The 72,089-nt window shown below is 40.4% G+C and overlaps 1 protein-coding gene across 2 annotated transcripts; it reads left to right on the top strand.

Moving 5' to 3' along the window:
• Positions 1–16,438: 16,438 nt before the first annotated feature.
• SUDS3 (SDS3 homolog, SIN3A corepressor complex component) lies at positions 16,439–67,256 on the top strand. 2 transcript variants are annotated; one of them, XM_056821661.1, is made up of 12 exons: positions 16,439–16,902; positions 24,079–24,148; positions 31,214–31,269; positions 32,862–32,933; positions 37,058–37,077; positions 38,584–38,740; positions 46,010–46,105; positions 48,233–48,294; positions 48,470–48,491; positions 50,039–50,144; positions 57,392–57,476; positions 63,635–67,256. In XM_056821661.1, exons 1-12 carry the CDS (start codon positions 16,893–16,895, stop codon positions 63,731–63,733), a joined length of 855 nt encoding a protein of 284 aa, XP_056677639.1. In that variant the 5' UTR covers positions 16,439–16,892; the 3' UTR covers positions 63,734–67,256. The 2 variants fall into 2 exon arrangements, with proteins under 2 accessions (XP_056677639.1, XP_001362875.1); XM_001362838.4 differs by lacking the exon at positions 16,439–16,902 and adding an exon at positions 17,044–17,360.
• Positions 67,257–72,089: the final 4,833 nt, after the last annotated feature.

Here is a 72,089-nt window from a genome sequence, read left to right as displayed (position 1 = left end):
TCCAGGGTTTCCCTAGTGTCCAGGAACATGCATTTATTAGCAAATCAGTTAAGCAGAATTAGGGATACAAATCTGTGATAACAAGCCATAAAATCAGTTTCTTAGACTCACTCCTGCAAAACAGGATATTTTATTATGTAAAGTGTAGACACTCTAGACTCAGACTTCTTAATTTGGAGGCTGATTTTTAAAAAATATTTTTGATCCCTATATATATGTCATTAATTTCCTTTGTAATAGTATAGATATTTTATTTCATGCATTTAAAAACATTTTCTGAAAAGGGGTCTGTAGGTTTACCAGATTGCTGAAGGGGTCCTGGACACCAAAAGGTTAAGAACCCCTCTGCTAGACAAGTCTGTAAGCAGCAGGGAAGGAGCCAATAGATGGGGACAAGGTAAATAGTAGAAGGGAAGGGGAGGTGGGACTAAGGCTGCCTCGTGAGGAAGGGGAGAATAATCAATGAAATCTGAGAGAGGATGAAACCCAGGACACAAGCAGGGAAAAAGGTTCACTCTATCTTCCAACTGGAGCAAAGGAGATGACAATGGATGAAAAGAGAGAGTTTCAAATGTAGAGAGGGAAGAAGAGACAGGACAGTAAAGTGTACATTGGCAAGAGCACCAGATCTGGGGTTAGAAGGCCAGCTGTCATTTCCTACTGTGCTTTTCTGGGTAAATTATTTCCCTCTCTAGATCTCAGTTGCCTTTTCTGTAAAATGAGAGCATCAGATTAAATGATTCACAAGGTCCCTTCCAGTTCAAAATTGGTATTCTTAGGATTTGAATTATAGTTTAATAAAATGCTTTTTACCTAATCTTTTTCTGACACACCAAAGACAATTTTGCCTTCTGAGGCTAATGAGGACAGGGAGGATGCCCGTGACAGCCTTCTGAGTTCTGGAAGCAGATATCCTATAATATTTCCCATGAGCTTCCTTTCTCTAGGTGAAACATCCCCAGTTTCTTCAACTGCTCCCCCTGGCAAGAACTTAAGGTCCTTCTGTATCATGGTTACCCTCTTCCAAATGCCCTGCAGCTTATCAATGACCTCCTTGAAAAGGAATGCTCCAAACTGAACACTATACTCCAATTATGGTCTCACTAGCAACTATTATTGCCCAATCTGAAATGAAAAGTCTTCTCCCAACGGAGTCTGAGATTCAATTTGTCTCCCCATCCCCCAAGATTATATGTGAACCCCTGGAGGGCAGGAACTATGTTTTTGCCTCTCTATCCCCAGAGCTGGGCTCAGTACCTGGCACATAGTAGGTATGTAATAGATGCTTGCTGCCTGACTGCTTGTTACCTGCCATATGCACAGTTGATGTGCTTGATGTTGTTGTTGGTTGTTGACTTAACCAACATCTCCTCTCTATGCTTTTGCAGAGACTTCACTATGCCAGAAAAACATCTTTCCCACATTTCTGTCTCTGTGAGAACTCTTAGATCCTTTTTTTAAACCCTTGCCTTCTGTCTTAGAGTTAATACTTTGTAATGGGTCCAAGGCAGAAGAGTTGGTGAGGGTTAGGCAATGGAGGTTAAGATCTTTGCCTAGGGTCCTGCAGCCAGGAAGTATCTGAGGCCACATTTGAACCCAGGACCTCCCATCTCTAGGCCTGGCTCTCTCAATCTACTAAACCACCTAGTTGCCACCCTCCACCCATAATCTTTCAAGGCTCATCTCAAGTGTCACTCCCTGGAAGAGGCCTATTCTGAGCCCCTTGTTGGCAATTCCCTCTCCTATTAATGTGTCTTATATATATATTAACAGATAATATATATAAAACCGTAGATAAATATCTATATAGTATATATAGCTTACTTTTTTGCATACATATTTCCTACTAGTAAAATATAAGCTGTTTGAGAGCAGATACTCAAAAATCTTTGTATAACCAGTGCTCAGTATATATAGAAGCTTAATAAATGCTTGCTGAGTTGAAATGAGTGAAGGGTCTATCAAGTCATGATTTATTTAATTAAGTATCTTATGGGGAGCTGGGTGGCACCATAGACAGAGCACTGGACATGAAGTCAGAAAGATCTGAGTTCAAATCTGGTCTCAGACAGTTGGGTGGCCCTGAGCAAGTCATTTAACCTCAGTTTATTTCAATTTTGTCCGCTGTAAGATGGAAATAATAATAGTAACCCACTCCTGGGGCTGTCATGAGAATAAAATGAGAAAATGCTTGGAGAGGGGTTTGCAGGCTTCAAAGTGATACGTTATTATCTGACTTGAATCCTTCATACATCTTTGATTTCATCAGTGTGGGCGGCAATTCCCTCCCCCGATGATGACTGCAATCCTTCTACCATCTACATCAACTGCTGGACCCCAAAGCATTCATCACCTGGTGGAACAACCGAGAAGTGATGAGTTCTCAGAGCTTGGCCAGATGGGTCTGCAAGCGCCACACACACACCTCATCACCCGGCCCTGTAATCGTCTTTCCAGTTTGGTAGGACCTGCCAAAGCTTGTGTGCTCTTGGCACGGTCTTTGAGGCTCCAAGGTCACTATCCCAGGCGTGTAGAGGGAGCAGCAAAAGGCTTCAGTAGAGGTTTCAGATAGGGACTCAGGTACCTATTGCAACACAAGGTTGCAATGATATACCGTTATCACAGGCATCTCCATTTCCACAGCAATTTGCACATGCTTCAAATGATTTAACAAAACGATGAATATATCTTTAATTTGGAAGAAGATATAATTTAAATAACTTTCAGGGGCAGCTAGATGGTTCAGTGGATAGAGTGTCAGGCCTAGAGACTGGAGGTCCTGGGTTCAAATCTGATTTCAGATTGCTGGCTTGTGTGACCCTGAGCAAGTCACTTAACACTAGTTGCCTAGCTCTTACAGATTCTAAGACAGAAGACAAGGGTTTGAATGAATGAATGGATGAATGAATGACTTTCAGGACAAAGGTTCAAGACTTCTTTGAAATGGGGCTCTCTTTACTTAACTAGATGTTGAATTTGAATAATATTCTCTAAAACACAAACCCTAACAGCCCCAAAAGAGATTTCTTACCAGCTAAGACAATCACAAATCACTCTTGAAGTATTAGTTTATAAGTATCACAACAAATATAGACTCCAAAATATCTACCTAGAATTACTTGAACTTTGAATTTTGAGAAGTCAATAAAATTTTATTTTTTACCCTGTGATTGTGAAAACAACACTGGTTAGAGGGTTGCGGTTTTCCAGTTGTTGTTTAGTTTTGCTCAATTGTTTTCATTTTCTTTTTTTCATCATAATGGATGGCTCTCTGGGAGAGGGAATATACAGCGGGAAATGTAGGTGATAAAGATAGCAAGAGAAATTTACTGAAAAACAAAGTCTCTATTCTAAGAAGAGATCGAAGACACTTTAAGAGGGGAGGACACAGAAGGAAGTCTATGGAAAGTGCTTTTAACTATAAGTCTGTAAAAATAGAAACTAGAAACGGTTTTGATCTATAGTTTTGTAACATGAAAATCAACAAATATGAATCCTGATAGGCAATGAGAGCTTGTACTCAAGTGTGTTTAACCATTTAAGTCAGCTTTGATGTGTCATTTGTCTCACAGATGACAGTAGTGTTTGAAAGCATATGGCTCCAGTGAAAGACAGTAGAAAACAGTTTATTGTACTATATGTGCCTCCTGTGAATGCTTTTTTAAGTTGGTTGGTATCAGAATACCTTCATTAAGGGCCCTCAACTGTCATGTCGTGGAGTTGCTCCAACTGTCAGTAAGGAAGGTGAAGGCTTTCTCTTGAGCCACAGGTTTTATATACATAATGGAGAATAATTTTCACCATAAAACATCTCGGTGGTTTCTGGTCCTATAATTTCAGTTGGTGAAACAAATAAATAACATGCCAAACTTTCTTACATTGGTCCCTTGGGGATTTTTCCATCACCGAAAAACATAATAAAAGCTATCTCCTCCTTATCTTTATTTCTACTTATCAATATTATATTGGAAAGTTATTGAAATGCCTGTTTCAGTAATTGCCCATGGGAATACCAGAGTACTGTATTCTCTTACAAGAAAAGAAGAATAACATTTCCCCTCATGATATGACCATTTAAAGCAGGCAGAAATCACCTAACAATGATAATGAATGATCTTTTTTTTCCCCTAAACCCTTCCTTACCTTTCATCTTGGATTTAATACTGTCTATTGGTTCCAAGGCAGAAGAGTGATAAGGGTTAAGTGACTTACCCAGGGTCACACTTGAATCTAGGACCTCCCATCTCTAGGCCAAAATCTCAATCCACTGAACTGAACCATGAGGGAGTGATCTTTTGACAAATTTTGATTCACATGTTTTGATTCCTTTGGGTGATCATAAGCCCTGACATCTCTAGTCCTTCCTCTCACCACTTTCACAAGAGAAAAAACAACAACAAATCATAGCCTTAGAAATCATTTCTTGACTTTTCTCACTTTATTCCTCCCTAAAACTGGTTTTAATTCCATAGAGGGCTTTGGAAAGACAGGCTTTACATAAAAGATGTTCCCACTAATGACATCTAACTGAATTCTAGTAAATCACATTTAAATCACATCTTTTCCTTTTGCTTCTTTCCCCCTCTCACATCTCTTTGTAACAGTTTGGGAGGAAACTCTCCATGGGTCTGGAGATTATGACTCACATGGAATCTTGGGTTTCTGGAAGCCAAATAAGCAGTGTTCAGTATCAGGTATGTAATGAGTGCTTTTGCTATGTTTATTATTATCCCTAGAAAATCATTGTCAGTCACTTTCGCCATGAATTTCATTCAGTGCTTTCTCCTATCAGCCTGCTGCTTTCTGTCCATGGAAAAGGGTAGAGCATTCCTTCTTCCTATCATCCAAAGCTTCCCATGACTAAATCGAGGCAACCAAATGACCGCAACAAACCACAATGAAAACCTGGCCCAAAGGAGAGTGCCAAAGAATTTCTGAAGTGAAGTTGGGTCCTTCTTCCAGCCTCCCCTTCACCTCAGACTGCTTCCAGTCACCATTTTACAAACCAGCCTTGGCAGAAGAGAACTAGAGCACTAAGGGCTCAGCGAAACCCCAAGTAGATCCTTAAGAGAGGTCTGAAACTGGAAATTGAGAAAGAAGGGCTAAAGGGTCTGGCCAAGGCAGTTAGAGCGCACGTGCATCCAAAAGCAGCATTTAAAAGGGAGTCAGGGCAGTATTAACGTATCCCAAGCACAAAGCAAAACAAGCCTGGTCATTAGCTTAATCTTAGCACCCATCAAAATTGGAGGCTGTTCCCCCGCCCCCATCCCACCTCCTAGGGGCTCCCACATTGTTTGTCTCAGCACTTTAACAGATACTCACCCACCTCCCACTAGGACCTAGAGCATATGGTTTAAATAGGCTCACTTATCTCTCTCTCTCCTAGACTTGGGCTGGAATTCTGCCCACAGCTCTAGTCCTGGTAGCTCTCCGAAGGAAGGAAGGGAGGAGAGATCTAATTGGAAAGTGCTGCTAGTTCTGCAGCCCAATAACCCCCGCATTGGGAAGCTGGAAGGGAATGAAAATATCTTCAATACCCAAGACTTGGAAGGTCAAGACTCCAACCAGAGTCAAGTTCATCCAAAAGTGTCTATTAAAGCCTGGCACCTTTCAATCTGCCAATCTAAAAGGAGTTTCTGAGCTCCTTTACATAGTCAGAGTCTCTATAGCTTTTGGGTTCCTTACCATAATCCCAGGAGGTAGGACTAATATCATTTCCATTTTACAGATCATTCAGTCAATTGATCTATAAACACTTATTACTACTAAGTGTCAGAAGTAGTGCCAAGTGCTGGGGATACAAAGACTGAGCTATCCGAGCTTTGGAGAAAACGAGACTATTCTACCTCAAAGCCTGCACATATTCTGAGCTTCATTTGAAAAATGGAAGCCCTCTCTGCCCCTCTATGTCTAGGGAAAGCATCAGGGTCAAGAATGAGCTTTACAGGCATCCTCACAAAATTCTAAGGGGCTCATCCGAGCTGAAGAGAGACTCATAGGAAGCTCTCATACCTATTTCTAAAGTAACAAAAACAAAGCAATTGGTCACTAAATCCTATAGTTTACTCTGTTGTTTGGGGGGGGAAAATTCAGCACCCCCCCTAAAATCACACTAGATCAGGGGTACTTAAGGTAGGGTCTACAAATCTTTTTAAGTATTCTCAATATAATTTAATAATATATATAATATAAATATTATTATGTTTATAAAATAAATATAAATAATATAATACAAATATTTTCAATATAATTGGTTTCCCTGGTAATCTTATGTATTTTATTCTGAAGAGGGGATTACCAAGCAGCCAAGGGAGTCCATGACACATGCAAAAAAACGAAGAATCCTTGGATTTTAACATAGGCATCAATTCTGGATATACTCGCATCCCTTCCTTTGTCTACTTGTATATATATATGACTGCCACTACCTTTTCCTAGTATCGTAAACCCCTCAAGATCCATATCTTACTGTCATGTTCTCTTCTTAATATACTAGTTTGGGCCTCATCTCCCTGCATCTGATCATGCATTCTGTGGGTTCATATATGTCTCCCTTAAATGACTATGTTATTTCTATTTTCTATTCTGTGAGAGGCAGTTGGGCTCTGCAAGGAACTTGGAGCCATTTCAGATGCTCACGAGGACAGACACTAGGCAAATCCCTGAACCCTCTCAAGTCAGTTTCTTCATCTGAAAAATGGTACCTCCATCTCACAGTGAAAATCAAATGAGAGAATGACTAGACAGAGCTTAGGAAATCTTTTCCTAAAAATGTTAGCCACTATTTAAGACCCAGAAGTATAAGGGCAAAATCAACACTTTCTGATATAATCCTCTCATCCTCCTCCAGCCCTTTCCTTTTGCCACCTTTGCCAATTCCTTCCCCCAAAACTCTATCTCTTAAGGTTCCCTTACCAGGGAATATTGGCTAGCATTTCATCATGCTTTAAAACTTGAAAAGCTCTTTCCATACATAATGTTGTTAGAGACCCACAACAACCTCAGGAAAAGGGTGCTAATGCATTTGGTAGATAAGGACACTGAGGCTGAGAGGTTGAGACTAGCCCATGTAACAAGTACCTCAGGCAGGATTTGAACTTTGTTTTTCCTTACTCCAAGTCTAAAGATGTTTCTTTATAATCTACAACATCTAGAGAGCCTGACCTTTAGGCATATCTCCCTCAAGAACTCCCAGTCTTCTTTGAACTCAGGAGCATCAGTCAGCTCAGATTCTATTATAGCAGGCCCTCTCTGAGATAACACTTTAGAATCCACTTAACTTGGCTCTCTCTGGGGTCCCATCTCCAGGGACCTCTTAATCAGTGGCTCACCCTCAAGTCCCTTAACTCATTCACCCATCTCATCTCCTTCCTGGGGTCCTCTCACTCCATACACTGATGTGCTTTGATGTCAGACCCACTGTCAAATCTTCCCTTTTAAGTTGTGACACACAATGACACAGTAGAGAGAATCATGCTCCCTTTGACCTTCATCTCAAGCCCATTTTCTAGGGTCCCCTCTCCTCAGAAAGACCCAGCATTGCTATTTTCTGGAGGTATTTTGACGTTGAATACCTGGTTTCAGTCCCTGTTTTGGTTTCCCTTGATTGAGATCCATTATTGAAATCCCTGCTTGTGGCCTCTCCTTTTTGGAGATTGCCAACATGAGTTTCCACTGGTTCTTTCAGTCCCACTACTTTCCCAAATCTCCTTCCATGATCAGATCCACAGTCACAGTCCACCTGAGATGGTCTCACATTAAATCCTGCCATTATAGTTGCTCTCTAGGATGTCCTGGCCTACCCTCAAAGCTCTTCTCATCTCAGACAGACCAGTGGTTACAGTTCCACTCTGGATGAGCTTCCACTGAGATCCACAAACAATCCTATCCTGAAATCCTTTATGTAAACTTCAAGAACCCTACCCATAGCTCATCCTCTGAGGGAGAGTATATTCTTCCCTCAACTTGTGGAACCCCCTCAATGGGGTATTAGGATTACTATACAACCCCTCTCTGGGGTCCCTTTCACTCAGACTTCCTGATTCTTAGCCTCTCTCTGGGGAATCTTTCTCTTCAACCTGCTTTATACCTCTTTAGGCTCTGACCCCCTCAAATCAACTGCTGCTATTCCTCTGAAGGACTTCTTCCCCTCAGATTCTACATTCAGTTCCTCTTGAGGGTCTCTTCCCTTTAAACTTTCAGTCAAAGATCTACATGAAGTCTCAACCCCTCTAAACTTCCTCCCTATCCCACAGTTCCTTGATATGATCTTCTCCCCTCAACTCCCTCCCCCTACAGTTTAGCCCTGTCCCACCATTTAGGTCTTCTTGCTTTCCTTTAAACTCTTGTGGGCACCTCCTGGAGTTCTCATCCCTTCAGATATTCTATCATATTTTTCCTTCTGGGATATCCTCCCCATAAACTCATTTTATAATTCTTTGGGGAATCTCCTCCCTGTCAAGCCTTCTCACAGGTCCTGGGGGAGGACGGGTTTTCTGCCCTTCATACTCTCTCTCATAGCCCCTTTGGATCTTTTCAGACTTTCCAGTCCCAGCTTTCTTTCTGGGGGAATCCTCTCAGACACAAAGTTACAGCCCTTGGCAGGAGGAATCTACCCTGACACAACTTATTTCAGGGGTCTCTTCACCCAGATCTCTTCATCATAGTCCTTGTGGGGAGTCTTCTAATCTCAGATCCCCTGTAGTGACTCCTTTCCAGTTGTTCCAGTCACTGGTGTGGAGTATCAGTTTATCAAAGCTCCTCTCTAAGATCTCAGTCTCAAGCCACTGGGGGGGGGGGGGGGGGAAGGGAAGGGGAGGGGGGAAGAGAAAAGGGGGAAGGGAGGAGGAAGATGACATTAGGCTGTTAAAAACTCAGCTCTCTAGGTGGTTTCAAGACTTTTACAGCTCCATTCACAGCCCTGGGGGAGGGGTGTGTGTATCCTCCTAAAGTCTTTGCCTTTTTGGGAGTCTTGTCCCCCTGGTCTCCAGTTTTCACATTCTTACAGGTCTCAGCCTGTCCTAGCCCCTCCCAGAGTCATAGCCCCTTCTGGGAGTTTTGAAGGTCCCAACCACTCTGGGGGGAGGTGGGTTCTTCCCTCAGGTCTTCTACTGACCTTGCACCTTTCTAGGGCCTTCTGCAACTGCCCCCTCTTAGGAAATCTTTTCTAATCTGGGCCTTCTGTTTCTGTCTCCTGAGGGTCTACTGATATGACACCCTTTGGGGGAGGGGGAGGTCTCAGTCTGTTATAGCCCTTCTTGGGGTCTTTTCTTGTCAGTGTGTCTTTTAGAAGCCCCCTCTTAGACCTAGCCCATCTCAGAGCTTATCCCAGGCTTACTCAGGGGTCTCATCACTAGGTCTCTGGTCACTGGATTGGGGGGATTGGTGGTGGCTCTAGTCATGGGCCCTCTCAGGGATATTCTCCCACCATAGCCTCTTCAGGGTCTCTGCCCAGGTTTTTTCTTGTTTCAGCTCTTCTTGGTGGGGGGTGGGGATAGGGGAATCACAGTCTCTCTGGGAATCTCTCATAGTCCCTGTCCCTCTCCAAGATCTCTTTTCACAGCCCCCTCTCAGAGGCCTCAAGCTGTCACAATCACTATCAAGAGTTTCTTACTCTCATAGTCTCAGAGACCCTTCATGTCACAGACCTATTTTGAGATCTCAGATCATCACAAGAGCCTTTTTCAAGAGTCTTTCAGTCAGAGCCCATTTTGGGGGTCTATTGTTGTCCCCATTCTTCCTGTAAAACTGAAGTTCCCGTGTCTTCTGTGGGGACCCTTCATGTCACAATCCTGTCTTGGGGGGTTTCTGTCAGGCCCTATCAAGAATCTCCTGTCATAGCACCTCTGGGAGTTCCCCCTGTCTCTGCTCTTTTCAGGGATCTCTTCCTGTCCCTGTCCTTCAGAGGGTCTCTCCCGGTCGCAGCCTTTCTCAGGCGTCTCTCCTCAGTCCTCCTTGGGGATTTTCACCTGCTACAGCCCACTTCGGGAGTCTCTTTCTGTCCCTGCCTCCCTCGAGGGGATTCCTGTCACAGCCGTCTGGGGGTTTCTTACTGTCCCTGATCTCCCAGAACTTCTGCTGCCTCTGCCCCTCTCAGAGGTCTCTCGCTGTCACAGCCCCTTTCTGGTGTCCCCAGAGATCCGGATCCCCACGGGAGTCTCCTTTCCTTGCCCTTCTCGAGGGTCTCTCACTGTCCTTGCCCCTCTCGGGGGTCTTTGCCAGTCCCGACCGCCACGGTGGTCTCCTCCTGTCCTTGCCCCACTCGGGGGTCTCCCTCTGCCCCAGTCCCTCTCAGAGGTCTTTTGCTGTCATAGCCCCTCTCGGGGACCCCCGCCAGTCCAAGTCCCCATGGGGGTCTCAGCGCTTCAGCCTCCAGTCCCCGCCTCCTCGGGGGTCCCCGCCCCGCCCGCCCCTCAGTCCCGCCCCTGTCCCGCCCCAGGCCGGGCTCCTCGGTTCCCTCTCACCTGGTGCCGGGCTGCACGCCGGGCGGGGTCCCAGGTCTTGGATCCAGGGCTAGGTTCGAGGCTGGTCGGTCGCTCTTGCTCCGCTGTCGCTGTCGCCTACTGGTCCCTGGTCCCCGCTCCCTCCTCCTCTTTCCCTCCTCCTCCCGCTGCCGCTGCTGCTGTCCGAGGTGCGGCTCCTGCCAGACACGGCCAATCGCACCCGAGAGCACCGAGCCTCCGCCTCACCCCGCCCCCTCCGCCGCCGAGGACACGCCCCCACCACTCCTGGGACTTGTCGATCTATCGGCGCTCCTCTCGCCTCCCCTGCCTGCTCAAGGCTCAGAAACAGACATCTCGATTGACCGGTGCTCTATTCGTAATCTTGCGCTCGGCGGAGTAGTCGATGGAGTTCGAGAATTGGCGGAGATGATGCGCCGGGGGTGGGGCTGGCGCTAGCTAGGTCCCACCTCTCCTGTTCAGAATCCTTGGGAGGCTCAGCGCCCACGCTTCTGCTGGGGTCAAAGGTCACCGCACTTGTCTCTTTATCCCCACCCCCACCCCCCTTATATCCGAGATCACACCACCTGGGCTGGGGGTTCCTTGGAGTGCCTTGGTTTGCACATGAGGCGTCCCTCCCTGATGTAATGGAGGAGATCAATCCAGGCTAACGGCGCTGGGCACCTGTCACTGACACCAGCACTTCCTAGTGCGGCCGGTGGGCCACCAGCAAGAGTCGCTTGGAGATCCTATGTCTACTTCGTCTGTGGAGACTTCCTAAGGCTGCCTGGACGCGAACCCCTGGGGATCTGCAGATACCCGAACAGGGATAAAGGCGCGGGGGCTGGACCTAGAACAATGTCTCTGCTGCCCCCTAAACCGCATGAACGAATATGATGGGGGGTAGGTATCTTCTCTGTCTCTCTTCCTTCTGTCTCTCGTTCCTCTCTCTCCTCTCTCTGAATCCATCTCCGTCTCTCTTCTCTATCGCTGTCTCTCCTCCACCGCTCTCTTTCTCTTGTCTTCCTTTATAACTTTCCTTTCTCTTTCTCCCCCTTTCTTCCTCTCTTTTCCTTTTATCACTCTATTCTTCTCTTTCCTTTTCTCCACTTCTCTCTTTCTCCCTCCCCCCAGTCTCTGTCCTTTTCTCTAGTTCTCCGTCCCTCCTCATTTGTATGTCTCTAAATTTGTCTTTTTTCTCTTTCTCCTGCCTTCCCCTTTCCTCTCTCATTCCTCTGTCTCTCTTATATTCTTTCTTCTCTCTCCCCTTCTCCTTTTACCTCTCCCTCTTTCCTTCCTTTCTCTGTCACTTTGTTGTTCTTCACCCCATCTCTGTTTTTGCTTTGGTACCTCCCCTGAGTCTCTCTTCTCTTCTATTCCTCTCTTCTGTCTCTTCTCTCTCCCCCTTTCCCTTTTCCCTCTTCTTCTCCTCTTTGTCTCTGCCACGTTCTGTCTGTTCTTATCTCTATCTCTGTCTTTTCCTTCTGTGTCTCTCTGCTTCTGAATTTGTCTTTCCTCTCCCCTTCCCATCTTTTTCCTTCTCCTTCCTCTGTTTCTAACCTTATCACTCTCTCTGCCTCTGTCTCTCTGTCTCTCTCTACCCATTCTCCCTATGTCACTCTCTTTCCTTGTGGGTTTTGAACATACCATCAACCAGATAGGGAGGGAGGAATGCTGGAAAAGGAACCCTTTGTTACTAGAAAGTGACCATTGGGAAGATTGTATTCAATTTCCAAATAAACAAAGTTACAACAATATACACTTTTTCAGTTATATTATAAACAAGTTTCCCCCCCTGATATTGTTTGTATTAGAAAGTGCTCTCTCTCCCTCTTACCACCTCTACCCCTTTCTCTCTTTTGCCTTTCACCCCTCTTTCCCTTTCTCTTCTCCCACTCTCAGGATCCATAGTACTACCTAGCTCTTCCCTTTGAGAAAGTTCTCTCTCTCTCTCTCCTCTCTCTCTCTCTCTCTCTCTCTCTCTCTCTCTCTCTCTCTCTCTCTCTCTCTCTCTCTTAAACCCTTACCTTCGGTCTTGGAGTCAATACTGTGTATTGGCTCCAAGGCAGAAGAGTGGTAAGGGCTAGGCATTGGGGGTCAAATGACTTGCCCAGGGTCACACAGTTGGGAAGTGTCTGAGGCCAAATTTGAACCTAGGACCTCCCATCTCTAGGGCTGCCTCTCAATCCACTGAGCTACCCAGCTGCCCACTGAGAAAGTTCTCTTTTTGATAATTCCTGGAACCTCAAGTTTTTATGATGCATTCTGGGTTGACCTTTCATTCTAGCAGAGCTGATCCATCCTCTCTGTTTTGTAGAAATTAGATGTGCTTTAACAGAAAGCCTGTCATTATTACCATTCTTTTTTAGGTCTGAGAATTATAATTTCTTCTCAAGTTGTAACATTGCAGTGAGCTTGGACACTAATGTTCTGAGATGCAAACATTCTAATATGTTTCTGCACATTCCAATCTATGTACAAGTCTCAACAAATATGCATTTATGAAAATTGCTACCATTAATCAGATTTGCCCATTGTAGTCTCAACAGCCAGAGTGACCTTGTTTATTTTGGTTTTTTTCTACATGCCAAAGACTATTGAAGTTTGGAGTTTAGAAAACAATGTGCAGACATTTAAAAACATTCTCTAACTGCTTTAAAATCTCATTTTCTTTCTCTTTAAATCACTAAAGTTTGTGTTTGGAGGTTGGGCAGTATCTTTCCTAGATAGATACCAAAGTCAGTGAAACCTTAATTGAAATCAGTTTCTTAAGAGAGGGAAGGAAGCCATCCCAGTTCAGTTTAGTACTGTTTTGGGTAAGAATAGGAAGAATAGAAATTTCAATGATTACCTAAAACCTTCATCAGAAAGGTAGTGTGGAGCATAGATTCTGGGAGATTCCATCTTGGCTGGGGAGTGACCATCAATACAGGTGGTGTATTTATTCTTAAAATGAAGAATTTAAATCCAAATAGAACAGGAGAAACTGATATTTTCCTGAAGACAATTCATAGTTAATTTTGTCATCTGAGTTAAAAAATAGTGAAGTGGGATAGTCTGCCCTTAGTCAACATTGATTTAGAAGCAATAATATTAGAATTTGAGAAATTCATGGAAAAACCCTGTAACATTAGGATATAAATTAAGATTATCCATTATGGACAAGACTATGCTGGAGTATATTTGCTATGCAGACAAATCTCTGATAACACCATTGGAAAAGTCTGAGGTTTAAATTGAAACAAAGCATCAGAATTCAATCCCAAAACAAAGGGAAAGGGAGGAAAAATTAAGTGTGATCAAAGGCCAAATGAGTTAGTCTGGAGAGAGTCAGTCATGGTTGAGAATTCAGAATCCCTAGGTTCTGCCCCTGGCTTTACTAATCAATGTTTCAATTTTTTCTTCAAAATAAAGTTAGAAAGGTATTTTGGGAAATTTGATGCATACATGAATGGAGATATGTTCATGGTTTTTTGTGTGCTGCTTTGTTTTGGCTCTGCCTTGAATTTGGGATAAGCCACTAAGCTTTTCTCCAGATAGCCGTTTCCTTATCTGTCCTCTGAAGAGTTTGGTCTAGATCAGGGGCCCCCAAACTATGACCCATGGGCCATATGGGGCCCCCTGAGGCCATTTATCCAGCCCCAACCGCACTTCCGGAAGGGGCACCTCTTTTATTGGTGGTGGTGCCTTATTCTGTGAGTAACAGACCAAGAAGGTGGATTATGTGGCTTCACAATGGAAGAAGTCAGCATTGTGAGCAGCGATCTGGGGGAGGGGATTCTGCACTGTGTATACTGCTGCCCCATATAGTGGTGGCAGTGATGGGCATGTGCAAGGTGTGACAGGCCCATCACAGCCAGCGCTGCAGCCTCCAATATCCCAGACAGTGGTATACAGATTTGTTCATAGTTTTTTTTTTGTCCGGCCCTCCAATGATATGGACAGTGAACTGGCCCCCTGTGTATAAAGTTTGGGGACCTCAGATTATCTGAGGCTCCTTTCCAGGCCACTTAATAAAAGAATTAACCTATGTTTGCTTCAGCCAATCCTGCATTAGGTTTTAAGTAAAATAAGCAATCTAGTTGATTCCATGTGCATAATTAAGCTTTTAGAGATATCCTAGCTTTCTAAAGAAAATGCCCACATTAATTTGTCCTGTCAAGTGCAAAAAGGTCTCATAGTTTAACTCTGATTGGCAGGAATCAGTGAGCAGTGTGGTTAATAGGATTATGGATGAAAACAAAACTTTTTTTTTTGGTTACTGGTTAAAAAAATAAATGGGCTGGGAAACATTCCTCCCTAGCTTCTGGTCCCCTTTTCCTTTCCCCTCCTTTGTCCACTGCTAACTCTAAGGTGGGAGGTTTTTGGATGTTTAAACTAGGTTGTTAATAAAGTCCTGATATTTATTTATCTGTTGTTTGACCTTTTATAAATTCCTGATATTTAAAACAGGAGATTGGAAGGAAAGAATCTTAGTTTTCTTTTTCTGACTCAGAATTAAGGGCTGGGTGGGGCCTTAGAACATAGAATGCCAGAGCTGGGAGGGCCCTCAAGGATTTAGGCCTTCAGTGTAAGTAGCAAAGTGAGAGCTAGTAAACTTGGGTGGGAACCCAGGCTCTGCCACTTATTATCTCTAACTCTGGGCAAGTCTGTCAAGTCAAATAGCATTTTATTAAACTCTCATTATTTGCCAGGCCTACTAAAAACTGGTGCTACAAAGAAAGGGAAAAAAAATTCCCTACTCTAGGGGAAGTGTTCACAATCTAATGGAGCCTATTCTGGGCTTTGTTTTTTTCAAAGAGAGCTGAAATGGATATAAAATAGAGATAAAAAACCTGGGAATATCTGCCTCCTCAGGTGGTGGAGGGACTGTGAAGAGAAAACAGTCAAATACACTGTAAACTTTAAAGTGGTATTTTAATGTCAGTAATTCTTTTTCTCCGTACCACTGTCTATTAGAACCCCCTTCCTCTTTGAGGAGCAAGAGGACAAGTCCTTTAAGAGCCCTTTCCTTATTGGGTACTCCTGCCAATAATAATAATGATGATAACATTAACACTAGTGATAATTGATAATATTTATATGCTATTTACTATGTGTCAGGCATTTTGCCAAACGCTGTACAATTATTTGATCTTCACAATAAGGGGATGGGAGTAGAGTGTTGCTATAATTTCCCCATTTTGCAGATGAAGAAACTGAGTCAGGAAGTGACTTGCACAGAATCACACAGCTATTAAGTGTCTGAGGTCAAATTTGAACTCAGGTCTTCCTGATTCCAGGCCTAGCACTCTCTCCACTGTGCCCAATAACTTTGTATTTGTTCTGCATATAGCCTCTTCATTCTTTGGCTCACAGTATATTCTCAATTTCCTTTGTTATGAATATGATTATCCCCTCTCCTCCCTTATTATGCCAGTGTTTATCTTGGGTCCTAGTTTTTCTTAGCACCTGGCACACAGAAGGCAATTAATATTTGCTGGTTGCTCTTTCCTCTAGATGGTCTCTAAGGTTCCTTCCAGATCTACAAAGACTTTCAGACCTGGAAAACATATTTTTAGACCGGTCCAGTCCAGGAGTTACTAACCTGGACTCTGAGTGACCTGCCCCCACAAGCTCGCTTGTGCTTGCTTGCTTCTTTTTAATACCCTGACCTTCTGTCTTAGAATCAATACTGTGAATTGGTTCCAAGGCAGAATAGTAGTAAGGGCTAGGCAATGTGACTTGCTTTGGGTCAGACAGCCTGGAAGTGTCTGAGGTCAGCTTTGAAGTCCAATCTCTAATCCTGGCTCTCAATTCAGCGGGCTACCTAAGTTTCCCCCCCCCCCCCCCCCCCCCCGCCCCCCATTCTTTTCTAATTATCACAGATCATATTCATTCATTCATTCGTTTTAGCGCTTGGAGATTTGCAAAAAGCCCCTGACAGTGCTCTTTGGAGCCTCACCCCAGCGCCTGGAGAAGGGTACTATGGGAATTAGGGCGCCCATTTTACACATTAGTAAAGAAGTGCTAGAGGCATTTAGAGTTGGGTCTAGGCAGCTGCAGAGGGTGGGTGACCACCTCGGGCCCACCACTCCAGAACCCCGCCAACAGTCCGAGAGACTCGCCACAGCCAATATCCTAGAGTCTGTTCCCTTTCGTCCAGAAAGTATTTGCACTTCGAGTCCCGGGAGCGGTGGGGAGGCCACCGTGGTGGTGGTGGTGACCGTGACTGTGACTGTGACCGTGACTCCAGCACGGGCTCCGGCGCCGCCTCGCGGTCACCTGAGAAGAAACGTTCCTGAGCTCAGAGGAGGGAGTGGCGTGGAGGGGCGGAAAGCAGGAGAAATGGGGTCCTGCCAGTTCCGTGGGGCGCCGTTCGCTTCGCCTGCTCATGCATATTCATGAGTCCCCACCCCCGGGGCTGCGGGAGGCGTCAGCGCGGACTCAGCGGAGCTGGGAGAGAGACGCGTCATGAACTCAGGTAGGGATTCGAGGCCTCGGACTCGGCCGCGGATACTTTTCTGGGTTGGGTGGGGCGGGGCAGGGAGCGGGCGGGATCAGGCGCGCTGCGGGCAGCCCGTGACCCGGAAGCAACCGCGCGAGGCCCCCGTTGCCGAGCGCGAGCGCCGGGGGCGGAGCCTGGAAGTATCGGCGGCGGCGGCGGCGGCGGCGCCTGAGGCGGAGGCGGAGGCGGAGACGGAGGTGGCCGCTCCCTGGTCTACCTCCGCGCCCCCGAGCCAGAGGCCGACGCCTCCCACGGGCAGCCCCGGGGCCCCGGCGGCGGTGGCGGCGGCGGCGGCATGAGCGCGGCCGGGCTGCTGGCCCCGGCCCCGGCCGGAGCGCCGCCTGCCCCGGAGTACTACCCGGAGGAGGAGGAGGAGGAGTTGGAGAGTGTCGAGGACGACGAGCGTAGTTGCCGCGGCCGCGAATCCGACGAAGGTGCCTCCCGCCGGGCCGGGGGAGGGGAGAGAGTGAGAGAGGGACTGAGCGGAACAGTCAGCTTCGGAGCCGGCCCCAATGCCTGCCGTGCGCTCTCCTAGCTGCGGGCTGAATTTAGCCTTTCTCTCAGTGTGACCCAGGGACTCCAGGGGTGGGACGGGCTACGGAGTCCAAACTTTATATTTATGATGCGGGAAATGTCAAGGAACCCCAAGCCAGAGCCCTTTGGGGGGGGGTAGGAGCCCTTAAACTTTAGTCCTGGGATCTCTGGATCGAGACTAGACGTGAAAGGGAGGGCCTCGGAACTTGTCCCACATCCCTCGTTTTACCGCGCAGGAAACTGAGTCCCATCATCTCCCCCAGAACTCTTTGTTTTCAGCCAGTTTAACTCTAAAACTACTTGTGTGCCCCTCTATCTGCGTTTATTAAACATGCACCTCCCCCAGCCCAGCTGGCACTTGGGCTAAACTTTGGGAATACTAATAAAAGCAAAACAAAGGACTAGCAGCCCTCTAGAAACTTACATTCTAATGGGATAAGACTACACACAAAAGGGACCTGAAAAGGATGGAGGTACCTGCTCCGAGCCCTCCCCCCACCCACTACTTGTGTCTCTCCAAATTACTTTGTATTATTTCGGTTTTTCTACCTATGGTAAATATCTGAAGGAAGGTATTTACTTTGTATTCATTATGTATAACATACTGTTTCCCTCCGTAGAATTAGTCTTCCAGTGATATTTATTTATTTATTCAGCTCTTATTTTCTTAGAATCTTAGTATCTCATTCAAGGCATTATTAGAGTGGTAAGGAATTGGCTTTGGAGGTTAAGTGACTTTCCCAGGGTCGCACCTGTAGGAAGTGTTTGAAGCCAGATTTGAAGCCACTGCAGGACTGGCACACCAACCCACTACTTAGCTACCTAGGTGCTACCTAGCTGCCTTTGAACAATCATTTATTCAAGGTCCTACTGTATATCAGGTTATGGGGATACAAAGATTGTGTTGAGGCTTTTGGAGGACCTTTTTTTAAGAAAAAAATGCTTATGGCATGGGCTGACTTCAGATCCTTCATAGCTTTGTCCCTAGACAAACCTCTTAACTCCCTTTGCCTAGCCCTTATCTCTCTTATGCCTTTGAATTTCTAATTCCGAAGGTTACCAGTTTTGGTTTGTTTGTTTTTTTGTTTTGTTTTCTAAACCGTGGGAAACTTTTTAATGGCTCTGTGGATTAAGCAGTGGATTTGGAGGCTGGAAGAGCTGGATTTAAATTTGGTCTTTCCTTTCTGTTTGACTTCACTTAACTTTGAAGACGCTTAAATTCAGTCTGCCTCTGTTTCCTCTACTGTAAGATGTGGACAATTATTCCACTTACTTTCATCTATAGGTTACTGTAAGGATAAAATTAGAAAATATTTATAAATATGCCCTCCCACATAGATGTAGGTGCCTTATAAATGCTGGCTATTATTTTTATTTAATAGGTATATGGGAGAGGTGCAAATATTCAGTCCTCTTGAAGCTGGAGATAGTGGGTGGAGTTGGGAGAATCTGGATTCTAGCAATGCCTGACCTGACTGTGACTTCTAGCTAGCCACTTAACCTCTATGTGTCTTAAGGAATTCTTAAGACTTAAGTTGTAGGAACTGTTTATGGTGCTTTCTGTGCTTGTGTGAGCTAGTTCTGTTATACTAAGTAAGAGCCCCTGCCCTTTAGGAGCTCACTTTCCTTTGCATTATTGGCCAAGAGGGTGTCATCTATGGGAGTACTCAATACTGGTCCTTTCCCAAATTCCTGGAATCTTGCCAGCTTGGAAAATGTTGAATAAATACTTTTTGAATAAGTAAACTTTTTTCATACTTGAAGGGCTTTCACCTGGAAGTGGGACTGGATTTCTTCTAGTTGAATTCTGTTTCTGATACTTAGTGGCTATGTGACCCTGGGCAAGTCACTTAACCTCTGCCTACCTTAGTATCATAAAATGGGGATAATAATAGCATGTCCCTCAAAAGTGTTATTATTTGGATCAAATGATATCAAACACACACACATATACACAAATTGCTATACCACCCTTAGACTTTTTGCTTTAAATCTTAACTTTAACACACTCTATACAAACTAGTTATTTTGGGCCACAAAAGACAGAAGTCTGAAGTGTCAACATGGAATCAAGAAACCCCAAACTTGTAGCCTAGTAAGATCTGATGAACCCCAAATTTTAGGACTAAATTGTAAGTTGTAATAAGCTTGTACTTGTTCCCTGTTCCTGAGAGAATCCATCCTGAAGGGAATCTCAGGCTAGCAGTTTCAGACTGAATAAGGGACCCTAAGGTAAATGACAATCCCTATTGGATGGGCCCAAGCCAAGTGACCCTTCTTGTCTCCAGAAGCCCCTCGCACTGTATCATACACTTCTTTTGATGATAGAACTCAGGACCTGCAACTTATGAGACTGACTCGCTAAAGAGTCACTTGGCTTGGGCTTAGCCCCCACCTGAAGTGGAGTGATAAGGGCTAGGCAATGGAAGGTAAAGAGACTTGTCTAGGGACACAAAGCTAGGAAATATCTGAGGTCAGCCCATGCTATAAACATTTTTTTTTCTTACAAAAAGGCCCTCCAAAAGCCTCTTAACACAATCTTTGTGTCCCCATAAACTGATATACAGTAGGAGCTTCAATAAATGGTTAGAAGCTGTTACATAAGATCCTTCTTATGACTAAAGATGTCCAAGGGTGGAATACTGCCTCTAGGGTATCCTTTAGAAGCTGGAACATTAGAGGTCTTCCAGAAAAGACTTTGGTACCTCTGTTGGTTATGAAGGATAGAGAAATTTTTCATTTAGAGATAGATAGGTTGTATCTGTTTTTTTTTTTTTGAGGGTCCTTTCAATTCTGATATTTCTTGCCAATTTTGGGGAAGAGACCTTAGCAATCATAGGATCATGAAGACTAGAGCTATAATAGCTCTTAGGTACCTCAGGTTATCACCTCAACTCCCTTGTTTTGCCAGTGAGGAAAGTGTTAACACCCAGGTTAAGTGTCTTGTCTAAGGTCAGTCACACAGTTAGGAAATGGCAAAATTTAGAATTTGATTCTACATTCAGTGAGGTCATTAGTATGACTTAGTACTTAAGTGATATACATGCACTGGACATTTTGCTGGCCTGGTTTTGGTATCATCTCTATTCCTCTCCCTGAACCCATCTTCTCCCCTATTTCCTGGATAATTGACCCACCCATCTGTGTTCATTAGTTCAGAGATATTTGTTACTCTTCTCCAGAGTCACAGCTAAAAGAAACATTTAGTCTAAACCCTCTTACAGATGATAAAACTAAATGAATAAAAAAAATTGAAAAAGCAGAACCTTTGCCTTAGGAGCTTATATTCTTATGGGGGAGACAATACATGAAGAATGGGAGGTGGGGAGAATTTCAGAAGAGAGACCATAGCAATTGAAAAGGATCTTAATGCCCTCATTTTACAGATGAAGAAACCGAGATCTGTAGGTGAAGGGACTTGTTCAAGGTCACAGGTAGTAGTGGTAAAGGTGGAATTTGAGCTTGTTTTCTGTAATTCCAAGTTGTACTCTTTCTAGCACCCCACTGCCTCTTAGTGAGAAAGTCACTGGGATAGTGAGAACTCATCAGAAGGCATGATTGGCATGCCCTATCCAGGAATAGATTGTTGATTTGGCTAATCTTCTCAGAGCAGGAAATGGAAACTGATGGGGTGATGGCAGGGAGGTAGCTAGAATGCAAAATATAGTCAGGCCTGGGGCCAGCTAGATGCCAATTAGGTGAGTGGTGGGCAGCAGGGCAGGAAGATTGTCAGGGTGCCACATGGCTGCACCTGAGGCTTACAAAGGGCTTCTAGTTAGTAGTAGCACAATTATGATTTGAATATGTCTTTTGAGTACAAATCTAGGATTCTGTCCTAAATTACATGAACTCATTTTAATAATATTTCTATAATAATTTATAGTTTTTTGTAAATGAAACTACTCTCAGAGGTAAGTAGAACAAGCTTGCTTATTCATGTTTACATATGGGGACATGCAGAGAGAAAGGATGTGGTAGAGACTGGTAGTGTAATGGAAAAATACCTGCTCTGGCTTCAGAAGGTAGATTCTACTGCTCTTTGTTGCTGTTAATGTTCTTAAGCAAGTCACTGTACCTTGAAAGGCTTCATTTTTCCAGGTTGTAAAATTACTGTTTTCTAATGAAATATTTTCTAAGCCTTCTTGTTTCTCTGAATCCTGTGATTGTGTTTTAATCAGACTGTCTTGGGTAAAACTCTGAGGGCATGGACAGTTTATAGTTGAACCCCAGGGCACTTAGGTGCTTAATGAATGCTTATTGGCTGGTATTAAAGCTGGGATTGCCCTTTTTCTTACTCTTTCCATTATTTTAAAAATCTTACCACTCCTTAGTTGGGTCCACTTCCTCCCATAATTCTTGGGACTGGGATCTCCCAAATGCACTTTACAACATTATTATATATATATATATATATATACATATATATATATATATATATATATATGTATATATATATATATATATATGTATATGTATATGTATGTATGTATGTATATATATATATGTATATATATATGTATATGTATATCGTCAATTTTGTATAGCAGTTACTCATGTGTCTCTTATCCTTCTTTACTATATTGTGAAAATGGATCTTATTTTCAGATGCTTATTAAATTCATTGAAATGAAACCTGAAGTGAAAGAGAAACCTAGAGGGAAGGGTCATTTAGTCTATGAAGCTTTCCTTAAGCCCCTATTATGTGCTAGGCTCTATGCTAAGCTCTTTTGCTACAAAACAAAACAAAAAAACCTCCAACACCCTTCCCCTCCAATCAAATCCCAAAACAAAATCCAGTTTCTGCTCTCTAAGAGCTCAGTTTAATGGGGGTTTTGCAAACAGTAAACAAGAGATAGAATCAGAGGAAAGGCCTAAGATCAAGAATGACCAGGAATAGTTTCTTGCAGAAGGCGAAACTTCCAGGTAAGACTTGAAGGAAAGCCAGGAGTTAGAAGTGAGGATGCGCATAATGGATGTGAAGTGAAAAGTGCTTGGAGTCAGGACCTGAAATGTTGTGTGTGAGGAACTGCACAGAGATGTATGTTTCTGGTTGGCTGTATAGATAGAGAAGAGTAAAGTGTCACAATATTGGAAAGTCTAGAAATTAGGGGGGGGGGACAGAAGTAGGGTGGTGAGGATGCTAGTGGCTTTTTAAAAAAACTATTACCTTCCGTCTTTGAATCAATGCTGTGTATTGGCAATGGGGTTAAGTGATTTGCCCAGGGTCACACTGCTAGGAAATGTCAGAGCTGGGATTTGAACCCAGGACCTCCTGTCTTGGGGATTCACTTTAAATCCACTGAGCTGCCCAGCTGTTCCCAAGCTAGTGTCTTTTCAAAAGGGGAAGAAAGGGAACAGAATGTATCTAGGCATGGATAAGTCTTACTGGTCCTGGGGAGAGAGGGAGAAGAGTGCTAGAAGGAACTTGGGAATCTAGAGTGTGCTAGGCCAAATGAATGGAGTTTAACTGAGTGGAGAAAGACGGCTGGAACTCGGCAATGCTATAAGAGCCTTGCCAGAAATATGGTAACCGGGTATGTTTGTGTGTGTGCAGAAATGGAGTAGGAAAGTTGAGTCGACTAGTTGTATTGATTAGCTTCACTGCTCCTCAGTTTCCACAGAATTTAGGCTTATGCTGAATTTGTGTTGTCAGGAGATGTGGCTTTGATTGTTTCCAAAGGGACATTTGTTCATTGGCAATACTAGGACTGCTTTGGGCACTGTGGTCTCTTTATTTTACGGCTGGGCTTACTCTTAAAATAGCATTATACTAATTTTGTAGAGCAGATTTTGGTAGGAGGATCATGCCTGCTCTTAACTGGAACATCAAACAATTTATCTAAATGGCCAGGAGGGGGAGCAATTATATCAGAGCTGAAGTCTGAACAAAGTGATGGTCTGGTGAGGTATAGAAAATTTTTGCCATTTTACTTGGTCTAAAGAAACTATTCATAATGACATGAACTAATTTAACTATTAGTCTTGTTACTTTCTCCTTAACATCCCCCAAAGCATGAAAAGATATAAAAGGGATTGTAAGCTATATAAGGCCAATAAGGGATTGTTTGTTTCTTGCACTTGTATCCCTAGTACAAGGCCTGGCACATAGTAGGTATTTCATGAATACTTATTGTTTTATTGATCATGGATGGGTCTTAAATGCTGGTGTTTTACTTTTGAATGTCTGATGTGAACTTATATGGCTCATAATTCTCATGTGAATTAAAAATGTTTATGCTGGTGTGGACTCCCTAGACGACTGAAGGTTTTCTCTAATTGCTTTTTAGGGGGCTATTTAAGTCCTCGTTCCTTGGCTTAGCTCTTCTGTTGCTTCTGCCAGAAGGGGCAAATTTGTGCCTGGCATTTCTGTTCTTGAAGTCACTTTCTATCCCCATTTTCCTTGTCACCATTTCAGTTCGAAACAGACTTAATAACTGCTCTGCAGCCAGGAGTTTTAGGGAAGCTCTGACACAAGTTTAAAAGGTTCATAAAAGATGGCTCTTAAATACTTTGAGTCTGCTTGCTGTAACTGCCATAAACAATTAAAAGAAAAATAACCATATCTCTGTTTGCTGTTGTTAGTTCCAGCTAATAATCTTTCCTCTACCTTTCACTCAGATACTGAAGATGCTAGTGAAACTGACCTGGCAAAGCATGATGAAGAAGATTATGTTGAAATGAAGGAACAGTGAGTAGTACACAACTTCTTTTGTTATTGTTTTGGTTTTTCTTTTTCCTGTGGTTTCCTATTGTATATGAGGAACTTGGTGAGTTTGGTGTGGGTAGCATGTGTTTGGATTTAAAAAAAAGAACCTTCCAAAGGCAGGGAAATTCCGCTGTCCCCTCCCCCATGGGAGCATAGAATATTAGAGCTTTATCTTTATAGATTTTCTTTCTAATATCCCTATTATATAGATGAAGTAAGACCCAGAGTAACTAATGACTTCTCCAAGGTCACATAATCAGTATCTATATATTTGTTTTTTCTTGCCTTTTTTTTTTAACATTTAGTTTACTTTTCATTTGGAGGATAGAAGCAGAGAAGTCATCCTGCAACATTGTTCTCTTCCCTTCTCGATTAGAGGATATGATATAGACTAGTAGAGTGAATTTTTATCATCTAATTCTGCTCATTACATTCAGGTAGGACCCAATTGAAATCATCCCAGAGTAATTTAAAAACCTATTCTGTTTTGTAAAGGCAGAATGGAATTTTGGTCTCTTTCAGTAATCTGAGGATATGTGGACAAACTTTACTCAAGAAAATTATCCACCTGTTTAATTAATCTACCCTCTTTACTTCCCCTACAGCTCATTTTCTATGTGGACCTGGAGAAGGGTTACTCACCATTCTTCTATTGTACTAATTGTTCCAGAACTTCATAGAGATTTGAAGGATTCCATTTCCCTTAGCTTTCTTTAAGTTATATGCCATTTCCTTTCACTTTCTTTCAAAGATCCTAATTATGATCTCTTTGTGGTCCCTGTAGATTCTTTTCAAATCTGAACTATGCTCAAAACTGTGTATTCCTTTGTATCAGAAGTTCTTCATCCTTTTTGGGTCAGAGACCCTTTTGTCAGTTTGTTGAAGCCCTGAGGATACCTTTCCAGAATAGTGGTTTTAAATGCATAAAATAAAGCCCAGAGGATTACAGATCTCTTTAAAAAACAAGCTCACAAGCCTGGATCCCAGCTTAAGAACCTTTCCTTTATATTATATATCTTTCAGGCTGTTCTGCTTGTGTTTTTATCCCAATATCATTTTTTAAAAATCAACAAAACCCTATGTTTAGTGCTTGTTACTCTTTGGATACCTTTTAAATTCTGATCCTGAAATCTTTTTATATTATATTTATATATAACTAGTAAACATCTTTACTGGGCATAATTCATGCTGAAAAAAAGTGGACAGAGTTTGATGATCTTTTCTAATATTTTCAGCTTTTGTTAAGTACATTTGATCTCTGGCATTTGTCCCTTGAGCTAGAAGTCCAAATTCCATTTTCAGATACCACTCTTTTCATTAGCTATCCACTTCTTAGATTAGTTTTTCTTCTGCCACCTTGCTATAAGTGGTACTTCCAGTTGTATTTCCCACCTTGGGTTCTCAGTAAACTTGTTTTCACTCATTTCTCTGATCTACCCTACCCTGTCTCAGAGACAGTGTCTAAGTCACTAAGCTCAGGGATGATGCTCTCATCCCATCATCCTCATCCATAAAATAGTTAGGGAACATTCATGTGTAGTTTCTCTTCTCTTTACATATCCCTCAAGTTTTGATAAATCTAGATAAATGCATGATTATATTAAAGTGATTGTCCTCTGTCAGTATAAGTGGTAACCCATCCCTTCTTTCTTAGACTTTGAGATTCTTGTCCAGGTCTTCCTATAAATTATTTTAGAAGAATTTACTTTATATATTGAAGACCATTTTCTGTGTGTTTAAAGATTTCATGGGTATCAGTACTGACTATCTCCTATCCTTCATTTTTATTCCATGACCAGCTTAGTTCCTGGCCATACCTATCCTTGATATGGTCGTTATTTTCACCTAATTTTTCACACACAAATCTTGTTGGTCACATGCTGGCTAAACTTAAATGGTCTGTGATGCATCTCTCCATTGACTCTTGAATCATGTGCATCTTTGATTATTCTCAGATCATGTTTTTCAGGATTGGTAGTCAGCCAGTTAGCATCAACACAAGAACATCAGTGCTAGAAAAATGAGCTTTTATAACTTGGAGTAGCATGGGGTCACTGAACTGTGCTATATACTTTCCCAAATGTGATCCACTCCAATTTCTTCCTCCTCTTTAATTCTGGGCTCCACTCATTGGCTTGCTACCTGTAGCTTTTTTTCCAAGAAAAATATGCTGATTTATTAACTTGAGGCAGTGCCCATCTAAGTGCATTTCATGATCTTGGTAGCACATATATTCTGCAGTCCTGTGGATTGTCCAGTGTAGATGGCTAGGCTGAGCTTTTTCATGAGATTATAGATCTTACTGAGCAGGCTCTATATTTAGTCAATGTAATGTCATCAACAAATCACCTTTAGGAGATGTCCCTGTCTCTAGGCAACCCTTCTTTTGTTCATACCTGGGACAGCTAGGTGGTGCAATGAATAGAGTGCCAAGTCAGGAAGACTCATTTTTATAAGTTCAAACCAGATCTCAGAAATGTCCCACCCTTTGTAAAAATTTCATCCCTTTGTGGTTGCCATAAACTGTAAAAATTAAATTAGTTTCTAGTAATAGAAATATTATATTTTATGAGGTTTATTAAAGGTTATTCAAAATCAAGGATACAAAATAATAAACCACGTGTCTAGACTGATTAGCCCATTCACAGTCTACTTACTACATGTTGCAATGAGTGGAGCCCAGAATTAAAGAGGAGGAAGAAATTGGGGTGGATCACATTTGGGAAAGTATATAGCACAGTTCAGTGATCCCATGCTACTCCAAGTTATAAAAGCTCATTTTTCTAGCACTGATGTTCTTGTGTTGATGCTAACTGGCTGAGGACTAGAGGAGGAGAGAACCGTGAGCATAGAAGAGGAAGAAGAGGCTCTTGGGAGGCAGAGAGCCCGTTAAATACTAAATTGTGATCTTGCCCAGGTGGAGGCTCAGGTGAGATTATAGGAAATTCTGGGAAGTACCAAGGACTTGTGGGGATGGAAGTCCAGGGTTCAAATCTCCATTTTACACCTTGGGCAAGTCACTTCATCCTATTGGCCTTAGTTTCCTCATCTATAAAATGAGCTGGAGAAGGAAATGGCAAACCACTCTAGTTTCTTTGCCAAGAAAACTTCAAATGGGGTCAGAAAGAGTTGGACATAACTGAAATGTTTGAACAACAATGTAGGAATATGTGATCTGACCCAGCAGATTCTGTGACTGCCATACCTTATTGGTGAGACAGTCCCTTCTCAGAAAAGTCTCAAACCTTTAGAATCTTGGTGATAGCCACCCCTTCCTCCCCTCTGTCCCTTGGGCACTACTTTTTAGCTTTCTTGCATCTTAATAAGGATCAGATCTCACCACTTGCCCTGCTGACACTTTTGCTTCTCATTGAAGCTTTGTTTTTGTTTCCTTTAAGAATTTAATGCTTCATTCAGCCTTGTGTACTGGACATCTCTTGTGTGTGTTTTCACTTCAGGCCTCCACCTGATTAAAACTTGCATAGCCAGTCACGTCCTCTTCCTAACTGCATACCCCTCTGAACCTCTTTTTCTTAGTCTCCTCTTATGGATGCAGGGCTGCAGATAGAGGTGAATGTTTGAAGGTTCTGGCTTTGGCTTTCAGAGAGAGATTGATTTTCTTATTGGAGATCATGACTACAACTTAGGCTTCTTTGAATTCACCTTAGTGCTCTCATGGTTTTATTCCTGCTCTTTACACTGAATTGGTATGAAGTCCTCTGCTTTTGATATGATTCTCCAAAGCAGCATTTTGTTCTTGTGCTTTTTGCTCCATTCTTTTGTTCCCTTTTCATTGACCAAATGGAACTTTTTTTTGCCTGTAGTAAGACACAATAGCTTTGTAGCCATAAATAAATACATTTAGATACAAAAAAAGAAAAATTTAAATTTGAGTGTATGTGAAATATTAAATTATTCTTTACAATTTATCATTACTAAGTTAACATACATTTCTGTATCAAAGCACAAATTTCATCAGTATATTTGTACCTCATGACTATTACTGTATTTAGAACATTAATTGATGCTTAATAATGGCCTTCTGTTATCATGAAAAGGATAAACTTTCAGTATAAAACATAAGAAGCTCATGGAAGTAATTGATTTTAAAATTAAAACTTTTAGTGCTTAAACCTTTAGCTGTCTTAAGTGACTAATTTGGAATAGCTAAATTGTTTTTCATAGAATAATAAATTCTATGAAGAAGTAGGGTGATGTAGTAGTTAGAGCGATGACCTTGGCATCAGGGAGATCTGTGTTCAAGTTCTGCCTCCTGTATTACTTTTACCTCTTGGCCCATTGATGTTTAAGACAATTGCTAAATTAAATTTTTCCTCCTCTAGGTCATTATATCACTTTTTGTTTTTATTAGGGCCTCTTTTTTTCCTCTGTTTTAATAGTCCAATGTTATTCTTTGTAATAGAGAACAATCAAACTTACCCACATCTTACCCTAAGTAGGGTTATAGTTTCTTTCACTTTTTAACAGTCTTAAGCCTTATGCCCTCTCTACTTCCTCTTTATTTCCCATACTCTAGGACATATTCTAGGATGCTGCTTTTGCTACCATAATTTTTAAAAAAGCTATCCATTTTCCACATTTCCCAGATTATTGGTCATTGTGAATTCTTCCTTCTTTGATCAGATTTCTAGTCATTTACTGCATATTTCTTTCCTGTGATTCTAAATCACTATCAAGGTTCTTTTAATATTTTCAGACTCCTAGTTTTATTTCTCTTAGAGATTGGTTCTTGTTTTTTTTTTTTGGTCCCCCCTCCTTTTGTTTTGTTTTTGTTTTTCAGAGAAGTATGGGTAGTTTTATCTTTGATATCTATCAATCAGCATACATTTATTACTTACTATATGCTAGGTACTAAAAAAAAAAAGGTTAAAAACAACCCTTTCACCCAAAGAAACTTAAATTCTAATGAAGTGAATAAATAGGCACAGAAAATATCTAGAGTTGTATTTATTTATTGTTTGGAGCCTTTTATTTGGTCATTTTTAGTTTTTTATAAGACTATTCACATGGGGGTTTCTTCCCTTTTCCTTTTTTCTTGTTCTGTGATTTTCTTTGACCCACTGGCTTTGTTTTTCATCAATGCAGTACAGTCATAGGATTTATTCAGCTATCTTATTCAGTGACTTGTCAATATATGGAACAGTTTTCTCCCTCCAAACTTTGGAGCTCTTGGAGAAGGGGAAGGGAGAGGAAGTATATGTGTAAAGTCGTTTTATTCTGTATAAAATTATAGTGCTCAGTCTTTTATTTAATCATGACTTCTCTGTCCTCTGGGAAATCTGCTACCATCAACCTTACTCTTTCTCACATCTTAACCTTCCATGTGAATTATATCACTTCTTCTCCAGTGACTGTTGCCCCACAATTTCACCTAGCTAGCTATTTTCGATTTTCACTCTCTTCCTTTTAAACATTGTCTCCTTATTCCCACAAAAATTGTCCCCTGTCTGACATCATTCCTGGCTTTGGAGGTTCCATTATATTGAGATCTTTACAGAAAGTTCTTATCTTCTCAGCTTCTCACTCTAGGAATCCTGTTTTGTGTATATTAGTGTACCTCCTTCCAGACATGAGGTGCATGCTCCCAGAGCCATGCCTGAGAGGAACTGTAGGGTTTCAGCCTGTTTTTCCAGCTGGTATTCTCTATAATTCAGTCTGTTAACAATTTGAATCACTGAAATCTTGCTTCATTATTGAAATGGGTAATGTTGAAATTTTGAGTCAGATATTTCACATTGTATACTAAAGAAAGATTTCCAGCACTTGATATTACTTCCCTAACAAGTTCCTCTGAACATTTATGCAATATTTATGTAATTTTCATATTAGCAATCATTCAAATTTTTGTGTTCTTTAGATCAGGAGAGAAATGTTATATAAATTCCTAATGTCTGATAGATACAGTGGTAAGCACTTGTATTTTTGTATCCCTGGAGCTAAAGATCCTTACCTGACTAAAAAAAGATGGTGGGGGCCAGGAGTGGCATTGGTGATTGGGGTTTTAGTAATATATGAGAAGAACATTATTCAGTTCTGTTCGGTTTTTTCTCTGCAATTTTGGGGATGTCTTCAGAGTACAAATGGAGTTATTTATTGGACTGTGAGCTACATGTGAAACCTACCATTTAGAAAGTCAATTACACACTCTGGCAAGTCTATCGCCCATCAGGTGCTAGGGAAAATAGCACCTCTCACCTTCTAAGGGAAGCTTTCTTGATTTTTGCTTTTTTCAATGTTGAATGTTCCTTTCCAGATAAGACTTGATCTGGTTTTAAATGAAAAAAAAAAGATTATTTCTGATCCTTCCTTAAAAAAGATTAGTGTGGGTTATTTAGCATAGAATTTAAATACTTATAGTCTATTTGGAACATACCAAAAATGTCTGTAAAGAGCCATAATGTAGTTCTTTTTGAGTTTATAATCTGTTTATGAAATTGGCATAGTAGTTATGTTTCATACTAAAGTGGATAGAAATAGTTGTGGTTGTCTTCATAGTGGCTGGGTTTTCCCCACTGTTCAGTTGCTCATTATAGTTGGTGCTTCTAAGCCTATCTCATGATGTCTCCTTTTTGGCATATACTTGCATTTTGCTCATCTTAATCATTAATGTTTATTAAAGTTCAAAATACTAATAGCCCTTCAGGTTTTAGATGAAGTCACCAGATTTGCCAGAGTTGGATCCAAAAAATAGAATATAGTCTGAGGAAAAGATTAATAGATTCAGAGCTGGAAGGGACATTAGAGGTCAATAATAAGTTCAACCCTTTCATTTTACAGGTGGGAAAACTAAGGCACAGGTTAACAGTGTCCTCCTTGTGTATGTCCCCATCTCCTAAAATGAAAACCTTAGTATATTGACAAACACGTTAAGAAAAACTGGAGAATTGTTCTCCTTCAGATAATGACACTAATGAGATTCTTATTTGACTTCAGGTAACTCCTGTGTGTTTGGGTAATATGTGCCTTGTATTCCTCTCAAGCAGTTTTTGTATTTCTTTTAATGCCACTTTAAAAATTTCTCTATAGGATGTATCAGGACAAACTGGCATCTCTCAAGAGGCAATTACAACAACTGCAGGAAGGTTGGTATGGTTTAATGTTTTCCATTGTTGAATACACCTCAAAGTACTATAAATTTCTAACCACCTACAGTTAATTTCTTGTTGTTGTTTATTTTTCAGTTGTGTCCAACTGTGATTTCTTTTGGGGTTTTCTTGGCAAAGATATTGGAGTGGTTTGCCATTTCCTTCTCTAGCTCATTTGACAGATGAGGAAACAAAGGCAAGCAGGGTGAAGTGACTTGCTCAGGGTCACACAGGTAGTGTCTGAGGCCAGATTTAAATTCAGCAAGATAGGTCTTTCTTTTTGATTTCAGGCCTGGCACTCTATCCTAGCTGCTCAGGTTTTCTTCATAGAAAATTTTAAATCTTACCTAGCTTTCTGTGGGCTGCCTCTCTCACCTTTGGATTACAAATTTCTTCTGCTATTGCATCCTGAGTTGATGTAAATGTATTTTGATATTTTAAAAATAATACACATTTTAATTTCTTGGGCCCAGTCTTTTTATTTTATTATTGTGGATGACCTCCCAGTGTAATAATACTTTACTAATGGGGATCAAGAACATATCTGTAATTTATAGACCTAGCGAGTTATCTGAGGTACTGAGGTTAGTTGACTGGGTCAGGGTCAGTTACTAGTATGTGTGTATCAGCAGTGCCAAGGCTGGCTCTAGGGCAGTGATGATGAACCTTTTAGAGATTGAGTGCTCAAACTATGCCACATGTGAGCCCCTTGCCTTACCCCAGACAGGGGAGGTAGGGAGTACTCCCATTAGGCTTTTGGGCAGTGTCAGGTCATGTGAGAAATGTCCTTTGGCGTGCATGGAGAGAGGGAAGGGAGTAGTCCCCTCTGGTACTTGTGCCGTAGGTTCACAATATGGCTCTCGAGCATTCTGCCTATCTTACTATTAGTACAAGGGAAACACAATGTGGGTAAGTCTGCCAATTTCAGAATGTCCCAGTGCATTCTAAACCAAGTACAGAAGAGTTCAAAATTAGCTACATTAATACTTCCCTTCCTTGTTGAGATTTGAGTAGAATACTCATGATTGGCTCTATGTTGTGCCATCAGCACACAGGTGCAGTTGCCTTCTCTTAAATGCATTTTGGTTTTTCCTCAACAATTTATCCTTCAAGAAAGACCCTTCTTGAATTTGGTTCCATAGTGAATAATTTAGAGGGAGTTACTAGTGTAGTTAAATGTTTAGGTATTTAAATATAATGAAAATATTTAAATGGAAAGGAATTGAATCCAGTTCAGGGAGGGGTTTAATATATGCTAAATGCAGTTGTATGAAGGATTCCAAAATCAGTACCCAATGTGAACTAAAGAAAAGGCTTTTATTTGGAAATAAACCTCCTTCACTTGAAGTGCTTAAGCTTCTACCTTTCACAGTGAGAATTTTCTAGACACTAGTTTTATATTTTTAATGTATACTAATTGGTGTAGATTTTTTTTTTGCCTTTGAGAGATCTCACTTTTGGGTTGCATCTTATATTTGGGAGTGACTATTTCAAACTATTTCAGTGCTTAAATAAAAAATTAATTTTAAATAACAAATTTTGAAAGTAGATTGATCTTCCATGTAAACTTTGTAAATTATTTACATCAGGTACATTACAGGAATATCAGAAAAGGATGAAAAAACTGGACCAGCAATATAAAGAAAGGATACGAAATGCAGGTAAGGAATTAGAACATTTTCCTGAAAATGAAGCACTCTCTGCCTGTCTTCTAGAATTAATTATTGGTCTAAAACTGACTGTCTGGGCCAGAGTGATCAAATATAGGGCCACAGGACTCCTAGCCATCTAAACACAATGTATGTAGGAAATATTTCATAGAATAACAACATTTTTGTGCTGGACACTGTGCCAAGCCCTTTTACAATTGTAATCATTTGATCCTCACAACAACCTTTGGAGGTAAGTGCTATTATTATCCTCATTTTTCAATTGAGGAAACTGAGGCAAACAAGTGACTTGCTCACACTTACTCAGCTGTCACACAAATGTATCTGAGGCCTGATTTGAACATGGTGCTCTGTTTACTTTGACACTACTGATTTGCCCCATCATTCAAAATGGAACTCAAGTATACTTGCCAACTTAGGACCATTGGGAGAGGCAGTGTCAGGGATCATGAATAAGAACTTCTACTGGTCCATCTCCTTTACAGAAGCCAAAAGGCAGCTTTTTAGACTGAGAATCTTAGAGGAGGTCCTTGTTATTGGGCTGTTCCCTTTGCCCAAGAGGTTTTCTCCAGGGTTTTCTGGCTGATATCAGCATATGTGGTATGACTGTGTAGTCATAGGCCCTGAAATGTAATTGACATTTAAAGTCATTCTAGGGCAAGGATGGGGAACCTTTTAGAGTTGGAGTGCCAGGCCCTGCCCCTGGCACTCCCCCCATCCCCCCAGAGACCTTGTGCCACCCCCAACAGGTGACAAGGGCTCCCTGCTCTGCCCCCCCCCTCTTATCCCACACAGAGGAGGGAGAAAGCTCTCTCATTGGGGTGGGTGCAGTGAGGAATGACTTTAGCAAGTGTAGAGACAGGGATGGGTGTGGCCCAAACTCTCTGCTCCCCTCCAGCTCTGCCACCTGTGAGCTGCCCACCTTACCACCACCACACCACACTCCACCCCTGCACTCCCATTGGGCTGCTGGGCAGAGGGGTCGGGGATATGAAAAAATGTAGTTAGGCAGGGTGTGAGTGGAGGGGGGTGGGGGGGGGGGTACAGGGACGGACAACCTTATGCCCACAGAGAGTGCTCTACATGCCATCTTTGGCATCATCACTGTCCTAGGGCCTATTTCTGGGATTAGAATTACTCCTTTCCTTGCCTGGGAGACTGTGCTTGCTCTTTTGAGGTTCTCTTTCAGCTGTTCCAAGTACACTTCCCTAGGCTTCCCATGTTTTCTAAGATGGAGAAGTTTTCTAAGTATCAGGAGAAGCAGGAAGGTGCCTACTTGGTCTGTTGTATAACAATTCATTCAGCAGAGTGTGTATAATATTTCTTTGTGTCACCCTGTGGAGGAAGCAAGGAACAAGAACTCATGGCCTCAGCCCTCTAATTGGAGAGATCAGATATTCAGAAATACAAAGTTAAATAAATATAAGAGTTGGGTAATACTATATTAGTAGAAAAGTTGTTGGAGACAGTGTGTGCCAGATGAATGAACCAGATAGCATTGGAAGTTTTTAGGAAGCAAAGTTCCCTCTGGACATAGGAAGTACTCAGTGAATAGTTTAGTTTATCCTCTCTTAGCATTTTTTGAAGTCTTATTGGGTACCTTCTTGGCCAGTAGTGAACATAGTGAAAGACTGGGAAAACTGTGACTACCTCTATTAGCCCATTTGGGATCCTGGTACAAGTCACAGAACCACTTTTTCCTTTAATTTTTCTATTCTTAAAATGAGATTGATGATAATTATACCTTTAGTACTTCCTAGGAATATTGTGAGGGCTCCTGAGAATTGATGTATAGTACTTTAAATTTCCTAAAGGCACTATATGAATACAGAGGAACCCTAAAGCTGTTTTGCTTTTCTTATTTCCATTTTCCCAAAATCCTTTTCCTGTAAATAAACAATTTTTTTTTGTTTCCAAGTGATAATACCATGTATTGCAAGAGCTGGTATAACTCAGTCATTAGATGAATCCTTAAAACTCATGTCCTTTCCTCATTGACCCCTCTTTTAATAGTAAAAACAAATAAGACCCAAACAAAACAAAGTACTAATTATCAGTTTGATGTGTAAGAATTTCTAGAAATACATCTGGACTTTATAGCAATTTGACAGTTCATCTTGGTGTCATGATGGTGAGGCTGATGGGATAATGGAACTGATTCCCAGGTTTTAATGGAATTTAGAGATCTCATAGTCCAGATTGAGAAACCAAGGCCTAAAGTCCCACAGGTCATCAAATCAGAAGATGGCTACAAAATAAGATCCTTACTTTATAGGGGGGAAACTGGCTCATCTTGTGAATGCATTTGAAAGAGTCATCAAGGAGCTCTAGGTTTGAACCCAGGTCATCCAACTCCACATCCAGGGCTGGCAGTGAGGTAGAGGAGTGGAGAGAACACTAGGCCTGGAGTCCAGAAGACCTAAATTCAAACCTGGCCTCAGACCCCTTTCTAGCTATGTGACCCTGGGCAAAGCACTTAATTGCTGTCTGCCTCAGTTTTATCAACTGTAAAATGAGAATAAAAGCACCTACCTTATAGGATGGTTGTGAGAATCAAATGAGACAATATTTGTTAATATGCTTAGCACATAAGCACACATAATAAAAGTTTATTTTCTTCTTTTCTACTTCCCTAGATCACATCTTTTTTGTTAGAGAGAAGCTCATCTGCTCCTTTCCCACTCCCCTTTCCATGCTTAAACTCACTCATACTTCCTTGGCCTGTTGTCCTCTAGACCTCAATGGACCAAGACCTTAGATTGAAATTGCCACATGAAAAGAAACTAGAGGCCCTTAGGTCTTTTCAGCCTATGAAGACCAAGGCTGGGAGGGAATTGAGCCAAAGGGTTAGGTATTGGAAGTGACTGTTGATTGTCTGGGTATATTATAGACCCCTTTGGCTGGCAGTCTGGTGAAGCCTATGGATTCTTCAGTGTGAGGATTTATTTTTCATTTACTATATTAATTTCTGTGTCAGGGCTTTAGACTAGATAAGGCTTCTTCCCATCTACTGCTTTTTATATTTTCTTTGTTCTTAAGAATTCCAAGGAATGCTTTCCTTTTAACAAAATTTGGCTAATAGAAAAAGGAGACAGTGATTCTCTTCCTGCCTGTGACATCCATCATTTATGGTATAGGGAAGGGTTGAGAGTTTAAAAAATTACCTCCTAATTAGCTATGTACCAATTAGAGAAGTTGTGGGATGTTCAAGGGAGGGCTGAATAATGAACACCTAAAACTATTTTTAGATCTGCCTGGAGAGTTTTCGGGTCTTAGGTCATCACTGACCTTTCATCTATTGGCTATAATGCTAGCCTAACCAGTAAATTGGTACTCTTACCCAAAATCCAGTCTCTTGAGATAATTTATTCATACATTGGAAGTGTGTTTTTCTATGGATAAAAATTCAGAAAATTACAGTGAGTAAAGCAATTATATTGAAATACAGATATTTAAAAAAAAATTTTTTTTAAGTTTTTTTAAGGTTAAGAACCCTTGATCTATTCCAATCCCTTCATTTTACAGATGAGGAATCTAGGCCCAGAGAGGTTACATGATCGGATCATAGAGGTATTAAAAAACAGAAATAGGATTCAAGCCTAGACCCTCTGGCTCCAAATCTGATGCACTCTCTACATGACCATGCTGGTACATGTTAGTCTGAGTGCACACATACCTCATTCCCATGGAGCCCAAAACCTAGGAGCTGCTGTGCTGAGGGGCCAGGTCTCCACTTTCTATTTCTCCTTACTTGGTAGGTGATGATTATTGACCCTCCTTCCTTTTCTGGTCTTAAGTGGGCAGCTTGGTCACATTCTTTCTGAGTCCATCTTGGATAAATAAAGGTTTAAATTTCAGGAGAATGTGTCTGTCCTAATAGTTATTGATCTTGGTCCATACTGATCTAGAAAGATCCATTCAGAACAATATCCCTCCTAGGTGGAAGTACATTTTCTTGTATCTCTCCCTGTCCCGTGCATATGTTTGTGATTTTGAGAGTTGGTTTTTGTAATCATGCTTTCAAAAAGCAGTTAACTCTTATAAATGATTGCTAATGTTGCACTGGAAAGGTGACAGAACTGAGCATATCTAATTGTATGCTTTATCTCTTTCAGAACTTTTCCTCCAGCTGGAAGTAAGTACCATTGACCTGCTAGAAATGTAGTTTCACTTTGTGACCAGCATTTTGTTCTTCTAAATCAGGTGCCTCCTCTTTTCAGAATTTTCTAGGAAGTTTTGCTCCCCACTCTGGTTATCATAGGGTCATGGAATGAGAGTTCACATACTGAGTTTTCATCCTTGCCATGATGGGACTGTTGAGTGAGTGTTTGGTGTCACTTTAGTAGTTCTACCTTTTTGTTCCTGGCTGTTGGTTTTTGCTTATCATCAAAATGGATTGAGAGTCGTTCTCTTGTTTTAATTACCTAATTTTAAGGACAGTTGGAATATACTTTGAATTGCAGTGTGCTTTGAATTGTAATGGACTGTCATTCAGATACATTGGTTCTCCATCTTACCTTGCTTTTAAATTAGTTCTTTGGGTAGGCTCAGAGCTGAAGTGCTGTGGGCCATTTGGACAGAGTGCTGCCTTTAATTTCTTTTCACCCTCTGTGTTAGGTATATAAGCTGCTTTTGGGATGGGTGCTCAAGGTTTTGGCATTGGCATATTGGTTGTGGTGTGAGTGTCTAGCCCTGTCTCATGTGAAGAATAAGGGGTTTGTTATCATTGGGAGTAAAATCTTGTTCCTGGATTGTTAATTCTCTTCCTTTACACAATTGGGAAAGGAGTTTATAGATGCTGAGATTTTAAATCCAATGTCATTTCTGTTTCATTATATCTTTTTTTTTTTTTGTGGACCCTTACTTGGGAACATTAGTAACAATTCTTAAGATGGAAGAGTAAGGGTAAGGGCTGGGGAAACAGGGTTATATGACTTGCCCAGCTAGGGAGTGTCTGAGGCCAGCATTGAGCCCAGGTCTTTCTGACTCCATGTCTGGTGCTCTATCCATTCTGGTGCCACCTAACCATTATATTTTAAATTTTTTAATTCCATTATATTTTACATTTATTTTATCAAATCACAAAATGAAACTTGGCTTTCTTTCATTGTTGATTTTTTAAATAAATTTTAATATAAATAATCACTTTTCTTTTTTAAAAAATTGTCCATATTTTTAAAATATTCTAAACTTGGGAATCATGAACAAAAACATTCAAATACATGAACTAAAAACTGCAATTTAATACCTTTTTTAAGAGAGCAAAAGCATGCTATGTGTTCCTTGGCATTTTTTTTTTCACTGACTTCTCTAATGTCTTGAGTCATTTATTTCCTATTCACTGGTAAAATCCAATGAGGCTGTGGTAGCTGATTAAAGGAAAATATGCAGTCAGAGATCTGTTTCCAAAAGTGTGTGATATGAGTTTAAGCAAAAGTTGAGTGTGCCCCATTCCTCTTTTTAACTGGCAGACCTGTGGGTGGCATGTGGTTGGCTATTGAGGCTGGTACAACATGGATGCCACCAGTCGGGGAGAAACAGGAGTAGAGGGCCAACACTATCAGTGAGAGCCAACTTTGAACTGGAACATTGGTGGTTGCTGCCTTCCTCTCATCCTATGCTCCTCTTTTACTTTCCCTAGACAGAACAGGTGGAGAGGAATTACATTAAGGAGAAGAAGGCTGCTGTGAAGGAGTTTGAGGATAAGAAGGTGGAGCTAAAGGAGAACCTGATTGCAGAACTGGAGGAGAAGAAGAAAATGATTGAAAATGAGAAGCTAACTATGGAGCTGACAGGAGGTATCTAGATTGGAAGCCATATGAGATCCTCCTGGGCTAGGAGGAGTCTAATCCACTCTCTACTTCATTACCTTTTTTCCTTGGATTCTCTTCCCTGTGACATTTCACCTCCAGAATTATTGGATTGAATCTGTCCAGGAGAATTTTCTGTGCTTCCTTAGCTGTTCTGTTGGTTTCTCTTCTTTGTCTTGGGTAGAGTATTGCTTTGGGGATTAAGAGACCCTGACTTTCAATCCTGTTTTTCCTACCCAACCTTTGTGACCTTGGGGAAATGACTTGCCTTCTGTGGGCTTCAGTGCCTTCCTCTATAAAATGAGGGAATTGCTCTAGAATCAGGAATTCCTAACTTTTTTTGTGTCACAGATTTGTTTGGTCTGTGGAGCACTGCTCAGAATAATATTTAAGTATATAATGCATATAGAGTTATTAAGGAAAAAACAGTTATATTGACAATTATCAAAATGTTGTGAGGTTTTCTCTCAAAAACAAGTTCTAAGATCTCAGTTTTAGAATCTTAGGCTGGATGATCCAGCTCTAAATCATGGAATTCATTGACTCAAATGCCTTAGACATATTAGTTCATGGCCTTGGGAAAGCCTCTCTTTTAATATTGACTGTAGTGTTGGAAGTCCATTTTCCTTATGGCCCAAATGGGAGTTGATATCATGGAAAGAGCATCAAATTGGGTGTTAGAAGGTCTTAGTTTTCACATCTTTAAAATGAGGATCTTGGACTAAATGTTCTCTAAGGTCCCTTTCATCCCTAGGTATCTATGACTTCTTAGTCTGTAGACTAGAATAGGTCCCCTTTTGCCCATGGCTTTTTTCATGAGTTGGGGGGGAGGAGGAATATATATAATATACATACATACATATATATATATATATATTATATATATTAATATATATATATATATATATATATATATATATATATATATATATATATATATATGCATAAATGAAGTGCTGTTCCAGCAGAAGAAGCAAAAGAAAGCTGAATGTTTCCTGTGGAGGTGGCAAAGTTAAATTGGCCTCAGATCAGCTCCCTACCTCTGTCTTCTAGGATTTATTAATCTACATATGGGAACTCAGCAGGATGTAGGCAAGTTTAAATGAGAGGCAATAAGGGCTGACTCCTGTCTGTTGCCATATGTAGACTGATGAGTCCTTAGAATGAGACAGGGCGGGAGCTGGCTAGAAGTTAGTTTATTGGAACTTGTTTGTTTCACTTTGTGAGCCCTATAAGAAAAGTTGTGAATGGACTTTGGGGTCTGGCTTGAGTAAAGTGATAAGCTTTTGTCTTTAGCCATCCTTTCGCAGTCCTGTCCAGAATGTTTGAATGAAGGCTTTGTTATTTTTCAGTAGCTTCATCTGGAGCCACACCATTTCTCAACTGCTTTCTTTGTGACTGACTTTGAAACTAAAAGGAGTAATTGAGAGCTTTATACCCACTGGGCACTCCAATGCAAGGCCTCTACTGTACTGCATCCGTGAATTGTCATCTGTTACACAAACTTTTGATTCCTATCTTGATTCTACCCACAGAAATATTCGAGGCAGAGGGTGGTTGGGCTTCTTAGAAAAATTGGTTTTGTGATGGATTCCTTAGTGAAGGGTTTTGCAAAAGAAATGACTTTTGTAAATGCCTTTCAGAGATTCCACAATAATATTTCTTGTGTGTGGATAGGCTGGAAGAGAGAGCTTTGAACAGCAGTACCTTATTTTGTACTTGCTAGAATGTTTTTTTAATTAGACTGATAACTGTGTTGGCCCTATCTGTTACCCAGTTTCCCTGCCTGTTTCTCAACTTGCACCATTTTCTTTGCTTGTGGTTAAGGCTGGCACTGATACATTATCGCTCTCTGCTCTTCCCACCAGATGTTCATGTGATTTCATTAGGCAAGTGGGAAATAGAGCCAGCTCATAGACTCTCCCCTTCCATCTGCAGAAAAGAGGATTATCGTCTTACCTGTGATTTGGCAACAGGATTGTTGAAGTGAGAGATGCATTGTCAGGCCAGGCAGTTGCTACAGTTCCTGCCAGAATCCAAACTGGGTCATGGGGCATCTTCAGTGACTAAGAGGATGAGTCCAAATGGAAACAAAAGACAACTGGAGGGGCATCATTTTTTACTCAATAAAATAGATTACAGAGGCACATTTGAATCCAGGCAGGGGTACTAAAAGTACCAATTTCTTTCCTCAAGCCATTTGGTACCCTTGGTGTAGAAGGCACTGCCAAGGTAATAACTGATTGTCACAAATAAAGGTACTGGGGCTGGAAGGATAATTAGCCTTTCCACAGATGGTGCTGCTATGGTATTGAATTAAAGGCCTGATTGCATGCCTGTAATTGAGTGACTTGTCTCACCTTTATGGACCAGTGCCATCCCAGTTCTTCTGCTGAGATCTGTCCAGAAGAGAGATTTCCTAAAAAGAAGTCCTTTGCTTGAGAAAATGAAGAACTTTCTCCCACCCCCACCCCCACCCTCCAGAAGTAACTAGCATTGGAGCTGATTATTAGACTGATGGCTTAGGTGACATACTCTTTTGAAAGCTAAATCACCTGGGCATGACCTATCTCTTAGGATTCAGCCTTGATTACTTGATCCACTTATATAGCCTTGACATTTGTAGCACAAACCATGTTGACCTCCAGGCTTCCTACCTTAAGGACTTTGGCAAGTTCTGCAAATTATGATGGAAATGTACAAAGGTACACTTGATGCTGTACAAGAAGAAGTGACTTGATTTGAAAGAGGCTCTAGCTCTCCGGATAACCTGGAAACAGGGATACTGAAGCAAACAGTGAAAACTAGATATGTCTTCTAGTTTTTAAACCATCTTTTGTGCTCCATAGTTATTTGGCTTTCAGTTGTCAGCCATATTCTGTTGCTTTTGAGATAAATTATCTTGACTCTTTCATCACACAGTTCCCTATATAAATTCCTTTTATCTACATGATATTACAAAGCTAAGATTTTGGGGCTTTTGTTGGGTGCTTTCAGGAAAATTACCATTATCTCCATTTTACAGATGAGGGAACTGGACCTCAGAGAAGTTAAGACAAGGTCACACCCCTTGGTTGGTGGTAGATTTGAACCCAGGTCTTCCTATCAGGCCATTTATTGTTGCTCCCCTGCCTCCTTTATATTGCTCTCTATTCACTAGAAAGCACTTGGTTTATGTGTTTGCATTGATCCTCACAATTAGAGACTATTGGGAAAACCAGGGTCACACAGCCATGCCCCAGGCTCCAGCCTTGATCCCAAATCCAGTACTGAATTTCCCTAAACTGATATTGGTTTCCTGCTGTACTGGCCCAGGGGCTGGTGTAACGCACTGACCTAAGGAGAAGCCATGTTGTTCTGTTGTAGACCCTTGAAGAATAAATAGCCAGATACACAAATAGGCAAAGAGATGGGCTATTTGCTGTTAAGGAAGTTATATTCTGATAGCATCAACAGAATAAATGGACAGAGAGTTGTTTTCATGTAAACAAGGGACCATAGTGAAGAGGATTCTGTGTCTAGCCAAATACTTAAGCTCTATAGGCATAAGGAGAAAGGGAGACGGAGAGAGAAGGGGGAAAGAGAGGAAGAGGAAGAGGGAAAAGGGAGAGGGAAGGGAGGAAGGAGTGGGCATAAGATCATAGATTTAGATCTAGAAGAAATTGTGGGGTCCATCTAGTCCAGTGATGGTAAACCTTTTAGAGACTACTTGCTGTGCTTGGCCCCCCAGACTAAGTGCTGTGCTCCCACTGCCATCCCTCCCTACCCTCCCCCCTTACCATTGAACTGCTAGGCAGAAGAGCAGGTCAAGTGAAAAAATGTGTTCATTTATTCAGGGTTAAAGAGAGAGGAGAGTGGCCCGAGTACCTGTACCCCCCTCCAGCTCTGCCACCTGTGACCTGCCTACCTTATCCCAGACTGGGGAGGAAGCGCTTCCATTAGATTGCTGGGCAGAGGTCAAGTGAAGTAATGACCTCAAGATTAGGGTTGGAAACAAATTTAGGGTTAGGGTTAGAAATGAATTTGTGGTTAAGGTTAGAAATGAATTTAGGATTAGGGTTGGGGGTGGGGAGTGGCCCAAGTATGTACTCTGTGCTCCCCTCCAGCTCTGCTGCCTGCCTTATCCCCAGACAGAGGAGAAAGCATTCCCATTGGGCTGTTGGACAGAGGGATGGGGGGTGGGGGGAGCAGTTCCACCAAGTCCCTCTGCCTTTCTAGTAAGGAACTCTGGCCGGTGATGGGCATGTGCCCACAGAGAGGTCTCTGCATGCCTTTTTGGCATGTGTGTCACCATCACAGATCTAGTCTAACCCCCTTGTTTTACAAATGTGGGCCCAGAGAAAGGAAGCAGATTATCTTGTGCCCAGGGTCACAGAACTAATGACAAGAATGAGTACTCAGGCCTTCTAGCACCAAGGCCAGCACCCTTTTCACCTTATGTTTTTACCTGATGATAATGTGTCTCATGGACTAGGAAGAACATGCTCAGGAGCAAAACTGGGGAATGAGGACTGAATTTCAGAAGGGAATACGAAGGAGATTCCCTTGTGGATTGAAATTTGATGTAGGAAGGGAACAAAAAAACTGGATTCCTAGTAATCTCAGCTATGCAGCCTTTCTTCATTTTGTTATACTGGTGTGGGATTTTAAAGCATTCAAAAATTTTGGTTTAAAGTTGCCAAAGTAGGCCCAGTTTATCTCACTGTCACTCAGCCTCATCAATTGTCTTCCACATTCAATTCAACAAACATTAATTGCAGTGGTAAGTGCATCTACAGAATATGGGGTGCTGACAGTACAAAGACAAAATCACATAGCCCATGACCTCAGGAAATCTCCATTGTAGTAGAGGACATGTCCATACCTAGAGATGAGAGCAAAGTGACGTTGGGAAAGGAAGCCAAAAACATTAACCACTGAGGGCATCAGCAAATGTCTCAGGTGGAAGGAACACTTAGATTAAGTGGGGAAGGAAGGCTGGGAGAGGAGGATAGATGTTCTAGACAAGGGAGGTAGTAAGTGCAAAGGCAGAGAGGTATGAGATAGATTGTAGTTTGGGGAAATATTGGATGTTCAGTTAAGCTACAACAAAGAGTGCAACCTGGAAGTATAGTTTTATGTCAGATTGTAGGAAACTTGAAATGGCAAACTAAAGAATTTATATTCTAATATTATTTGTTTGTTTGTTACCCTTACCTTCTGCTTTAGAATCAATGCTATGTATTGGTTTCAAGGCAGAAGAGTGGTAACGGCTAGGCAATGTTAAGATAGATTGGAGGGGGAAGAGATAGGCAAATCAACAAGCAGGTTATTGCAATAATTAGGAGGACTTGTATCATGTACCAGGACCGCCAGGGTGGTAGTGATGTCAAAGGAGAGAAGGCAAACTATACAAAATGATGAGCAAGAATGACATGAAGTTGACTCCTTGCTTGAGATCCTGGGAAGATGATGCTAGATGGTGCCTTCTATAATAACAGTGGGAGGCAGGATAAAGGGAATATTTGGGGGAAGACATGAGTTCTGTAAAATGTGATTGGTATCATTTATGGCAGTTATAAAGTTTCCAAAATATTTGGGAAAGCAATCATGTGTAGGTTATCTTAACAGTGTGTTCTTTCTTTTCTTTATTTCCTCCCATCTAAGTCTTCATTGACCTTAATTACCAAATAGCCACTTGTCAGAAAGAAGACCTTTCAGAACCCAATTCAAACTGATTCTTTCTGCTTTCCAAGACACATATATTATGGCTCTTTCTTAGGAGACCCTTTGATATCTTCATGGAAAGAACATGGTGCCATTCTTCTCAATCCTTTTAACAGTCTCCGTTTTTTGTGGATCTTATACAGTGCTTTATTTTCCAGGCCAACAAGTATTCATAATGTTCAGGCCATGTAGAAAATGTTAAAGAGCATATAATTTCTACTTGAGTCTTAAACTTGCAGCTTCTGGCAAGAGACACTTTTGCGGAGTTACAGAGTAGCTGAAAAACTGATGCCACATTGTAAAAATTTATAGTCAAGGGATTGCAATTGGAGTTATTTGGCCCATAGCCCACTTAGTTTAATTGTCTGAAAGTGCATGATCTCTTCCAAAAGGAGTTCTTTTCCCCTAGTTATTTCTTATCTTTTCTGAGTGCTGTTTTATAAGCTATGTTTGAATATTTGTTGCTTATTTTCCGGTCTCTCCCTGTACCCAGAGACAAGGGCCAACAGCTTTATTCCCATCATCCTTGTGCATGCAGAGATGCACTTTGCCCAAGTCCTATCTTCTAACAGTTTTCAGCTATGTAAATGTCCTTTGACATTGTATGGCATTGTAGTTATTAAATAATCTAGGATCTGCCTTTACTTTAGCAGAATGAACCTTTATGGATAAATTTTCATTCCAACAAGCCATCATTTCTGCTTTGCCTCTAGTGTTTTGTTTGAATAATAATGGGCTGGCTTTATTGAGGAATCAAGTTTGACTTTTTCACAGGGAGTAGCATTTTCGGTGTTCAAGAAATAAATGGTTGTAAAAATAAAAGAAACAAATCCTGAATGTATTAATGTAATAAAATATGGTATAAAAGCCACATTATTATTTAATGGCCAGTGACTGTTAAGAGCAGTTTGTAAACCAGCTTCTAGGATCCATTTGTACATTGTGAGGGTGAATAGCCAAATCCCCGAGTTCATTGGTACAAAGGGATGGCCAATGCTATGGTAAGAAATAAAATTAGGACTCTTGACCTTATTTTTCCATAAGTTTCTTTTAGTTACTTGAATAGTGATAGAGAGGAAAAAAAAACCCTATTTTAACTAGCCACATGGGTGGTCTCAACCTGGCCACCATAGCAGCTCCCTCAGCACCATCACCTGAGATAAAGAAAACTTCCTGGATCGTTACTTTTTAACCTCTCCTTTCACATCCTGTTCAAGTTCAGAATCATATCTGGGATCTAGTGTGTAGGAGTGATACAAACTTACTCAGACTCACATAGACTCATGCAGACTCAGGCCAGCTGTGTTGCCCAGAAAGGGAGAAGGGGAGAACTTTTTTTCACATGCTATAATGTAAGAGAAGGCCTCGCTTTAAATTTCATAGGCATAGGTGTGCCAAAATCTGTAATGGATATAGAGTTTAGAATCAATCTATTCATAAATAATCCTAATACAGTCCTGGTTTGAAGACTTTATAAACTTAGCCTTTCCTAACTGTGATCACTTTTATGCAGTAGCATGACAACTTTATTCCTTCCATATTTTCTTTTAGATTCCATGGAAGTGAAGCCCATCATGACAAGAAAATTGAGGCGGAGGCCAAATGATCCAGTTCCAATTCCAGATAAGAGGCGGAAACCTGCCCCTGATATCCTTGTTCACATAGGGAATACATTACTTTCTTTAGAAATTTTTTTACTGGAGTGCAGATGGAAGCATATGATTTATCACTTGTTTATTTGGGTGTTTGCTTTAGGGTTTTGGTTTTATAAGATTATTTACTTACAAAAATGAATAATATGGAAATATGTTTCATGTGATAATGCAGATCAAATAGCTTACCAGCCCAGGGGGTGGAGGAGGGAGAGGGAGACAATTTGGATTGTATAATTTTGGAAAACTCATGTGGGAATTTGCTATAAAATAAAGATCAAAAACAATTTCAAAGAAAAGAAATTTTCTTATTGGGATCAGGTTAGAGCACCATGCCAGAAAAAAAGTGGGAAAGGTGGGAGAGTATAATGGAACAAAAACTGGAATGATCATTGGGGGGAACTTAGGTTAAACCAGGTTAAGAGAACTTGGGTTCAAATGTGGCCTCATGTACTTCCTAGCCCTGGGACCCTGGGCATGTCACTTACCTCTATTTATCTAGCCCTTGCCTTTCTGTCTTAGAGTTGTTATTAAGAGAGAAAGTAAGGGTTTTTGTTTTCTTTTTTTAAAGAAAGAAAGAAAAGAAAAGAAATGTTCTATATTAAATCCTTATCTTATGTCATCTGAGAGTATGTCCATTTGCTCTATAGGGAATGTTAGTACTTAATTTTTTTGAAGAATCTATCTTTTTTATCTATTTTATCTATATATTTTTGAAGAATAGATTTAAAGCAGAATCCATTAATCAAGAATTGGCTGTTTGTGTCTTTAATTTTTTCTAAATTATCTGTTTTTGACTTTGTGTCATGGGCTGTTTCGGCAGTCTGCTGAAGCCTGTGGACCCTAAAAATCATGTTTTTAAATGCATAAGGTAAAACACATAAGATTATTATAGCTAAAATTTATATAATGCTTTAAGGTTTGAAAAATGGTATAGACATTATCTCATTTTGATTTTCACATCAATGCTATAAGGGAGGTGTCATTAAACCCATTTAACAGATAAAGAAAATGAGTCTCAGGGTCATATAGTTATTGTCTGAGGCACAATTCAAACCTTCCTGATCCCCAAGTTTAGTCTAGTACTCTATTCATTACATCTTCTATTTTGACTGGGTAGTTCAGACATTTCTTGCATAGAAGCAGTACCAGATGATGTTTTGAGGTCTCTTTTAGCTGTTTATAATTCTCTGCTGCTAGAGCAAATAGACTTCTAGATATGAAGGTTCTCTGACTTCAGGAAAATGGCACTTTGAGGTTTGAAAATGTATTATTATCATGAAGTTTTGCCTTGTCTCCTCTATATGTAATTATAGTCTTGCTGGGAAAGCTCCTGATGTGCAGGGCAGTCAGGTAGTGCCTAGAGTGATGTCAGGGGTAGTCCTCAGTCTCATGGAAGCCTGTGTAATTAATTATTCAACAGCAGCAGCAAAAACTTTTATACTTCATGGGACAGTGGTTTGAAGTTAGAGAAATAGAATGTATCAAATTCTGTTTTGAATTTAATTCTACTTGGGTGGATTATACTATGAGGTTATTGTCTTGATCAACTCTTTACCTATTGCCCTGTTACAAGATAGCATCAATCCTAAGTATTTTTAGTTTATTCTACCCCTTTGTGATCAAAAAACTAAATGGTTATTTCCTTTATTACTTGTCATAGCCAGATCCTTAAAAGGTGAATGATTGAAGCTGATGTGTTTCCATGGTTTACTTGGTCCTCAAGGCCTTTATGATGGAAAAAGATGGGAGAGTGTAATGGAACAAAGACTGGAATGGATATTGGGGGAACCTAGGTTCATATCCCAGCTCTGTGACTTATTATCTATGTGACCTTGGGCAAGTTCCCTCCTCTCCCTGGGCTTCTGTTCTCTCATCTTAAAAAAATAGTTGGGAAGATGAGATGATCTTGGCCATTTCTTTTAGCTTTAAGTCTGTGGTTTTCTAGCCTTTGATTGTAGCACAGCACTTTACATGTAGTAGAAACTTAAATTAATTAGGAAATAAAAAATGTTCAAATGGTCAGTTCTGATCAGAAAGTTATACTTTAAACATCTTGACTAGATTTCTGTGCTTCTTTGGGAAGCACACCACCTATATTTTTTTCTTTAATTCTCAATACCCCAGCTGAACTATTTATTAACAGATGAACAAATCATGGAGGACCTCAGGACGTTAAATAAGGTAATAACACTCTTCAGTCTCTTGAAAGATTCTAGTGTTCAGCCTTGAGAAAAAAAGGCTTATTTCACTTGGTTAATGCCCCAGATTGTATCAGAGTATACCTCAAGTTGATGCCCCAAATTATATTTGAGTAGATTTTTACTGAGATTAATCTTTTTTGTTGTTCTTCCTACAGCTTAAATCACCCAAGAGACCAGGTAAGTGCTTATTGTGTTTGTATTATCTCTTGATTCTCTTGTAAAAACATATAAATACTTGTTAAGGAGCCATTGTAGAATTGTCCTATTTGATTTGGCAGCTATGCAGCACAGTGGTTAGAGGGCCAGGCCTGGACTCAGTAAGATTAATGTTCCTGAGTTCAAATCTGGCATCAGACATTTACTAGTTGTGTGACCCTGGGCAAGTCAAGTCAGCTAATTCTTTTTACCTCCGTTTCCTTGTGTAAAATGAGTTGGAGAATGAAATAGCAAACAACTCCAGTATCTTCACCCAAGAAAACTCTTAAGTAGGGTTAAAAAGAGTTAGACAGGACTGGGAAAAAACTCATTTGGTTAATTTATTTTTCAGAAATAACTTCTCAGTCTGCCCAAAGGCAGACACTATGAGAACCAAGAGGCGACATTAAGCTGTTCCTCCTTTCTCAACTACGATTTTATAGCTGTTTTAACTCCAACTTGCTTATCTTTGGAATTTGAATTTATTCTAAAAGAAATCTGAGCAGTGAGTGGGAAAAGACTCCTCACTCTATAAGTGGCAGACATAAAATCAAGTTCCAATCACCAGGCCTATTTGTCTGGTGTGACCAGCCTAGCAGTACAAACTTTGGGGAGTTTAATAGTGAATGTAATTGCCTTTGCTGGTGTTGGTGTTCTGGCCCTTGGTTGTTGTCTTGTAAAGAATTCTCTTGCTTCAGAGAGCCAACTGTAATCACAGATGTATTCAGAGAGGTGATTCTGAAGGGCCCTTTCATCTCAATTCTAGGTTAATCAAGTTTATTTTAAAATCAAGTGATGTCTACCCATTTGGGTGGAAGAAGTAAGATTCTTTTTTTCCTCTGAAAGATTTTCTTTCTGGTGGGTTGCCATTCCTCACATAATATCCCTGAAAACCCCCATTGTTGGGGGTCAGGGTGAGGACAGTCCTGTGTGAGTCACTATAGATTGTATTTTAGACCACTTGAGGACTTGCTGCTTGCTGCTACTTTAGCTGGGCCCTTCACATTCAGTGTCTGTGGGAATGAGCTCTTCCCAGTCATGTGGATTTTCTGGAATACCATGTTCATCTAAATATAGTTACTCCCAATTCAGATGCTAGTTCTGAAATTAGATTCCATTTGAAAGGTGCGCACACGCACGCACACGTACTTGCAAGTGTAGGTATCTATAAAAATAGAATTACTGTATTAAATATATTTACCAGAAAAGGTTTTTTGAGAACATTTTTCACATCGTATTCATTTTTGTCATCACTGCTTTCTTTGTCTTCTTCATTTTCATTTTCTTCATAAGACTGTTAATTACAGACTTCACTCAGCCAGATTTGGGAGTGGAGGGCTAGTTCAGTCTTCATTTGAACCAGTATGGTAATTTCTTTGCTTTATTTCAAAGGGTTGTTCTTTTATCTTATGTGATATTCTCTTGTAATTTTTTTTTGTTATTAAATGCTCTTCATTTAAGCATGTGATCCTGTGACCTATACAATGATTTTGAATGTTTTTTTTGTTTGTTTGTTGTTTTTTTTTTAGCATCTCCCTCTTCTCCAGAGCATCTCCCTTCTACACCCGCAGAGTCTCCTGCCCAACGGTTTGAAGCTCGGATAGAAGATGGCAAACTCTACTATGATAAAAGATGGTGGGTGGTAGTTAAAACCAAATCAAACCAAAAAAAGCTCGTTATTCTTTAAAGTGGGAGATCTCAAAGGGAATCATGGGCAGGGGAGGAGAGAGGAAGAAAAAGGGGAATTGGTAGATTGTTTTACATATTACTTTGGATCGTTGGCTATGTCCATGCTTCATCTTATTTGGTAATATTGAACAACCCTTGATAGATGGAACTACCTTTAAATGTATACTGTAAACTTAGGAGCTATGTTATAGATAGTCATTATTATACTACTTAAAAATTTAATAGTTTCAGATAAATATGTTTTCCTAAGACCAGAGGTCATCAATTTATGTTTTTATAGGATGCCCATTGCCAGGACAAAACATCATTAATTGGTAGCAAGAAAACATGATATTGAGCAAAACAATGAAGAGAGCAGTAAATCTCATTGAAGCAGAGTCATAAATGGCATTAGATTGAATCACATTCTAATGGGATTTGGTTGGTAGTAGACTCTCGGGTAACCAAGAATGACGATTGTCTTTGTGCATTATGCACAAAGACACTTGTGCCTGAAAGAGATTTAAGTGGAAGAGTCGGTGCACAGAGACAGTCCCACTCTCTCGGCATTGGAAGCCTGGGTCCAGTGGCACAAAAGGTCGTTACACCTGGAGACTTCCTCAGCAGCATTGGATGGCCATGTTGTCTTTTGTGCTCCAACACGCCCTAAGCACTCCATAGTGCTTTGCTGCGTTGCCCTCTCAGCCGTTGAAACTTCTTGTTGGTTTCTTCCATCTGTTCGGCCAAAGTAGTCTTCACATGCTGGGTGAGTAAAGCCCTGGTTCACCAGGGGTCCACGACGCCCCGATGGCTACCCTCACAAGGTTTAGCCGGCCTGTCGAAGCCGTTGCCCGGGGTGTGGCCACTGCCGCATGCTAGCAGCTACTGGGAGCCACAAGTGAGAGCTTGTGGGATTTGGTTAGAGAGCACTAATAGAGCATTGTCAAGCAGTGTTAATGTGACCAATGGCATGTGAGCACTTCCCATACTAGATTCCTGAACAGCATTCTTATTCTCATCTCTGTTAGCAGGATGGTTTCTTTATTGTCACAATAAAACAGGATACCCACCAGTAGTTGTAGTGAGTTGCTTAGTGAGTGGCCAGTGTTTGAGGTCTCTGGCAGCATTATCTTGAGCCTTGGGAATCTTTTAGTTGGACAGTGGTGTGTCTGGTTTTCAGAGGTCTAGTGGTCATCCTGTCTTGATATCATGAATTTGCATATCAGACTTTGGCCAGAAGATGGCAGAGCTAGGCAGCCCTATGGACTGGGTAAGCAGAAGCAAATGACAAATGTTTCCAATCATGAAAACTAAATAACCTTTAAAGAGCAAACCCACACATAAGAACTATTTTCCAAAATGATAAATCTTCAGTGTTCTTACGTATGTATGAGTTGTAGAGCCCTGTGGTATTTCAACTGATGATCATTTTTTTGTAAGCACATTGCTTGGCATCTTCCTTCTCCCAGGTTTATCCCAAGACTTTATGAAGTGTGTCATCTGGGTGAATGATCAGAAAAATCAGAATCCTTCAAAAGAAAACAAAAGCAGTTCTGAGAATTCCCAGAGACAAGCTCTGATGTGTCTAGGTACAAGTCCTGTAGTAATCCTTGACAGTCTCATTGTAAAGAACTAAAGGAATTTCACTGTGTCCACATTAGATGACAGATATATTTCACATCTTTCACCCTTAACTAGAGAAACTTCATGATGTGAATTCATGGATCCAATCTGTCTCTATTTCTCACTGTCACTTTGTTTCTGTCTTCTCTGTCTCTCTCTTTCGTCCTTCCCAGGCACAAATATAAAGCAGTTTAGTCAAAGTTATTTTTGGAAATTTGAATAAAGCTTCCCTTGGACTAATCATACAGATTGGGGAACTCTCAGGGAAGGGTACTTATTGTCTGTTGAACCTAATAGACATTTTATAGCCTTTCCCCTTCCTAATTCAGAAATAAGCTCCCTAAAAGTATGCAACTTCTTAGGTTTAAAGCAGGGGTCACAAAACTACGACCCACAGGCCACATGCGGCCCCCTGAGGCCCACTGCACTTCCAGAAGGGGCACCTCTTTCATTGGTGGTCAGTGAGAGGAGCACTGTATGTGGCGGCCACGTTGCTCACATACAGTACTATTTCCAGTGACATAATCCTTTGTGTGGCACCTTAGAAGGAGGCGCTGTGCAAAGGATTATGTGGCTGCACAATGGAAGACGTCAGCATGACAAGCAGTGATCTGGGGAAGGGGATTCCTCACTGTGTATACTGCTGCCCGGTTAGGGTTAGGGTTAGGTTTTTATAGTCCAGCCCTCCAATGGTCTGAGGGACAGTGAACTGGCCCCCTGTGTAAAAATTTTGGGAAACCCTGGTTTAAAGTTTAATACACTGCCTTGTCCTGTATCTAAAATTGCTTCTCTGTATCCTGTGTTCTTCCTCTTTGACCCTTTGCACTTAGATTTCATAAAACTGATTATTTCCCTGATGAAAAGCAAGGCCTTTCCCTTTCCTGGCTGATGATGTATATGTGTTTATGTAAATGGCTCCTGATTCTCTTACAAGTCGGGGTTGGGGCGCGGGGTAGGGGGTGGGGCATGGAGGTGAAGCTTCAGTATTTCACCAACCTTTTAAAAATATTTTTCCCCAATTACATGTAAAAAACATTTTTTTAACATTCTTTAAAAAACTTTTAGCTTTTCACCCTCCTCACTGTAATGATTAAAATAGTTGAGGTCATAAATTGTAGTGATTAAAATAGTGGAAAACTTAAATTGTAGTAGATATAAGAGTGGATGAGTAAATTGTGACCGCAGAAAATATGTTTCACTACAGTGTCTTGTTTTAAAATCAATATATAAGGTGGTCACCAGGGAAAAATTCCCAATTATGAAATATACCCATGTCAACTGGGTTTTATAGAGATTTTAATTAATACAATGAGGAATTAAAGAGAGAAAAGGGAAATAATGAGAAAAGGATAGGCCGGCCCAGGGCAGCCCTGGCCAACCCAGGCTTAAGCCTTAAGAGAAAGATCAGTCAGTCCTTAATCACTCACCACAAGATCTGTCCAAGCAAGGATTCTAGTGACACCAGGCCAGCTTAATTTCAGCTGACTCCACTAGCTCAATCCTGAATCTGAATGTCTCTGAAAGAATCTGAGCTATTTAAAGGGAATTTTCTCCCATGTCTCCTCCCCTAAGTTCTCCCATCTACCAATCACAGTAGATGTTTTTCAAAGGACAGACTATTCTTAGTTCACACCAGAGTAGACTAATCTTTTGAGTAATTCACACCTAAGTAGACTAGAATCTCTGAGTAAGTTTTCACCTCTTTGCTCCTTGTAAGTTCACAAGTTGCCTGACCTTTATACGTACTTAGCACCCTTTTTTATTAGTCCTAAAATAGGCATAGCTTAAGAACTTTTGTCCCATTATAAGTATGGGTTTAAGTACTTTTCAAAAGAGTTTACAACTTTATCTTCCCCTAAGGCATGCTTAAGTGTGGTGAAGTAGAATTCTTCACATTCCTGATCTAAGTAGAGTTCTCATATTCCTGATCTAAGTACCTTCACTGCCCAAATGGGGAATGGTCCCAATGGGGAATGGTCTTAACCCAACCTTATGAAGTAGGGTCTGAGAATTTTTAAGGTTCACATCACCCTTTCTCCTTTATTCCTTTCCATCCCACCCCTTTCCCAGAGATTTCTGGTATCATCTCACTTCTTGGGGTTCTCCTCTACCCTTTCTTGCTCTTATTTCAGAAATCAGGGTATATATATTCTAAAGAATCAACTATACCCCTTATGTTCTTTTTAACATTTGGGTCCATAATAGGTCTTTATGAACAGTGTTTCTGGCAAAACATGTCACAGTGATTGCAAAAATGATTGTGATCTGAAACCCATATTTTAGAATGAATAGTCATTGAACTATATTCCTTTGCTAAAGAAAGATTTGAGTCCCCTTGTCTTTGCTGAGATCACTTTTCTGAGCCACTTTATATCCTGCTGTAATAGTCATCCAATTTTGATTCATAATAATAATCCCTCTGTAAAATAGTTGATACTAAAAATCAACAGAGTAGGAGGCTTCTCTGCTCCCTCCCCCAATATATTAAAACTGGATTTATTAATGTGCAGTAGAAATGAAAAAATTCACGTAGCTTAAGAGAGCTTAACCCTCTACATCTGAGTTGGAATAAGGTACTATTATTTTCTAAGTAGTGAATATTATCAGTGAAAAATTTGCTTTTCTGAAGCTCTATTGCTGTAGTGTGAAGTTCTCTCTTTGTGAAAGATAGATATTAGTAGCAGGAAACCTGGGTGAATAAGAAATGTAAATAATTGCCTTTCTTTGCCCCCTTCCTCTTTAAAAATAAAGATAATGCTATTTCAAGGGCAGATTCAATTCTGCTTGGCTTCTTAAACTAGGCAAAATGTCAGTATATCTTGGTGATACCCAGGTGTAGTCTCCATTAATCATGTACTACATACCTAGATTCTAGTGCTTAGCTAGTTCTTTGGAGTTGTTTGGTTCTTTGGGGTTGTTTGTGCCAACTTGAAGAATTTTAAGTATTTTTTTGGGCAAGGGAATTTAAATGGCAGTTTGGCAGAACTATCTTTGGAAAAAAGACACAGATTCACCTTGCTTTACCCTGTGTATTCTGAAATACTTGAGCTTATGTGATTACCAGAAATGTTATGTCTCTGCCTTTAGATCTTTGTGTGTGTGTGTTTGTCCCTTTTTGTGTGCATCAGTTCCCAGGAACTGGAAAACAAAACCAAACACAACAAAAACTCAGATGAGACGGTCATTTTTTAGTCATTTTTTTGACCATTTCTCTGGATTAGCACCAGCCTTGGTAGCTATGTGTCTTCCCTTATGGAAGCATGTACAATATATGCCAGGAATTGTTTAAGAATTTAATCCCCAATTCCTGTTGTGGTAACCCCCTTAGATGGGATAGATGGAGGAAGGGGGATAAAGTGCCAAGGCCAGTTTTTGGGGGCCATTTCACTGAGATGATGGACTATGTTTTAGGTACTCTTTGTTCTCCTTTCATGATTGATATGGAATACAGATACCTGTGGTCTTCTACTTGGGATAATATAGTTCAAATACAATGGAACATGGTGGGGCAAGACAGGAGATTTCCTTAGAATTATCTGACAGTTTTCCAGATTTGACTGGCCAGCAGACTTTTGTAACATGCAGCTTTATTTCTTAGAATTTTCCCAAATTCTTTATAGTGCTTAGATGATAGTATCATAAAGACTTGTGACTAAATGCTCAGAAATACCTCTTTTTCTAAGTATTTTGTTTCATTTCAAATATGCATTATTTTAGCATTGATTTATAGCTCACTTGTTTAGGCCTAGAGTTATACTTTTATAATTCCCAAGTAAAATTAATAGAGAGGCTTCCTTTGTATTGTATTATGGACCAATGGTGGTTGGAATTGTATTGCTTCTGTGGGATAGCCCCCAAAGTCTTATGGACTCTCCTTTATCAGAGATGTACTTTTGTTTTTGACAAGTGAATTTCCTAGAATATTTTCAGCCAGGCCCCTTTTTATTACACAGTTGAGACCTTTTGATGGTCTAGCATCACTACTATCTTTTAGACATTTTAACTGACTGTTACTTATCTGAACTAGCAGTGGTTCATTTAGCAGTCCATACATAAGCAATGACTCAGACATTTAAAAAAAAATCCAATCTGGATGATCAGGTTAATTTTACAAATCTTTTCTTTTTAATGGAGTTAATTAAGACATATTTTACTAGTAAATTATCATCATAATGAGTCATATTTTGTGAACGTTTATAAAACACTCCTTAAAGGACTATTGGTAGGGGGCAGCTTGGTGGCTCAGTGGATTGAGAGCCAGGCCTAGAGATGGGAGGTCCTGGGTTCAAATATGGCCTCAGACACTTCCCAGCTGTGTGACCCTGGGCAAGTCTCTTGACCCCCATTGCCTAGCCCTTACCACTCTTCTGCCTTGGAACCAATACACAGTAATGATTCCAAGACGGAAGGTAAGGGTTTAAAAAAAAAAAGACTATTGGTAAACTAACTTGGAAAGCTCTGGTCATGTCTTTGGTTTGAATCTCTTAGGTAGTAGAGTAAAGAATCATTTTAATGATGTGCCCTGATCATTTAATGAATCACCAAGCAGGTGACTTTCAGGACTTGGAATCAAATGGCATGCTAACAACTGGGTTCATACAAAGTGGTATATATAGACTAAATGGAAGTTAAGCTCTTAGGGAAGGCACTAGAAGGTGAGAGAGAGATCTGGGAAAAATTATAGGAGAAAGTTATTTCTTTAAATAAGTACATTGACTTTGAGCAGGCACCCTGGTGTACCTTTTAGGGCATTGCACTGGAGTCAGGAGAATTGAGTTCATACTGTGCCTTCCTCTGCAAAATGGGAGAGGTGGATAAGATGATCTTAGAGACCCTTTCTGGCTCTGTTTCTATGACATTAAATGGCACAGGGAAAACTCTTTCTCTCCTTAAGAAGCTTCATAAGCTGCAGAGGTATAATAGAAGTTGAAGGTTGGTTAGAATATTATTTGTGGCAAAAACCAATTAAAAGGTGATTCTCCATGAGAAGATGAACTCTAGAGCTTCTAGACCAGACCTTGTCAGAGCTAGTTCGATAAATGTTTCTTCCAGCAACTGTTGCTATATCCTGGTGACAACTATCATGTCCCAGCTTTGGCTCCTGGCCTGGCTTTCTGATCCTTGACCTAACTACCTCGGGAAAGCTCCAGGTTGGAGTAAAGTGGGTAGAACACATAAAAGACTTGGCAGATGGGCAGTGGGGGAATGGGAAGAAAAATCTGTTTGTTCCACTCTTGTGGAACTAGGGCTTTTCAGCCTATTTCTTCATTAACCCCCTCACTGAGGCAGAGCCAGATTCACTTGTAAGTTGCCTAACCCTACCTATTGCTTGGAACGTGAAAGCCTGATCACTATGATATTGGAAACCTAAGAGCTGAGGGACAAAGGGTTAGAAATAAAAATTTTAGCATTAGAATTGGGAATGAGAGGGGAGTGGGTTGGTCACATCTCAGAAATCATCTAGTTCAGAGATGCAAGGCATTCTTACGCTGCTGTAAGTCAATTCTAGGTGAATTTTGGCATTGAAAATAACCAGGCTACCTTATAGACACATTAAAAAAAACCTTTAATTCATATTTTGTTTTTGATAGGTACCATAAGAGCCAAGCTATCTATCTGGAGTCAAAAGAGAACACTAAGATCAGCTGTGTGATCAGCTCTGTTGGCGCCAATGAGGTAGGGTATGCCAGTTTGTGTGTACGTGTATGTATATATTTTTTTCTCCCACTCTGAGAAGCAGACACTGGCACACACTTGGACCTTGCATTAGAGTCTGTTTTGGCTGTGTGTGTTGTCTAACTAGAACAAAACCGAAATGAAAAGACCTTAAGAAAGTCAGTCTTTTCACTGTAACCTCTTACCAGAAGGACAGTAACCCACTTTGTGACTTGCATTGCTAGTAGTTTGAAAAGTTTAAACTTGAATAGCTACTTTAGTTTGATTTTTTTATCAGGGCATATATGTCTGCAATGAAATTGATTTTTATATCCATTTCCTCCATGTTACTGACTCATGCTAATGCAGTGGAAATCTAATAAAACTGGATTATGAAATAAAAGAACCTTTTTCTATTTTCCCAGATTTTGAAATGGAAAATGTCCCATAAATGTTCCTAATATGTGAAATGGTTTTTTACTGAGCAGTTTTGGTGCTTTCTTTAAATCATTCCTGTTCACCTCTGGACCTCAGGATCATTTTAAGGCCTTAAAGCAAAATAGGCTCTCTGAAGCTAGGTTGATACAAGATATATGCGGAGTGAATGGACAGTAACTTTTTCCAAACAACTTTTCTAGCCTCTACTTAGAGCTCAAGTCTGACAGATGAGCTGGTGGAGATGCTTCTGTGGCTCTGTCCTGACAGATTTCAAAAGCAGACACAGATGACCTCATGAAGTTAAGGCAAATGAGACTGCTGGTGGAAAACCCATTTACCATTAGAAAGCATTTCATTCAGTAAACATGATATTGACAGTGTCAAGAGTCATTCTCCTTCTAATGCCTCTTTATGGCAATTCTGCCTTCTTGAAAGCTGCTATGCCAGATTATAAACTTTGGTAGGTTCTTTAAAGCTGGTAATAATTCAGGCATTGGATTGTCTCTGAGGAGCAAAATGGGACAAATATTTCCCCTAATCTTTCTTCTTGTCCTTTCTTTCTTACTGCTATAAAGGATAGCATCATCCTCCCAACCCCCCAGCCTCACAACCTAAGAGTCATCTTCAGCTCCTCAGTGTCTGTCATTTCTCATATCCAAGCTATTGTCAAGGCCTTTGAAATCTCCTTTGTAGCATCTCTTGAATACACTTCTTTTTTTCTTATGGCACTGCCTTCATCTTGTTATAGGTCTTTATCACTTTATGCCTGGAGGATTTTTGCAGTAGCCTCCTGAGGGAATGAGATGGATGGGTGATCTGCTTGCTTCAGGTCTCTCTGATCTCTCTCTCTTTCTCTTCTCTCTCTCTCTCTGATCTCTCTCTCTCTCTCTCTCTCTCTCTCTCTCTCTCTCTCTCTCTCTCTCTCTCTCTCTCTCTCTCTCCCTCCCTCCCTCCCTCTCTCTCTCTCTCTCTCTCTCTCTCTCTCTCTCTCTCTCTCTCTCTCTCTCTATCTCCCTCTCCCTCTCCCTCTCCCTCTCCCTCTCCCCCTCCCTCAACCAGAAATTCCATCTCTCTCTTACCCCAGGCATTTTTACTGTGCCTAAAATACTCTTCCTCCATTGCTCAGACTACTGACCTCCTTGATTTCCTTTAAGTCCCAACTTAAAACCCCACTTTCTATAGAAGCCTTTTCCAAACTGTTATAAATGTACTATCTTCCCAGCTTGTTTGTGCATATTCATTTAGTGTCATTTCTCCCAGTAGATTGTGAGCACCTTAAGGCAAAGACTGTCTCTGGTCTCCTTTTATATCCCCAGTTCTTAGCATGGTAGCTGGCACTTAAGTGTTTATTGACTGACATTTACTGAGGATCTTTTGGTTAGGTCAAGAGGATCATCACTGGTGTATTACTAATCTAATGAGGGGGTTTATTTGTCCACAGTAGCTTATGAAGACCTAAGTTTCAGATCTGTATCAGTGAAAGGGAGTTTAGCACACCCACGGATGAAATCTGTACACCTTGAAGTATGAAGCAAATATTTATAAGGCACTTTGCAAGGTGCCAAATGAGGCAGAAATGGCCACGGGTACCTACTTTTAAAAACTTAGATCATTGTGTTAGTCTTAAACTTGCAGGGATTTTTCTTATTGAAGATAGAGAACAGAAATGTGAGTTTGACAGTCCTTATCATAAAGATGAAATACTTCCCCATTTTATTGACTTAATAGAGTATCTGAAGAAGACAGGAAAGACTTGTCCTGAAGAGGTGAATAAGCTTTAGTGTATTTGTGCAGTGCTAGTTGAAACTGGTAACAGAGAGGAATTTCTCAGCCCATGAAGTTTCTCTAGCTCATTCTTCAAGTCCATTATTAAGTGAAATTGGAGCTCTGTTGTTTTTTGGTGCCTTGACATTGAGTAAGTTGGGTAGAAGTGACAAATAATGGCAGTATGGCTAAATCAGTCTCTACAGAACAGGAGTTTAAAATGATCCTGTTATATCTTAGGCTGAGAGCTTTATTTACTTATTGATAAGCTTTCTTAGTTTTTCATCCCCTTTTACCAATGCTTTTGATTTTAAAACATCCCTATCTGTTGGCTAATTAGATTAAATTAGAAAGTGAAAATTTTGGAGAAATGAGTTTTATTTTTTGAATGCTAGAATAACTGACTGGCATGGATGAAAATGATGTTTGTGTACATATGAGAGATCTAAATCTGTAATCTGTGATGCCTTATGAAACTTGCTTTCTACATATTTCAGTTACAGTAGAAGAAATGAGCTAAAGAAAAGCCTTCATAGGACTTCATTTATCTTACTCTCTTCCCTCCCATCCCTCTCCAGAATACAACAGGAAGAAGAGGGGTAGAATTTGCCTTTCAGTAGATTCTGTCTGTGAAGAATAGTATGTCTAAATTATTTTGGAGGAAGGAGTGGACAAAATCAATATATCTCAGTATCTCAGAGAACAAGCCTGTGTCCAAAGCCAAAGCTCCCCAAGTTGATTTCTTTGGCTATTTTATGACTAAGAGCTGAAAGAGGATGAAGAGTGAAAGAGTTTTCCTATATGTGAGTTTTCTTGGGACACACCAGATAGGTCTCCCTCTCTTCACCAGCCGGAGAAAGATTTTTTTGCTTGGAGAAGGTTGTCTTTTTATTCCTACCTAATTGATTGTCTCACAGAAACTATTCCTAATCTCTCCTCTCACCATCTTCTTAACTGAGGACCTTGCCTCTTTAATAAGAAAATGGAAGCCATTTGCAGTGAATGCCTTCTTTTCCCCTAAAACTCATATTGAAGCTCCTTCACATCAACTCATTCTTTTTCCTTTCCTTCTTTTTTTTTTTCTGATGATCAGGTAGTCTTTTTCCTTGCCAAGGCTAACCACTTTATCCTACTCCCCTCTGCTTCTGCAGACCATTCACATAGTTATCTTCTTGCCTCTTCATCTTCAATCTCTCTGGCTATTGTCTCAAATTTCTTCTCTTGTTATTTGCTAAATTCTTTTTTTTTTTTTAATTTTAATATTATTTTATTTGGTCGTTTTCATACATTATTCACTGGAAACAAAGATCGTTTTCTTTTCCTCCCCCCCCCCCCCCCCACCTTTCCCTCTCCCATAGCCAACGCATGATTCCACTGGTTATCACATGTGTTCTTGACTCGAACCCATTTCCCTGTTGTTGGAGTTTGCATTATAGTGTTCATTTAGAGTCTCTCCTCAGTCTTATCTCCTCCAACCCTGTAGTCAAGCAGTTGCTTTTCAGCGGTGTTTTTACTCCCACAGTTTATCCTCTGCTTGTGGGTAGTATTTTTTTTTTAGATCCCTGCAGATTGTTCAGGGATTGCATTGATACTAATGGAGAAGTCCATCACCTTCGATTGTACCACAATGTATCAGTCTCTGTGTACAATGTTTTCCTGGTTCTGCTCCTCTCACTCTGCATTACTTCCTGGAGGTTGTTCCAGTCTCCATGGAACTTCTCCACTTTATTATTCCTTTTAGCACAATAGTATTCCATCACCAACATATACCACAATTTGTTCAGCCATTCCCCAATTGATGGGCATCCCCTCATTTTCCAATTTTTGGCCACCACAAAGAGCGCAGCTATGAATATTTTTGTACAAGTCTTTTTGTCCATTATCTCTTTGGGGTACAAGCCCAGCAGTGCTATGGCTGGATCAAAGGGCAGACAGTCTTTTATCACCCTTTGGACATAGTTCCAAATTGCCCTCCAGAATGGTTGGATCAATTCACAACTCCACCAGCAATGAATTAATGTCCCCACTTTGCCACATCCCCTCCAGCATTCATTACTTTGCATAGCTGTCATGTTAGCCAATCTGCTAGGTGTGAGATGATACCTCAGAGTTGTTTTGATTTGCATCTCTCTGATTGTAAGAGATGTAGAGCACTTTTTCATGTGCTTATTAATAGTTTTGATTTCTTTGGCTGAGAATTGCCTGTTCATGTCCCTTGCCCATTTGTCAATTGGAGAATGGCTTGATTTTTTGTACAATTGATTTAGTTCTTTATAAATTTTAGTAATTAAACCCTTGTCAGAGGTTTTTATGAAGATTGTTTCCCAATTTGTTGCTACCCTTCTGATTTTGGTTACATTGGTTTTGTTTGTACAAAAACTTTTTAATTTGATGTAATCCAGATTATTTATTTTGCATTTTGTAATTCTTTCTAATTCTTGCTTGGTTTTGAAGTATTTCCCTTCCCAAAGGTCTGACATGTATACTATTCTGTGTTCGCCTAATTTTCTTATAGTTTCCTTCTTTATGTTCATATTTGCTAAATTCTTAAGAAAAAGATGCTTCAGTTTCCTCTTTTTTCAGCCAGGGAGCCAAAGTTGAGAAGATTATGAAATTCCTTGTACATATGTAGAACTCTTGACTCTTTTTCTCTGTGCCTTTGTATTCCCCATCCTACATCAGAGTGTACTCCCTCCTTACTTCCACTTCATCAGCTATCTCCTTTCCTTCAAGATGTAACCAAAGTGCCACCTTTTACATTACACTTTCCTGATTATTGCCTCCTCCCTGCCTTTGACTCCTAGTGCCCTCCCTGCCTAATTGTTTTTATTTATATTTAGTCTGTGTATTTTTAGATATGACTGTCATGTCTTCCCTGACAGGATGTTATCTTATATTCTACCAGAGAAGATAGCAAGTATATGTTTAAATCCAAACAGGATAAATGCAAAATAAATACCAAGGTAATTAGGAAGTGGTTGTATATTCTTTGAATCCCTAACCCTGACACATAGGCATTTAATGAATGCTTCTTGAGTGATGTACTCCTCCTGGATTCAGAACCTTTCAGATTATGACAGGAACTTGAATCTAGAGCTGGAAGGGATTTTAGAGGTTTTCTAATCCAACTGCATTGTTTTAAGACACAGACATGTAAGAAGCTGGGCCACAACAGTAGCCTGGGTCCTCTGCCGTATCCTTCCTCTAGAATTCATCCTTTGTAGTCACTATTTATAGAGCAGTCTAATGAATAGAAAGAATGAGAGTGTCTTATAGACTATAGGATGAAATATAAGGGAAGGAATCTGCATTATTCAAGTTTCTAATGCTTTTAAGTGGCTTTTTGAACCAAATGGATGACCAGTCGTAATCTGTGCTTTTAATATGACAAGAGTAGACAAATTAGAGCCATCTGTTGGGAAATGGAATGTTTGAATGGCCCAAATATCCTTTGGGTCAGAAGGCATGAAATAGTTTCAAGTTTTTTTGAAGTTTATGGTTCCAAATATATTAAATTTATCTTGGTGTTTTCTGGTCAAGTTAAGTCAAAAGCCCACTTGTGCACAGTATCACATATTTTATGTCCATAGTATTTAAGACCTCAGATTTTTTTTTAAAGAAAAAAAAAAAACAAGAAAAGTTTGCTGCTTTCTTACTCTCATATAAGTTCAACAGAAAGTGATCCTAGGGCTAGCCATAGTTCTACTGATCTAGGAAGTCCTTTGGTCAAAAATGCAGACAGCCAGCAGCCTTTGAATAAGGGGACCTTGTATTTCGGAGGCTAAAGATTGAGCAAAGATTGAGGAAGCAGAATACCTGCTGGGTGCTCTTGGGCCTCTCTTCCCCAAGATCACTGTGCGGTGACACTGACTGGTTATCTTGTAGAGATTGCGTAGTAATTTGCTCGGTTTCCCTTCTCCAGTGATCTCAGCATCTCATTTTGGTGGTTGGTATTCCCCTCTCACTTTTTCTTGCAGATCTGGGTGCGGAAGACAAGTGACAGTACAAAGATGAGGATCTACCTGGGACAGCTTCAACGTGGACTCTTTGTGATCCGCCGGCGCTCTGCTGCGTGACCCCACCTTCAGCCTTCCCTCTGTACCCCCACTGCAGCTTGTCCTCAAGTGGCTTTTGTTTTTGTTTTTAAGAGAAATTAAACTTACAGGGAATAATAGCAACTCCGCCTTGGAAACGGACAACACTGTGTTATGAATCCTGCAACCACTTTTGTGGCTGGCCACATATTCCTTTGGTTAGTTCTTGGCCCTTCCATGCAATCAACCCTTCAATCTCTTCCTTACTTCACCTTGAGATTTTCTTACATACAATAGAGAGAAAGGGAGAGTATGACTATGTATATATGTGTGTGTGTGTGCGCATTTGCTTTGGTTGATGAAAGATGATTTTACTCATCAGATGTCTTCATGTCTTTATACTCTTAAAAGTGGAGGGTGGGGGTGGGAGGTGCTCAGCATTTGCATTTCCTTGTAATTTCATGTTTTGGATAGGACCAGTGCAAGTCACATAGCCTTGTCCCAGGTCAAGTAGATTTCTTGTTCTCCATCAGTCTTGAGACAGAGATCTGAGTGGGAGGTTCTCAGCTGCCCCTGTTCCATTCGGTGAGCAACTGAAAGAGTTGCCCAGGATTCTTGGTGCACTGGAAGAAATGGGGAGAAGGTTGAGAATTTATAATGCGCTGAATTTACTATCTTTTGAATAACATTCAAAACATATAGTAAATTCACCCATCCTTGCTTAATCCCAAGATATTTGCAGGCTTTTTTTTTTTTAATACTTAGACAAAAAAAAGTATACATCTCCTCTGAGAGGACCATGTCTTCTTAGTGTATTTCTTTCCCCAAATAGAAGAAGGGGGTTGGGGAGTGGGAGTACATAACTACAGTATTAAGTTAATTGTGTTGTCCACAGATAGGTGAAGGAGACTAATAGCAAGGATATAATCACTGATAGGTGATCCAGCAAATTCAGGATTTTTTCCTCATGTTTTCGTCATGTTGGTTCATTGAGCATTCTGGAGCAAACAATGGAAGAGGCTTTGTTGGAGTATAGTGCTCTTGGATTCCCTACAGGCTGTTGGTGAACTTGGCACTTGACCAGGAGGATTCCAGATGCCACACTATACTTTATGCTATCCAGCATTCTCCATTCTTCTCTGCCACCTCTATTCTCTTACCCGTCTGGCCCTCCCTCCCCTATTTTTGATAACTGGAGAAATGACTCAGTCGTTAATAGTATTTTCTATAATAGTGATGTCATTTGAAAATGTTTGTAGTGACCTTGACATTAGGACGTCAGAGGTGATTAGCAGCAGGAATCACTCGTCTTAACTCAATGTTGTAAATTGTTTCATTTACCCTAAGAGATTTTTGTTAACCTCGTATCTCTTGATATACCACTGAAATGTTTTTGGGATTGGAGCTATAATTACCTTCTGAGTTGGAGTGAACATTTACAAAGCCTTGTTTTCAATATGATTTTAAGCCCTTTTTTCTCTCTCTTTATTTTCCTTGTTTCCTAGTTCTTGGATGTCTTCCTTTCTTTAGAAATAGGATTAAATAATGCTTTTTTTTATTTTAAGTTTTTGGGTGTTTTAAAAAATATTTCTCTTTCCTGCTATTGATTTTATATTCTATATATCACAGTCAAGCATTGGCCAGGTCAGCTAATGAATCTCCCTTTTTGGATTCTTTAGGTCAGAATTGTAGCAGACTGGTCTCATCACTTTAGAGTTGTCAAGAACTTCTCACACTTGAATTTTCAGCTTTAGCAATGCCACTCGGGACTCATGAAAAATTGGTTATTGTTCTCTAGCTAAATAGCATACTGAATATGACTGATTCTCCTGGTGATCAGAGGGTGTGGGTTCACTCAGTGTGTTAACATTCACACAGAAAGCTCATGGCAAGCAAGCATTTTTTTTGTGCTCATCATTAACAGCAGCAGAAAACCTCACAAAATCTAAAATGCCAAAGTTTGTTTTTAACAGAATTGTCCATGAACTAATCTGATGCTCACTACAGCATAGAGAGCTGCCTTTTCTTTTTCTTCCAACAGAGGGTGTTTCTGTGCTTTTGTAATATGACCAATTTGGGGAAAAAATGATTTGAGAAGTTCTGTGCCCTCTTCCTTCAGTAACTTTGAAAACCGTTGAGACCAATAATAATTCACTATCTCCATCATTACTTTCTCATACTCCCCGAGCACCATAATATCCCCTAATAGTAATTTTATTACTCTTAAGCTCACCTTCATCACAGTCTTAATACCTTTAAAGTGGGCTTTTGTAATACAGTGTAGTAACATCTCTTCTCCCCACCGTCCCCTGAAAGTTTAGCTCATATTTAATTTAGAAGTCTTCAATTATTAACCAAGGAATTTTCAAATAGTACTTCAGTTGCTCTTTCTGGTGGTCAGTAAGAGATCCAGAGGTGAGAAGGCTTTCTCAAAAGATGGAGATCATTCTGTCACTGAGGTAATCTGTCAAAAGGAAAAGACATATAGGCTTTGGGATAGAGTGGAATTATGGAAGGAAGGAAGACCATTAAACCCAGTTGCTCTGATCAGGGCTTTCAACTCCAGGCAGCAATCACTGTTGTAAAGATCTAGGATTATGAAATGGCTAACTCCTAGATATCCAGGTTAACTCCTAAGTTAAAATAGTTTCCTTCAAATAGCTGGCTTCTTTAGCACTTGGCACTTTCCAAAAGGTCAGCCCAAATAATTCTGTTTTATAGTCTGTGAGTGTGTATGTGTGCTTTTGTCAGGTTATCTGCCTGCAGTACTGTAAATAGCTCCCTGCTAAAACCCTACTCTGCCCTTACTCTTGACTGCACCCTAGGTTAAGCCCTTTGAAGTGCCAGTGTCTTTTTTGAAAATTTTCCAGATAGCTTTTTGTAGCTGTACCAAAGCCAGGATGTTTTGGATAGATTTGTGGCATTTTTAGTACCCATGTTTGTGAAATGTCTACCAAATAGCTGTAATTTTTTGGTTGCCTTAACTGGGAGAAATAAGAAATCCTGGTGGCTCACATGCAAATCATGTCAAATATGCCGTGCAGTGAGCTTCACTCATTTTTTGGTGTGTGTTTGTGGTTTGACCTTTGTGAAATGCTTTTTGAAACTCATGGTAACGTGGCTTCCATCTTGGAAGAGTGCTGAAGAGGGGTAGCGGAGGGGAAAGGTTGCTTTTGGAAAGCAACCATAACTAGGAAGGAGTAACTTTTAATTGAACCCTAAAAAAGAAAACCAAGTTTTTTTTTTACTGTAATATCTCCTTAGTCCTTGATTTTCATTTATCTATTTTGTTAATTAAAAATAAAAAGTTACCCTGCTCATTTATTTCTTGGGGTTTGGAGACTCATTACAACAGCTCTTTTGATGCCAACTTGCCAAAAGTTCAAACTACTGCAACAGACCAGAAATGACACACAAAAGTTTTCACTACAGTTCTGACAAATGTGGTAGACGTTTTGTACAAAAATCATTAATTGGTGACATTAAATGTTCTTTAAAAGATGAATGGAAATGTAAAACTTTTTGTTATCTTTTTTCTTCAATAATAAATGTTCAAAGAATGGTATGTAGTCTTTCTGCTATTGAGATGTGTGCAATTTAGCATTTTAGATTTCTTGTATACCAAATAGTGGGAGAGCCACCAACCAATGCTCCTATAGTTATATTAGCCATTGCCTTACTTGGGAAAGAGTTTGAAAGAAATGGTGTTGTTTGAACATTGTTGAGTTCAAATGGGAATCCTACTTTGTGGCTTTTTTTGTAATTTCATGCTACTTTGTGATTGCCCGACTTAAGAAATTTAACCTTTAAGTGCAATGAAGCAGCATCATTACATGCTTCTCAGTCACCTGAGATGACAAGAGACCTTAGTAATTTACAATGAACTTTATTGGAAAAATACCATGTGCAAATACTCTTTTGGAGACTGGGTGTTGATTTAGTCCAATATTCTGATTAATAGTTGTATATATACCACATCGATGACTAATTTTCAAAGAAACAAAGTAATAACTCTAAAAGTATTATGATATTAATATAATCTTTTAATTAGACCAAAACATTCCTTCTTGTGCTTTGGTCATCATGGTAATGGCTAGTAGTGATAGTACTTTAAAGCATTCTTGAGAAAGGTCTTGAGTCCATGTAATGAAGATGAATTTTAGTAAGAGATGTTGAGAGTGAAGAGATGACTGGTGGGTGTGTGTAGAGCATATCACCTATATTCAAGTACTTGAATGGTGGCAAAGGGGATCCTGCTTATTCTCTTTGACTGCCTAAAGGCAGAACCAGAAGCAATGAGTGGATATTGCAAAGGGGAAAATCTAGATTTCTTAAAAGGAAAGACCCTCCTAACCAGGAGCATTGTCTAAAAGTACAATTTGCACACCTTAGTAAGTAGGTTCTCCCTCAGTGGATCTTTTAAGGAATAGAGTGCAACCACTTGTCACATACAGTGGGGCTTCTTGGGGGATTTTGGTCAGACTAGATGGTCACTGAAACCCTTTCCAGTTCTCAACTAAGGTCATTCTGAGAAGCTGATGACACCAACACAACTGTATTGTTTATTATAACTAAGAAATAAGGAACAGAATAAAAGGTTTTTTCATTTTTGAAGGATAAGTTGCTAAAGGAACAAGAGTGCCCAAGAGGAGGTAAAATTTGAATTATACTTTTTGAGTTACCATTTATTTTACTGTATTTGTTTTGTATAACATCTCTATACTTTGAAACAAGGATTCTTAATCTTCTATTATTTACCCCTTTGGCAGATTGCTAACAGTTTCTAAGCTCCACAACATAATGCTTTTATTCATTTTTTAAAATTTATTTTTAAAATTCGTTTTTTAGAAATTGTAAGTTCCAAATTCTCTGTCTCCCACCCATTAAGAAGACAAGCAGTATATCAGTTATACAGATGAAGTCATGAAGAATATTTCCACATTAGCCATGTTGCCCAAAACCAAGAAAAATGTGTATAGTATGTTTCTAAATGCATAAAATTCTTAGGCTTCCTTATAAATGCAACCGTTGATGTTGAGCTGTAGTTATCAACAGATTAACATAAGTTTGTGGATCCCAGGTTAAGAACCCCCTTTTCAAAGGAATGGTAGAGATTTAATAAAAGATGTGTGGTGGGGGTGCTTGCATCAAAGCAAAAGTATGGGGGCTAGAGTGCCTTAAGATAATGCAGATCAAAGTATTCAGTTCAAATAGAACAGAATTATAGCATTTACATAGTGCTTTAAGGTTTAGAAAGAGCTTTATAAGAATCTTACTTTTATCTTCATAACAGATAGGGACTATCATCCTTTTACAGATAAGAAAAGCAAGGCAGACTGAGGTTAAGTGACTCCTTCAGGGTCCTGTAGCTATTAAATATCTGGGACAAGATTTGACCTTGGTTCTTCTGTGACTCCAGGCCCTATGTTCTATCCACTGTACCACCTTTGCTGCCTACAGTCCATGTTGAGAAATAATTAGAAGGCTGGAAAAATGGAGTGGTTCCAGATTGTTGACTGCTTTGAATGAATGCTAAGCAAAGGAGTTTAAACTTCCCTCAAGTAGAAAGAGAAAAAAATTGCTGATTTTGGAGTGGAGATAGCACATGGGCAAGCCTGTGCTTAAAGGTTATTCTCCCAGTGGGTATGAAGGATGGATAGCAGGATAAAGAGAATGGAAGCATTAAGACCTGTGAGGAAGCTATTACAGCAGTCCAAGTGGAAGGCAATTGTGGCTGGTCATGTTATGGCAGAGGCAGCTAGATGGCTCGGTGAATAAAGGGCTGAGCCTGGAGTCAGGAAGACCTGAGCTCAAAGCTAGCCTCAGGCATTCACTAGCTGTGTGTTCCTGAGCACATCATAGAACCACTGTTTGCCTTAATCCATTGGAGAAGGGAATGGCAAACTGCCCCAGTTTCTTTGCCAGGAAAATCCCTTGGACAGTATTGGCATGCTATGCCACTGGGTCACAAAGAGTGGGACTTAACTGAACAACAATATATAATGGCAACATCAGTGGGAAGTCAGGAAGTGGTAGATGCCAGAGATTATTGCAGATGGCTTCAATAGGCTCTGGATCCTGATTGGATGTCAATCAACATTTATTAAGCACCTACTGTGTGCCAGACACTGAGCTAAGTGCTCAATGTGAAAAGTTGGAGGAGAAATCAAGGATAATTAAGATTATAAGCAATTGTGTGTGTGTGATAGGAACCACAATCATTTCCTGACATCTTAATAAGCTAGTTCCCTAACTACCTGGTGGCCTTATAAAGTGGAGAGTCCCTGACCACTTTTGAAGGAGAGAAGAAATATTAAAAATGATTCATGGACACAGTAAAGCACATGGTTTTTGTTTCAGAATGCTGCTAATAGGCTGTGTATTTTTAAGTATTTCTGAAAAGTTTGAAAATCTATAGCTTAGGAAGCTGAAGCTATTATCATGAGAGCAATCTACCTTAGCATGCTCATTTCTTTGCTTTCAGTTGGGCTTTTTGTTTTAACCCATGGTCACCAGAGTGCTGCTGACCAGCATACTTCTGTTTAGAGTTCCTGCAGTCAGCCACAGAGACAGAAAGTCAACTCAAAGAGGGTTAGAGGGGAAATTTGGGGCCTCTAGAACTTCAAGATAGCCATATTCTGTTGACTATCAGAGGTGGGGACCTGGAGCCACAAAGAACTATCAGGTCTGATGATAAAGATATGCAGGTTTCCTTAAGTAGAGGGGAGTTGAAGCTTTGGGAATAAATGAAATGACAAAAGGAAGGAATGTAGACAGTCAATAGCCACTTGAAATGGTGGCCAAGAGAATGAGGATCTGATTTTTAAAAATGGGCCAGTAGGAGTCTGGCTGGAGTCAGGAGAGCATAGAAAGTCTAATCATACAGGGAGTCGTCCAATGTCTAAAGCCACAGAGCAGGTGGAAAATGATTTTTAAAAGAGCATTGGATATGGTGGTTAGGAGTCCATTGGTGATCCTGGAGAACAAATTTGGTAGAATATTGGTGAGAATCTGAGAAACCAGAGGGCAAGAAGTGGAAGAGAGTGTTTAATAGGGAAGTAGAAGTATTGATTATAGATCGTTTTCTGGAGAAGAGCAAAGGAGAGATGGCTAGTAGGTGGCTTGGTTAGAAGGGACAAGGGAAAGCTTTTTCCTCCCTTAATATATCAAATAAACTTGTATATATGCACACAAATGATAAGATGCTGGTAGAGAAGGACCATAGGATCATACATTCAGAGCTGAAGGTCATCGACTACAACTCCCACCATTTTTACAAATGAAGAACTGAAACCATGAAAGATAAGTAACTTGCCTGAAAGGTCCCAACTACTAAGTGTCTGAAGCAAAATCTGAACCCAGATCTTTTCTAACTCTAAATCCAAGACTGAATGATGCTGCTGAGAAATTTTGAGTTTTGGTTTGGTCCCACAGGGCAGAACCAGAAACAGTGGATGGAAGCCTGATATCAGGAAATAACCTATTGACAATCTTGTTTAGTCATTTTCAGTCATGTCCAACTCTTCATGATCCTACTTTTTTTTCAGAGATATTGGAATAGTTTGTCATTTCCTTCTGCAGGTTAGTTTTACAGATGAAGAAATTGAGGCAAACAGGGTTAAGTGACTTGCCCAAGGTCACACAGCTATCAGATGTCTAAACCCAGATTTGAACTTACTTCTTCTGACTCTAGGCCTGGCACTCTATCCACTGCACCACTTACCTCACTTATAGTGAGGGCTGTCAAAAAATGGAAGGCAATGGGTTCCCCCTCCTTGGAGGTCTGTAGGCCTAGGCTGAAAGTATAATGTACTATTTGTTGAGTATATTATAGTGGAGATTCTTTTTGGATATGAGTTGAACTAGATGTCTAAGTGCTCTTCCAATTGAAATTCTGTGATTCTGGCATGAAGTGAAGGCTGAGGTAGCTTTATTTTGGTATGCATGATGGTGAAAAAAGGAGATAAAATTTGGAACAGTGACTGTGGAGGATAATAATCTTTAAAAAAAGGTCAAGGCCTATTTATTTATTGGTATAAGCACTCCCTTTCCCATTTATAGTTGTGGAGGGCTACCTGAGTCTCAGAGGCTACATGCTGTACCCTTGGTCACATAATTACTGAACTCCAACCTTCTCTAAGTCAATATTCTGTACATTATACTGTACTGAATGTTTAAATGCATAGATTGAGCTTCCAATTGTATGCCATAGTCTGTTCAATAGGTACTTTTCATCCATTTAGTTTTTCTTGTATAAATTGTTAAACTTGTCTCCTTTAAGCTATTTTTTGTGGCTCTCATTCAGGAAGTCCTTTAAGAAACGAGCAGAGGCTTGATATAAGCCATCATTCAACAAACATATTAAATACTATGTTTCAGGTACTGCACCAAGTGTTTA

The sequence above is a fragment of the Monodelphis domestica genome, chromosome 3 (genome assembly GCF_027887165.1).
Source record: "Monodelphis domestica isolate mMonDom1 chromosome 3, mMonDom1.pri, whole genome shotgun sequence".
Classification (NCBI taxonomy): Eukaryota; Metazoa; Chordata; class Mammalia; order Didelphimorphia; family Didelphidae; genus Monodelphis; species Monodelphis domestica.
The sequence above is the reverse complement of the archived record's forward strand: the minus strand, read 5'-3'. Positions and strand labels throughout refer to the sequence as shown.

Bases quoted from the DNA above. Each gene is read 5' to 3' on its own strand.
- SUDS3 (XM_001362838.4), top strand. From the start codon at position 17,222: ATGAGCGCGGCCGGGCTGCTGGCCCCGGCCCCGGCCGGAGCGCCGCCT. The intron at 31,270-32,861 runs GTTGGTATGGTT...TATTTACATCAG, and splicing joins ATTACAACAACTGCAGGAAG to GTACATTACAGGAATATCAG. The intron at 32,934-37,057 runs GTAAGGAATTAG...TATCTCTTTCAG, and splicing joins AGAAAGGATACGAAATGCAG to AACTTTTCCTCCAGCTGGAA.